We start from the raw sequence: 72,089 nt of genomic DNA, 5'->3' as shown, positions 1-72,089 counted from the left end.
TCTTGCGAGCTTGAGAAGAGAAGTCCAAAGTTAAAGATCACCTTGAATGGCAAATACTAGGTGAGAGGCACGAGTCATTGCAAGTTGCATCAGTGAGAGGGAATTAGAGCTGAAATCCACTTAAGGGATGCATCTGTACAACACCGGTTAGAGAATTGACTATATGTTAATTCTCTAATGCGAGGAAATGAACCAAATGATCGGAGCTCTGTTTTTGCACGAGGAACCTCCCCTGTGAACCTAAACCTCCAAGGAATGTTTTCCTTCATAAGTAATTTCCATTACTTTCGTTTTAGTTAGCTTGAAACAAAATCGTTTTCAACCAAAGTTTGTGTTTTATTTCTTAAGCCAACCTTGAAATGAAGAACCATTAATTTAACTTTGAATTGGTATCAGTTGTGAGTTGAAAACCCTTCCCAGTGAACAATCCTAGAGCCACTATGTTATACTAGCTAAAGCTATCCTAATGCATGGTGATATAGGTTATAAATTTTGTTGATTACTCCCTCAATCAAGGAGCACCAGCTCGACATGAATCAACTGAGACACCAATTGGGAACGAATCAGTTAGTCCTTCATGTATAATGATCCTTCATGAAGGTATTTGAAACTCAAGGGGTAGTATAACTTCTACACCATAAACAAAGTAGTAAGGGGTTGATTGTGTGGGTGTTTGATATGTTGTTTGGTATGTCCAAAGTGTTTCTCCGACTTATTCATGTCAATCATTTTTTAACTTGTCAATAATTTTCTTCAATAATTTGAAAATGGTCTTGTTAAATGCTTTTGCAAGACCATTGACTAGTGCATTGTATATGGATGAATTGTGTTGTTTGAAAACAAATCTCTCATAGTGTCTGCTCATCAATTTGTTATAAAAGGGTTTCCCATTATCAATGATTATATACCATGATACCTCATACTGATAAATAATGTTGCTACGATTAAAGTTCACCATAGTTTTTTTTTTTCAGTTCTTTAAGTGGCATAACTTCCACCCACTTAGAAAAATTATCCATTGCCACCAATATGTAAGCATGACTAGCAAAGGATTTAGGGGTAACGGGTCCTACCACACCAAGACCACGACACAACTGTAAGATGGAGTGGCTCAAGGGTTGGTGTATAAAGATTGCATGGAATTAACATGCTTGACACTTCTTAACACATTCCATGCAAAGTCCTTAACTATAGTAGGCCAATAGTAACTGATCATTTTGATTCGAAAATAATGATTTGGCCTTGATGGGTAAGCCCCATAGATCGCAAAATGAGCTTCTTCAATTGCTTAATTCACATTTTCTTCTCCTTAGCATTAAAGAACTACCCCATCAAATGAGTGACAATAGAGTGTTTCTTTATAGTAAATAAAGCATGAAACTTGATGTTATATTTTTGTTTGATGTCTTAGTTCATCCAGTAATTTCTCATGCTCTAAGTAGTCAATCAACAGTTGCAACCAATCTTCAATGTCAATTGTGAGTACATACTGATGTAATATTCACCTCTTCTTATTGTATAATGGATAATGACAGGACACCCACCTATCACAAACTAGGACAATTACTCTTTTATCCTTAAGCAGTGTTATACTTGTAGCTAAATTAACAAAAGCATTTTCCATTTGATTCTCTTTTCATGGAATATGAAGTAATAAGATTTGATCAAACTTTTTGATCAATTAGTGATTGATTGATTTTTTCTGGTTTATTGCATCAAAACACAATTTATAACCTAATTCACTATTTTAGAGTAGCTTATACTCGATTAAAAATGGTTTTAGTATAAACTACCATAGTATAGTGGTTTTTAGGTTGTCATCCACTAGGATGGATTATTCTCGGTGATTAAGGCTTGAATGAGGAAAGAAGAAATGATTATGATAAAGTGAAATTGATTTGAAAATTTGATGGTGAAAAATCAATTTAACAATAGTTTCTAATTGAGAAGAACAATGAAATGTGAAATAGAAGAAAATTAATAGGAAATGGAATTCTCGGAGTTAGGATTTTCTATAAAACAATTTTCATGGTGAATAGATGTTGAGATCTATTTTTCATCAAGTTAGATTGAAAACCTAAATTCTTATCTAAACCGATTTTAGATGTAGCTTTAAGTCTAGATCTAATTTCTCTTCAAATTAGGTTATTTAATCCAAGATATATCAATTTAAACTATAAATTCAATTCATCTTAAATCATCTTCCAATGATTCATACAATGCAACTATTCGATTTCATTAAATCTAGCTTTAAGAATTTAATGAATCCACCTGGTTTGCAATGTAATAGTTGTCCAAGACAAATTGAAGAGAAAAAACTCCCAAATTTCAATCAATCAATCAATCGAATCAAATTACCTTTATAATTCAAACTCATTTCTCTAATTCACCATAGATTTTGCTTCAAGATCCTCATTCCTTCGAGAAAAATGAGATTTAACCACTCATGCTTGGAGATTTGGTCTCACAAGGCATGCTTGGCTAGTGAGAAAAATGAAAGAAAATGAAGGAAAATAGAGAATTCTATTGAGAGAGAAAATCTGGAAAATTCTACAATTAGAAAATGTTCAAAAATTCTCTCATCCTTTTTTTTTTTTCAAAGATTCAAGTTTTTATTTATAGGCCAAGGTCAAGTGGACACTTGGCATCATCTTAGAGGTCTTTCAAAAACTTCTTCATCTATCAATCTGGAGTTTAAAAGCAAAATCACCATTTCGCACGAGCTCAACCAATTTCACATGGTTGTGAAAAATCAAGAATTCAGTAGTAGCAGTTACAGCCTCCTGGTCCATTTCACATGACTGTGCGAAATTTTCGCATGATCATGTGAAATCAACTTGGAAATTCTCCTTTGTTTGCAGCACAATTCCATCTTCTAGTCCATTTCACATAGTCATGCAAAATGGAAATATTTGATTTTTAAGCTTTCTTTTGTCATTTCTTCCATTTCTTTCTTCTGATTCCACTTCAACTGCCTCCAAATCAGCTCCAAATCTTGATCTAAGTGCATTGATTCTTTCTCATTATCCACATTATTTGCCCTTCTCGATTTATTTTCTCTTTTGTCACTCGATGTTTCAAAAATCACCTTGAAATATCTCTGAAACTTCACAAAAATCATTAGTATCTCTTACAAGGGCAACAATGTATTACTTGGGCATATTAGGCATAATTACTACTCAAAAGGTATGGAATTCATGAGAATTATTATTTAAAATGTATTGTTTTTTAGTAGTAATCATTCTTCCCAACCAACACATTGCTAGTCTCTTAGCAATGGTATAACAAAAAGAAAGAGAAAAAAATTATAAAAAAAAAAATCTTAAACTCATTTGGAAAATGTTTTTGAGAATCCCATAGCACAAATGCTCAATAATGAAACACACCTCACCATCCATAGGTATCATCAAAATCTCAAACTCATTTACTATCTCTAATAGAAAAGATATCGTGAAAATCAAAGTATCAAAGACATCATTTTTCATCCCCTAAAATGATCTTTCCAAGAAAGTTTTGAGTGAAATTAAACTAGCTCCCTAATATACTATTCAAAACTAATTCTCCCCCCAACCATGCCCATTTTATCTCAAGCAACAAAAACCACTCTCTCATAGGTCAAGAACACACCCGTCTTTATTTATTTATTTTTTCATTGTATGAGTGCAATGCTAAAGGTATCTCCAAGTATATGGTCCATGTAGCGGGGATTCATTGATGACTCCCAACTATAAGACATAAGGAACTAAGTTTATAGGACTAATTCAGTCACTAACTCCTCGAATTTCAACCCAAACTCCACAATTTAGGATCCAATACCTTAACACCTACAATTGAGCTCATACTCCACCCATTCACCCATGTAGTGAGCATTGAGGTTGATGACTCCTAACCATAATGGCTTAGGGCACTGGGCTTTAAAGACCTTTGAGCCATATACCCCTTGGGCCTTGCTCCGGTTTCAAGGCAAGCATAACTCAACCTTTTTATTCATCTACCATTTTTTTTAAGGAAAATATTGATCTATTTTTAAGGTGTCTCAACTTAATTTAAAAGTGATTCAAGCTACTAAGACAATTGAGTCAAAGTCTCAAGGTTAAACTAGTTATTCATCTTATATTTAGGGGTTTAAAGCGCACAATGTGTGTCAAGACTCAATTAGAAATAACCCTTGGGAAAATGAAAACTTCAAAGTCAAATCAAATTCAATCAACAAGTTTTCTAAGATCAAAGAAATGAGCTCGTATTCCAAATCAACTTTTTTCAAGCTAGGTATGCTTATTTATCAAACATAAGTGTTATGTTCTTCTCAAAAAAAAAACCAATGAAGTCCAAAAAAAAAAAAAAGCTAATAAAAATTATCACAAACAAAACAAACAAAAGATAAAAAGAAAAAAAAAATCTAACAATTCTAAATCAATAAGAAACCTATTTCTCTTCCTTTCTTATCCTCCCTCTAACCAAACTAAACATTGACCTCAATGTTAATCGAGAAAATACAAAAAAATGAAGGGAAAGGTACTTGCATAGCATTGTTTTACAGCTCCTATAGTATCCTCAATCAGGATATGGAAGGGAGAGGATGATCTTTGAAGGTGTCACAATAGTGGTAGGCATTGTGGACTCCTTCTCTGAAGAATTAGTCTCTTATGTAGTTGGGATGGATGGAGGAATAACATCATGAACACTAGTTGGCTTCTCGGAAGAAGATTTCCATTGTTGAACAACTATGGTAAGTTCATCAACTCTTTAAGTTGCTGCTGAGTGAGTTGGATGTTTGCTTGATTTTTTTGAATCATATCCAAACGAGCTAAGAGTTGCTTGAAAGCCTCATCTAAGATATGTACATTGCCACAAGAAGATGAAGGCAACCTTTGGTGTAGGGGCAACTGGTGGTCTTGGGGGTGTGTCATCTCCATCACCAAAATCTTAAAGAATCATATTTGGAGGAGACATATAATGATGTTCATTAGTAGTAGTCAATGAAGCACTAGTGAATGTAGACTTAGTCTTGGTCACACTTCCTTGGCATCTGGAAAGATTGTAGGCTTCCCTATAATGATGTTTTTTTTTTTTTCTAGGTTCAATAGGAAAGCCATAGTACTCCAAGATGGTGCCCAACATCCGAGGGAAGAATAATGGATATATCTTGGCTCTTTGTAACTTTTTCAAATGCATTTTGTCTTTAAAATAGAATAGGAGAGCCATGAATAATTCAACAGGTGTCCACCATTGCCCACTAACAATTCTGAATAATGTCATTAGTATATCTTCTTGCCTTTGCAAAGCGTGTTGGCAAGGATAAACATTGGAGTGTAGGACATGATCCAAAAACTAGAATTTGGAATCTATTTCTCTTCTTAACACTGCATGTGTATTGGTGGATTGGTTTTAAAAGACAATTCAAACCATTTCAACAGCTTTAGTTTAAGTAATGGGTTGCAACTCAACTAGATTTGGAGGTGTAATAGGAATATTCAAGGCTCTTACTACCATTTCAATATCTAGCATACCTTGTCTCCCATCAATTTTGAAATAGATCACTGAAGAAGAGTATACTTCTCTGCTGGTCATGGTTTGGTGAAATTCTTGAATTATGCGAGGATAGAAGAATGGCCTAGGCACCATGAATGGCTCCAAAAAACATCAACGACATAGCTTCGTGGAGAATTTAGTAATAGGAGATGCAACAAATGCCTTGAAATCATAGTAGTATTCTTCATGGAATTTTCTACTTGAATAGTTTTCTCTTGCACCAACTACTAGTTTCATATTCGGGGCTTTCGTGAATTAAAATTGAATTAGTTGACTCGATGGAGGTGCAAATTTTGTAACCGGAGTAGGAGTAGGAGCATCAACAACAGGTGACTGAACTACAACATGTTGAATTGAAGGAGTAGCAAGGGATGTCAGAAAAGATGAAAGATTTTGAATTAAAATTGAATTAGTTGACTCGATGGAGGTGCAAATTTTATAACCGGAGTAGGAGTAGGAGCATCAGCAACAGGTGACTGAACTACAACATGTTGAATTGAAGGAGTAGCAAGGGATGTCAGAAAAGATGAAAGATTTTGAACACTGATGCTTCATTGTTCTCTTTATTGGTAATTTTTCAGAAACAATCATCTTTGATTTGCCTTTATCTAGTGAAGATCTTGTGACATGCTTTTGGTTTGGATGTCCAGAAATGGGAGGTTCAGAAAAAGACAATCCCAGAAGGGATTCAAGACCTATGTCTTCTCCAATTTTGTCATTAATCACCATGAACTCTTCCTCAATTTCCATTGATTTTCATTTTTGATTCCCCATCTATAACAAGAAACAATCAAAATTACAATGGACAATTTAATGAATTGGATGATAAATGGAATAAAGGATATCAATTGTCCAGAATTTGCAAAAATTTGCAGCAACCTCCCAAAGAAAATCAACAATATAATTTTGCAATCCTCTTCTAAATTTTCTTTTCAATCCAGATTTGTCTTGCAATTTCAAAGAGAGAGAAGTGAAAAGTTAAATACTTGGAATGCCTGAAATGCTGAGAGTGCCCAAGTAAATCTTTGGAAATCAAAAATGAAAATAACTAGAGTTTCCGATGTTTGATTGTGGTTTGGGGCAAAGAAGAGATATGAGAGAGTGTGGATGGAAAATGAAAAAGCCTTGATGGTCTTCTACCTATTCAGTTTCTCGTGTCCAATGAAGATGAAGAGTTTTGGCATGAGGGCTTGCTTTCACTTAATGGTGCAAAATAAAACAAAGACTTATATTGGCTGCAGAAATTTATTTATTTATTTATTTATTTATTTATTTTAATATTTGACACAGTCATGCGAAATTTTTGCATGAGTGTGCGAAGTGGTCCAAAGGGTTATTTTATAATAGTATTTAAGATGACTTTCACATAGTCATGTGAAATAGTTCAGAGGCATCTAATCCCTGTAGCTTTCCATATTAGTTTTGCATAGCCATGCGAAAATTTCGCATGACAATGCGAACTTGGAGAGAGACACAACTTTTGCATTTTCAAAGCTATGAAAATTTCCCTATCTTTTTATTTATTTATTTATTTATTTTGCATGAATTCCCCTATTTTTGCATGAATGTGAAAAATGGTTATGGGTCATTAAAACTCATTTTTCCTTGCTTCACGCATTCCATTCATTTGGAAATTCCTTTAAAACACAATTGATATGGTTAAAAAGGGTTAATTCATAGAGACTAAAAAAACACAAGAACAAAAAAAAAAAATTTAAAGAAAAATAATTGAAAAATCATTAGGCTAGTTAGTCTTTTAGAAGACTAAGCCCACCAAACCTTGAATGCTTAACTTATGGAAGGTTCAAGGAGGTATAATTCCTCTTTCTCTTGCACCATAGGTTCCCTATATGGTTTAAGTCGGTGTCCATTAACTTTGAAGATACATCCACTATTTGGATTAGCAATTTCAACAACTCCATTTGAATGCACCTTATGAACCAAATATGGACCATTCCATTGAGATTTAAGCTTTCCCGGAAAGATGTGCAATTTTGAATCATATAGGAACACATTTTGTCCATCTTGAAACTCTTTCTTAAGGAAAATTTGATCATGCCATCTCTTGAATTTTTCCTTAGAAAATTTTGAATTCATGTAGGCTTCGTTTCTCATTTCCTCTAACTCATTCAAGTCTAAAAACCTCTTCAACCGAACTCTTTGCATATCAAAATTCACTTTCTTTATAGCCCACCATGCTTTATACTCTATTTCCACTGCTAGATGACATGCCTTACCAAAAACCAACCTATATGGTGACATTCCAAGAATTGTTTTGAAGGCGGTTAGGTAAGCCCAAAGTGTATTATGAAGTCTTAATGTCTAATCATTGCAGTTTGCATTCACCACTTTCATCAGGATATTCTTGATTTCACGGTTAGCTAACTCCACTTGTCCACTTGTTTGTGGACGGTAAGGTGTGGCTACCTTGTGTCTCACTCTATATCTCACAAGAAGGTTGTTGAATGTCTTGTTGCAAAAGTGAGTACCTCCATCACTAATAATGGCCTTCGGCACCCTAAACCTTGTGAAGATATTTTCCTAGAGAAATTTACAACCACTTTGTTATCATTATGCTTACAAGCTATTGCTTCCACCCACTTTGACATATAGTCAACTCCTACCAAGATATATGAGTGTCCAAAACAGCATGGAAACGGCCCCATGAAATCAATCCCCCGTACATCAAATAATTCCAATACCAATGTGGGGTTAAGTGGCATCATGTGTCGCTTTGTCAATTTCCTTAGCCTTTGACACTTATCACGAGACTTGCAAACTTTAGGTGCATATTTGAGTACAGTTGGCCAATAAAAACCTGATTGGAGAACCTTGAAAGCTATATTTTGAGTAGAGAGATGATCTCTATAAGCATAAGCATGGCATTGCATAAGAATTCCTTATTGTTCTTCTTCTAATGCATAATTCCTAATAATTTGATCAGCACAATACTTATACAAAAATGGTTTCTCCTAATAGTATGCATGCATCTTGGACAAGAAAAATCTTATTTCTTGAGTAGTCCATTCCTTAGGTAATTCTTCGATGACTAGATAATTTGCAATATGAGCATACCATGGATTGCTATCCACTTGCAAAAGAGCATCATTTGGAATTCTTCATTAATGGAGGGACTCTTTGGAATGTGCTCCACAAAAATTCAGGATAGATGGTCAGCTACCACATTCTCCACATATGTCTTATCTCTTATTTCAAGATTGAATTCTTAAAGAAGTAAAATCCAGCGAATTAGCCTTGCTTTAGAGTCCTTATTGACTAAGTATTTCAAAGCTGAATGATTGCTGAAGATCACTATAGGAGCTCCAATAAGATAGGCTTTAAACTTGTCTAATACAAAGACAATTGTAAGTAACTCTTTTTCAATGGTGGTGTAGTTCTTTTGTGCCTCATTAAGAGTTTTGCTTGCATAGTAGATAACATAAGGTTTCCATTCATCTCTTTGCCTTAGAATTGTTCCCATTCCTTGATCACTTGCATCACACATAACTTCGAAAAGAAGTTCTCGATTTGGTCTCCTCATAATACGTGTACTAGTCAATAGTCTCTTCAACTCTTCAAAGCAATTTTGACAATTTTCATCCCATTTGAATTTGGCATCCTTAGCAAGTAAGGAACACATTGGTCTTTCTAGTTTAGAAAAATCTTTTATGAAACGTCTATAAAAGGCTACATGACCAAGAAATTGTTTAACTTCTTTAACATTTGTTGGTGGTGGTAGATTCACAATTAGCTCAATATTTGCTTTATCCACTTCTATGCCTTTCCTTGAGACAACATGACCTAAGACAATGCCTTTTTCTACCATAAAGTGGCATTTCTCCCAATTTAGCACTAAATTTTTCTCAATGCACCTTTGAAATATTTTTTTTCCAAATTTGAGAGACAATCTTCAAAATCCTCACCATAGATGGTAAGGTAATCCATAAAAACTTCCATGATTCTCTCTACCATATCACTAAAGATACTTAGCATGCATCTTTGAAAAGTGGCAAGAACATTGCATAAACCAAATGGCTTCCTCTTATATGCATAGGTACCAAAATGGCAAGTAAATGTTGTCTTCTCTTGATCTTCCAAGGCAATCTCAATCTAAAAATAGCCAAAGTAGCCATCAAGAAAACAATAATAAGGATGTCTTGATACCCTCTCCAATACTTGGTCCATGAATGGAAGAGGAAAATGATCATTCCTTGTGACGACATTCAACTTTCGATGGTGAATACACACCCTCCATCACGTGGTCAATCTTGTGGGAATAGATTCTCCTTTTTCATTTTGTATCATGGCCACTCCCGAATTTTTAGGCACAACTTGAGTAGGACTTACCCTAGTGCTATCCAAAATAGACTAGATAATACTAGCTTGTAACAACTTAAGTACCTCATTTCGAATAACTTCTTGCATGTGAGGACTCAATCACCTTTGAGGTTAACGAATTGGGTTAGCGTTTTCCTCCAAATAAATGCAATGGGTGCATACCAAGGACTTATCCCCTTAAGATCAGAAATGAACCATCCAATAGCTTCTTTATATTTCCTTAGAACTTCCAACAAGCTAGTTTCTTGTTGGTATGATAATTTTGAAGAGCTTACAATCAGATACTTATCTTCATCAAGATATGCATATTTCAAATCATTTGGCAATGGCTTGAGATTGAGCTTAGGTGATTCTTCCTTCTTTGCTTCTTCATCATTGGTTATAGGTAAAGGCTTCTCTTTTGCCTTCCATTGCATAGAATGATTAATGGAGGCAAATTCATTAGCTTCCTCAATTTTTTCTTCTACTTTATTTTCTTCAAATTCTTCATAAGTCTTCTCCAACTCTTTCTTCATTAGTCCTTTCACATGTTCTTCTATAAGAGTATCAATTAAGCAAACTTCTTTTTGTTCATCCTCAACTTGATTTGGATGTCTCTTGCATAGATGGAAAATATTTAGCTCAAAAGTCATATTTTCGAAGGTGAGCTACATCACTCCATTCCAATAATTTATTAAAGCATTTGCTATGGCTAAGAAAGGTCTACCAAAAATAATTGGAACCTGATTTGGTCCACTTGCTATTGGCTTCGTATCAAGGATAATAAAATCGATCGGATAGTAAAACTTATCCAGTTGAACCAATACATGTTCAATCATTCCTCTTGAAATTTTAATTGACTTATCCGCCAAAGATAATGTGATAGAATTAGGCTTGAGTTCCCTTAACCCCAATTGCTTGTACACTGAGTAAGGAAGAAGATTTACACTTGCACCCAAGTCAAGAAGAGTTTTCTCTACATATGTATCTCCAATATTCACCGAAATGGTAGGACACCCCAGATCTTTATATTTGATTGGAGTCTTACATTTTATGATTGCACTAACTTGTTCCATTAAGATAGCTTACTTGTTGAAGTTCAACCCCCTTTTCATTGTACATAAATCTTTAAGGAACTTGGCATAGGGAGGGACTTGCTTGATCATTTCTAGGAATGGTATGTTATATTTTACTTGCTTGAGAACTTCAAAAATTTCAGTTGCATTATTTACCATCTTCCTTGATTGAAGAGCTTTCGGAAAAGGTGGAGATAAGAGCTTGTCTTTTTTCTTAACCTATTCATTAACAATCTCATCTTCCTTTGATCTATCATCTTCTTTCACCTCTTTCTCTTTTTCTTATTATTTCACATTTTCTTCTTGTTCTCCTCCTTTATTCTCTTTTGGTTTTGGCAAAGGTTGATCAGCTTGCTTACCACCTCTTAAGGTAATGATTGCCTTCACTTCATCCATCTTAGCAGAATTTTCATTTTTTTTTCTCCAATTTCATGAACTTCCCTTGGATTTTGTTGGGGTTGTGAAGGGAATTTTCCTTTTTCTTGTACCATATGCATGTTTGTGAGTTTGGAGATAGCAAACTACATATTATCAATCTTTTTGTGTGAGATTAGTTTGCAAGCTATCAAATTTCTGATTGAAATATGTCTCCACATGATCTATCCTTTGATTTACTTGAGTATTGATATTGTTTTGATCTCCGATGAAGTCACCTATCACTTTACTCAAATTTACTACAGCTTGTTTCATCGGTGAAACTTGATGTTGAGAAGTTTGCATGTTAGAAGAAAATTGTCCTTGTCCACTCTTCCAAGATAAATTTGGAAGATTCCTCCACCCCGGATTAAAGGTATTTCAAAATGGAGAACTGTTGGAGTGTTTAACAAATCCAATAACATTAGCCTGTTCCATAATCATTTCTCTAACAACTAGTATGATGGGCCATTCGCTCACTAGATGTTCACCAGATTGGCATATAGAGCATTGAATAATTTGAATTGGAACATCATTAACCACTTTGATTTCATGAGCTCATCTTGCTTCAAGTTCTTCCAATCTCCTTGATTGAACTACCATTTTTGTTTGTATGTCTACATCCTCATTCAAAGTGTACATTCCTCTTTTAGAATTGTTTTGGGGCTTCGCTTTGCTTGAGTCTTTTCCATGAGGTTCATCTCATGGTTTATAGTAATTATTTCATAGTCGGTGACATACCTTCATAAAAGTAGCTTACCAACATCCAAGTGTCAAAAATATGATGAGGACAAGCATTGACAACCTCTATATATCTCTCCCAACAAGCATAAAATTTTTCATTCTCTATAGCCACAAAATTGGATATTTGTTTATTCAATCCACTAGTACAATGAGCTGGAAAAAATTTCTTCAAAAATTCAGCTTGTAGTTCCGTCCGTGAGCGGATACTTCGAGGTCTCAAAGAATTCAACCACCCTTTTGCCTTGTCCTTAAGAGTGAAAGGAAATAATTTAAGTCTCATAGGATCAATTGATGTGGTCCATTCTTGAAAAGTATGACATACTTCTTCAAAATATTTTATATGAGTATAAGTATTCTCATTCTCCATTCTATGAAATTGAGGAAGAAGTGGCATCAAATAAGAATGGATGATCGGTTGCTCACTAGGAGGAACAATGCATGATGGTGCACTCATTCTTGGTGGATGCATATAGTCCCACATAGATCGATACAAATGGAAATTTTTTGCATTAAGACCATGTTGACTTTGTTGATCTTCACCTTGAGGTTCTATTATATTTGTAGCAAGATTTAACATTTGAGTAGATGAATTAGTTCTTTCCAACCTTCCCTTGGAATTTTGTTCCCAATGGAGCATACAAGGTTCACCTACATAACAAACAAAAAAAAAAAACCAAAACCAAAACAAAAAGAACAAAAAGAAAAATAAAAAGAAAAATGAAATTTGAAAGAACTAAGATAAAAATGGAGAATCAGTAAAAAAAACTTCACCAATCTTGTGATGTGGATACAAGGGTTAATCCTGACAAAAAAAATGCCTCAATCACCTTGGCACCATCCCCGATAACAACTCCATTTTTTATCAATTGATTTTTCTAGTTTATCACATCAAAACACAATTTATAACCTAATTCACTATTCTAGAGTAGCTTGTACCCGATCAAAAATGGTTTTAGTACAAACTACCATAGTATAGTGGTTTTTTAAGTGTTGTCCACTAGGATGGATTATTCTCGGTGATTAAGGCTTGAATGAGAGGAAAAGAAATGATATTTAGTGACATTGTTAGAGCGTCACTTACTAAGAACAAATGAATATGGTAATATTTAATTTTGTTGTGAGACAAACATAAACCTTACACTTATTCCATCATAGTGTGTTGACCTATAAAAAAACATCATTCATGAAGGAAAAACGTCAACGTAAAAGATCTCTTTGAAGATGATCTAAGATTTCCCAATTTGTAGGAATAAGATGATCTACTAATAGGTCTGCATGTGCTTGTCCTTTGACTGCCTTTAAGGGATGTAAATTATTTCATAGCCAATGAGTAGTAGCCCCTATCTCGCCAGTCGTTGTGAAAGAACTGGCTCTGACAACAAATACTTAATAGGATTAACATGTATTATTAAATGTACAATGTATGCTTGCAGATAATGTCTTAGCTTTTTTTATTGAGAAGATTAAGGTGAGACAAGTTTTCTTTATTGAGGAATATTTTAGTTTTAGCCTAATTAGAGTTCAACTTAAGTAATACAATGTCATTTCTTTGTTCTCTTCATTTTTTTGTGTAAGTAATGATCTAGGAGAGCATTCCTATATGACAGTGTAGAATATCAATGACTTCCCACCCATAGAGCACCTAAAGTTGGTGGATTAGCCAAATACTTAATGCTTTCAAAGGCATTATCACAAGCTTGGTCCTAAACAAATGAGACATCTTTCTTCTTAAGTTAGTTGAAGAGTTGACATCATCTTACAAGGTTTGAAATAAATTGTTGAATAAAAGCAAGACATCCTTAGAGACTTCTGAGTTCTTATAGATTCTTTGGCTCTAACACATCCCGAATGGTTGCAATTTTAGGTTAGTCCACTTCAATGCTAGAATGTCATACAATAAACCATAGAAAATGATCAAAAGTAACACTAAAAATACATTTGAGTGAGTTCATTTTAAGCTGGTGCCTTCTTAATTTGTCAAACACCATACAAAAATCTTGTAGATGGTTCATTTTTTTTTCTCTAAACTTTACAACTAAATCATTAACATGGCACTCAACATCCTTATGGAGCATGTCATCGAAGATTCTTTACATGACACGTTGGTATATTGGACCCATATTTTTTATTCTAAAAGACATCACTTTGTAACAATAAATGTCTTGTGGAGTACAAAATACAGTAAACTCTTTTCCATTTGGCGCTATTCGTATTTGATTACAACCCAATGATCAATCCATGAAGGATAAAACTTCATTACTAGTGGTTTTATAGAACATAAGCTCAATGATTGGTAAGGGAAAGTCATTTTTTGGGCAAGGATTGTTTAGATCCTTGAAATATACACAAACATAGATTTGTTTATTTTTTTCTTGATTTAGACGATGTTTGTAATCTATGTTGGATGTTTTACTTTCCTAATGAAACCAACCTCTATAAATTTTTTGATTTCTATTTTTATCTCTGAGACAAGTTATGGTTGAAATCGCCTCTAGTTTTCTTAATAAGTTGAACTCCATGTTTCACCATGAGCTGATGCACTATGACTTTTGGATAAAGACTTGACATTTCTTTGTAAGTCCAAGAAAAGACATCCTTAAATTCAAGCCACAACTTAAGATAACTTTTCTTTTCAAAAGGACTTAAAAGCTTACTAACAGGATTGGCTTTGGTTCATCATTTATGGCCAAATTGATTTTTTTTTTTTTTTAACTCATCTATTGTGGCTTATCCTTCGTCTTCAAATGCTTGAGGAGCTTCCTTTGGTTCATCTTCTGAAGATTTCTAGTTAAACCTGACTTCTATAGTAACATGGTAGCTAGCATGTGTCATTTCTTCTTCAACATTTTTATAGCATCCCTCCTCTGATTGTTAGGTGACTACAATGGTACATTATTTTACTTTTAACAAAAAATTAGTACAAATTTCCCAAGTTGAGTGACGCTTCATCTGTGATGGGATTAAACTCTTTGTCTCTGCATCCTCCTTTAGTTTGATTCATCATTTTTTTCTTGGGGTTTTGTCGCAATGATTTTTGGCTAAAATTATCCAACCTAGTGAAAGTCGAAGTTCATGTAGTTCAAGCCCTAATTTGATCAAATGTTGAAGTTCGAGTAGTAAAGTTTGATCCACTGCTCTCTTCGATGTCTTCTACAGTGATATTTTGTGTACTTACCTTGGTCCTTTTGGTTTTAGCTGAAATCTTGATGGGATCGATAGGTACAAGCCCTAGTCTTGCCTTAGAAAGTGTGATTGTATACCCCTATTGTTTTAACTTTTTTTCAATTTTGTTAAGACCATTTATCTTTCACTTGTGGTCTCGAGAGTAAGTTCTCCAATCATGATGATGAAGTGAAGTCATACCCCACCTTGGCTAATAACTTGTAAGCCTTAGGGTTAAACCCCTCATCAATTCTTTTATCAGGAAATAACTTATGCTCTGTTTGATCTTAAGAGGAATTGATGAATTTTTACATCCTTTTCCTAAAAATAAATTGTAAGTTTGGAAGATGAATGATCGTATCTTCTTTAAAGACCCAAAAATCCTCATTTTCAAACCTTCATGGTTTTATTTTGCTTCTATCTTCTATGAAAGTTGGTTGACCTTTCTCTCGTTGAGATCTCAAGTCATACCTAAAAACTAGGGGAGTGGTAGCATTTCTTGAGTTTGATGTTGATCCTTATGGGGATTTCCTTTTTTCTTCAATTAGAGTCATCCCTAGTTATGAAACTTACTCTACTATTGTTGGCTCAAAGTGTTCAACTGTTTTTTTGAGTTTATCTTTTCCAATGGAGGGAATAGTTAAAAGGAGGACTTCTTGTATGACATTATTTTCTGTGTAGAATTTGGTATTAGCAAAGTAAGACTCGACTTTTATAAATGACTTAGCATTGACCTTTACTTTCTTTATCCCCCTTCTATACAACTTGAAGCATTGGTGAAATGTTGAAGGTATTATCACATTTTCATAAAGTCATGGCTGCCCAAGTAACACATTATAAGATGTTTTTGCATCGATTACATGGAACAATGTATTTGAACTTAACTCACCAATAATAAGCTCTAGATGAATCATGTCAATTGCTCATTGTTCTCCTTGATTAAAGCCTTAAATCATTAAATGACTCTATGCTAACTCTTTTGTGGCAATCCCAAGTTTTATCATCGTTTCCTTAGACATGACATTTATTGTAGATCCTCTATCAATTAAGATAAGAGTGACCTTTTGTTCTTGCATGTGTCTAATAATGAATATGAGTCAATTATGTGGCTTTAACTATAACTAAAGGTCTTCATCTATGAAGGTGATGGCTGCACAATATGTTGCATAATTGTAGACTTCGTTCTAAGGTCTTTTTGCCTAATTTATTTTGGTGGCATAGAGTATTAGATTCTTGACTGCTTGAATCAATGCATTTCATATCTCATTGGGAAGTTATAGCGTTTCATGGCAACTAAAAAGCGAGGGTAAGCACTGTAGGCTTGCTAATACCTTTTTTTCTTCTCGAGTTTTGTTTAAGTCTATAACAAAAGTCTATTTTCAGATATGATTACTCTAGGTATGGTTATGTGTACCTTATGCATAGGAAATCCAATGCCTTGGATAAATTTAAGGAATTAAGGCAGAATTAGAAAACTAGTTAGGTAAACACCTCATGACAATTCAATTTGATCAAGATGGATAGTACATGTGTAATGAGTTTGGTTCTTTCCTTAAGGAGGATGAGATTATATCCTAGTTGATTGCTCCTCGCAATTCACCTAAAAATGGAATGGTGAAAAGAAGAAATCGAACTATATTAGAGATGATATGACCCATGATGAATTTTTCAACACTTCCTACTTTCTTTTGGGGATATGCCTTAAAAACTAGAGGATAGCTTCTTAATCTAATTCCATCTAAATTAGTACCTATAACTCCTATGGATGCGGACAAGACATAAACCTGGTTTACATTATGTTCGTATATAGGGGTGCCTAACACACATGCTGAAACCAAAGGTAGATAAGCTAGAACCATGATTAAAACTTTGTCAATTTGTTGGGTATCCAAAAGGTACTAGGGGTTATTACTTTTATAGTCAGGTTGACCAAAAGGTATTTGTGCGAACAAATGCCAGATTTATGGAATATGACTATATGATGAGTAATAATGTTAAAAGTGAGGTCGATTTGAGAAATCTAGATAAGTCTTCTACAACAACACATAATACTATGGATCCAATAACAACCATTCCCATTTCTAGTACACTAGTGCTTCATCATAGTGGGAAGGTTGTTATACAATTAGACTAATTCATGAATATGACTATATGATGAGTAATAATGTTAAAAGTGAGGTCGATTTGAGAAATCAAGATAAGTTTCCTACAACAACACATAATACTATGGATCCAGGAACAACCATTCCCATTTCTAATACACTAGTACTTCATCATAGTGGGAGGTTGTTATACAATCAGACTAATTCATGAATATGACTATATGATGAGTAATAATGTTAAAAGTGAGGTCGATTTGAGAAATCTAGATAAGTATCCTACAACAACACATAATACTATGGATCCAGTAACAACCATTCCCATTTTTGGTACACTAGTGCTTCATCATAGTGGGAGGGTTGTTATACAATCAAACTAATTCATGTATTTTAGAGAGTCTTTTGAGGCTATTCTAAGGGAACATTAGATCAATCTCATATATTACAATGAAGCAATGAGCAATGCAGATGTACATCTTTGGAAGACTATGGAGGCATATTTAGAATCTATGTATTTTAACCAAGTCTGAGAGCTTATAGAAGTGCCTGAGGGATAAAATGCATATGGTGCAAGTGGGTCTACAAGAGGGAGAGGGGAGTAGATGAAAATTTTGAGACTTTTAAGGCTAGGCTTGTAGCTAAAGGTTATAGCCAGAAACCTAGTTTCGACTATGAGGAGACTTTCTCGTCGGTAGCTATGTTTAAGTCCATCAGAATGCTCCTATCCATTATGACATATCTCAATTATGAGATATGTTAAATGAATGTCATGATTGCATTCTTGAATGCCAATCTTGATGAGAACATCTACATGATAAAACCAGACGATTTAGTAACAAAGGGCAAAGAACATATGGTATCCAAGATGCATAAATCCATTTATTGATTAAAATAAGCATTTCGCTCATGGAACAAATGTTTTAATCCAATAGTCTAACTCACTCTTAGAGATTGATGAGAATTTATCCAATAAACAAAATGACATTTTGCCTCTATACTCTTAAAGCTTAAACAACAATTTGAGATGCAATAGTATCTAAATGTTCACTTTGTACTTCTAAAGATATCTTCATCGAGTAAGCCCATTGTACTGTGTCAAAGTGATCTACATGTATCATGTACTTCTCAATCTAAGATTTTAGTGATGAAGGATCCACTTCAGTATTCACAATAGTATTGAAAAGCACATCAATTTTTCCTTTCAATAGTGGGAGACACTCATTAAAAGCTTTGAGAATCATTTTTTAATGCTCTGTCTTATCATAAGTGCTACTTGACACTATGCCTTAAGTAATGCTTGACACTGTGCCATAAGTGTTTCTTGACGTTACATATTAAGGATGATTTGTTCCATATCAGATGTGTGAGTGAAATCAAGAAGAGCCACAAAAAGGGTAGTAAGGTATGGAATCTATTGTCTAGCTATTAAACCTACAACAATTAAAAGTATCAATTCATCATATGTTGTGCCTTCAATTATGTTCCAACCAAAACATCACTAGAGATATTAGTAATACCTTCTTCACCCAAATGAAAATAGGGCAAGGATTATAGAATGGTAGATTAATCTTCTCATCGGATAGTCAAGTCAAAGGATGGTGACTCCCTAATACCAGCAACATTTTTCAAATTAGTCCTTAAGACAAGTCTCATCACCCTCATTGACAAGCTGATTGTCACCCTCTACCTAAGACAAGCTATTTATTCTATTAGTATCAATGTATAAAAAAAAAATTAATTACCTCTTCACCATCAAATTCTATTAGTTTAGTAGAGATTGGAATGTCAACAAAGAAGACATCTGCATCAAGCAAATGAGAGTTAGCTTTATCATAATACACAAGGTTGGGTCTAGTCTTTTGGCATTTGAAGTAACATTCACTTATATCTTCAAAATTGTCATTTGATACACTGAGGACCTTTGCATTGTCATCTTACTTAAGAGCTTGTAGTAGTGACCATTACTATCATCAAATACAGTTCCTCTATGCTCCAAGCATGTGGGGGAATTAACTCAATGGCCACCCATTGTGCAATTAGAAGAAGCTCTTGAGTCATCAGGTATATCATCAAAGTTCCTCATGACATTATCCCTAACACTCCTCTTAGTAAGGGCATTTAATTCGATCTTGCGTGTTCTATTCTTTAAATATTGGAAGGGTATTTTTCGAGAAGAACCAAAAGGATGCTTTGTACAAACAATGAAAGTTTCCTTCTTAGAATTGCACACTTTAAATTACCTATGTGAATAAGCCTTGGTGATTAAGAACTCTCTAAAGTTGTGGCAATTTAGTATAGTGACTATGGAATGGGTACTACACCTAGTGCATGACTCCCAATGTCAATACACTTTCTCCAAATTTCCAGAGCAAAAAAACTTAGTCAAACCCCCCAAACATCTTGAGGATACCCAAACTACCTACAAAATTGATGAAAATAATATGATTGGATTGCCTTATAGTTGCCTTATCACAAAGATAAATAGCTAGAATGAAGACTTATCAGATAAGAAGCCTTCATAGCAGTAATAAATTCATCATCAACTAGTTCATGCACTCATTCTATCATAATGTTAGATAGTCCAATGCTATACCCTTGTAAGAAATTATCAAATATCATGCTTGTGAGCCTTTGAAATCGAAAACTCACCAACGTAATGAGTAATCCATGGGGAGTAATCTTAAGGTGGGCAGATGAAAATGAATATTAAAATATTTGTCTAACCATCCATATAAGTAGTGAATGGGGAAGATAGATGCATTAATACCAAGCCTTGAAGAACCAATGTTTTCATTTGGGCCATTATAAATGCTAGCTAATGTTGGAACAGTAAGGTTAAACATCTAGCCTTTATCCATTTTACTAGCTACCTTTAAGACTATAAGTTAAATCAAAGTGACACCTTTCCTGAGAAAAACAAACTTGCATAACCAACATGTAAGGAAAGTAGCCAAATAAGTCTCTTCAACATCTCCCTCAACCACACTAAGGTCGTCAAATATCTTCATCTCTAACTTAATACGAGGTTCAACGGGTCCATATCTCCAAAATGATAATGAGTTTCCTTGGGCCTTTGTGTCTTGTTCTTTGTACTCTTCTTTGGGAGCTTTGCATACTTTATGGAGCCTTTGTACCAAAATGACACCCACAAGGCAATTTTGACTAAAGACCTATGCAAGGAACAAGTATCGACAACTTGGTGGGAGTGAGGACTTTTCTTTATCATAAGATAGCTCTTGTGCACTCGATACCATCTCGCCATAAAAATAAATAAATAAATAAAATAAAATAAAAACCTAGTAATGGGTAGCCTAGCAATGTGACATAAATCCCAAAGGGAGATGGAAACCTAATGGAAGTATGCAAGGTGTTCGTAATAGGACATCAATGTTAGCAAAAGGCTCTAATAATACAAGCATAGCGATAGTAGCTAAACAAGGATACAAATAACTTCATATGCATCTCTTAAGAAACTTTCCATGTTGACCCAACACATCCTTCACCAATTCCCAATAACCTTCGATATAGAAATATTCCTCAAGCACCTTAAGGGAACCTCCCCATTCAATCTCTCTGTCACATATGCGAGAGCTCAACAATTCAAATTTATCATTTGCTTTAATGGTAGTTGGGTGGGAAGAATTCAACAACAAGACATCATAAAACAAGTTTGATTTTTTGAATTTCAAGTTACTAATACTCATAAGCTCACAAGGTGCTATTTGGGACCAAGAAAAGATGTCTAACGGATCCTCTATCACTAGCACCAATGGGCTTCAATGATTGATAAGTGATTTTTGCAAGGGCAAAGTAGCCCTTCTCAAAGTCTTTACTATCCTCCTCAAGAATAATCATGGTTTTTTCTTCGAAACACTTGAAGAACGTCATCCTAAAATAAATAAATAAGAGAAGAAATATGTAGGTGTTACATGTGGTTCCGATTTTAATTAAGAAGTTGGACACAACTATACATCCAAGTCATGCCCATTTGCATGAGTGAGGACTTAGCACTTCAATTACATTAAGTGTCAAAAGCACAGCACCACGAAGCATTAAAGGTATGACTTGTCTACATGAGTGTTCAATGTAGTTCTAATTTTTAATAAACTTTTTAGAAGTTGGACATCACCACGCATCCAAATCAAACCAATTCGCATAAGTGAAGACTTTAGCACTTAAGTTGTGAAATACATCATCGCATAGTGTCAGATATATGACTAGTTTGTGTATTTGTGAATTTAAAGGCTAATTAATTAAGAAAATCACCCAAGAAGTGGGGTGAATTGGGTTTTTGAAAACTTTGGAAAACTCAATAAATTTGGGCAAATAGAGAGTAATGAATACAAGGAGATAAGACATAGAGAAAAAAAACTCAAGATTTATAGTGGTTTGATACTCTTTGCCTACATCCACTCTCCTTAAGCTCCAACCGAGTGAGAGTTCCACTAACTTAAAGTTTCAACCAAGCTTCCAATCCTTTACACTTGGATTTTCGGCTCCTTTTTAACCTTAACTTGAAACTTTAAACACTCAAAACCTTACTTCAATGACAATGAATGAAAGCACTCTCAATCTAGCTTAATGGATGAACAAGTTCAATGGAAGTTGGGATGAATTAAATGGGTGTACTAGGAAAGATTTGCACAGAATCATTTGATGCACTAAAAAAAAAAAGAAAAAAAGCTTTAATAGTAAGAAACAGGTGGTTGGAGAGTTAAATGAAAGTGTTTTTTATAAAATAAATGAAGAGGAGCTCTCTATTTATAGGCTTCTAGCCTTAAGTACTAAAAAGAATACCAATTGGCCTCGTTTGGTAGAGCTCCAATTCGATGGTTGGCTAGTCGTTAAGCACTTAATGCACAGTAGGTAACCTTTGAGGCTCGTCCGAACCTTGATCGAACAAGAGTTACCCTTAATCGGGAAAGGCTTATCCTCGATTGAAAAAACAAGCCTTTTGGAAAAGAAAGAAAGTTTGTATGCAACCTTAACCAGTCCTTGATTGGGAAAGGGGAATCAGTTCACTAGCTGAATTAGATAAACACAACCTTGACCGTTTGGACATAAAAGGCTCAAAAACCCTTCCTTTTTTAAACCAATCATTTCTAACACTTAGGCAACATCTTTAGAAAGGTCTTATGACTAATTTTGAGAGAATTTGCCTAAGGTTTTTAAAGATATACTCAAGTTTTGATAAAACAGTCTTTTAAGGAAAGAACTAAGTATGGGAAATGATGCATGAATAGGATAAGATTCCTAAGTGCACCCAAGTAACTATCTTAAATTGAGTTCCAAGACAAAAACAATCTTCATGCACTCTTGATTTCACGCTCTTTTGATCCTTTGATGAGTAATTTGATTTCCCAATTGAATTTCACATTTAACACTTGAAACTTATCTTGATTTTGAATCATTAGCGAACTTAACCATGATTTGTTATCATCAAAACTCATGTAGGGAAACCCTTAGGCTAATAGTGTTAAATATAATTTCAGTTTTAATTAAATGTTAAAACTTGAAAACCATTATGCATTCAAATTAAGTCAACTCACATGAGTACAAACATTAGCACTTAAATCACATTAAGTGTCGAAAATACATCACTATATAGCGTCAAAGCTATAACTTGATTGCATATGTGTTAAATATAATTCCAGTTTTAATTAAATATTAAAACTTGAACACCACTATGCATTCAAGTCAAACTAATTCACATAAGTGAAGACTTTAACACATAAGTGCTAAAAATACAATACCTCTTTACGTCAAGACTATAACTTGATTACATGAGGTTCAAACTTTAAATATTCATATTTTAAAAAATAAATAAATAAATAAATCCTCCTCAAGTGTTAAGGTGATTCTTGAAAAAAAAAATAGTTACCTAAAAGCAAATTCTTCTGTCAAGTAATGGAGATCGACATGTGTACGGGATGGTGAAACTTTTTCAAGTCAAACAAAATTGAAAAAAAAAAATCAAAAACAAGTTTTATATGTTTATATATATATATATATAGACACGCCACATACATATGTATTATATGAATTCCTACTCCATGAAAACTCATAGGCATGGCATCCATTATGTGGTTGCAATATTGTTCCACAGCATGACCACGGCCAACCTCAACATGGAACTTCCATACTCCGGTTTTGCCATATGACGTAGCCACCCCATATAGAACTTTCAAATTATTGTCTTTTTTATATAAAGAATACATATATATAGAAAGGACAAATTGGAAGAGGAAGATGCCTATGAAGAAAGGAAAGTGGATGTTCCAATAGAAACCTTCCTATTAACACAAAAACTTCCTTTGATACCAAGTGGAAAGAAATAAGAAAAATAAAAAAGTGTTTCGAAAAAGTGGGAAAGAGATATCTTAAAAACAAAAAAAAACATCTTATTGAAATATTTCTTTGAAAAAAAATATAAAATAAAATAAAATAAAAAAGAATATATGCTAATTTCAAGGCCCATCCTATACATATGACAATGCATTTACATATTGCACCTTGAAGTAGGGACATTTGTAGACATCAAAAAACTTTAATGGACTAAATTACCACTAAATTGGTCTTTAAAATTGTAATTTCATAGTTCAACAAAATTTAGACTTCACAAGTCATTGGACATGTGGCATGCAACACAGAATGGAAATCAAAAGAGAATTAGGAATAAATATTCTCTTATTGATAAGTTCCCTAAAAAAAGGGAAATAAATCTCCCAAAAAAAATAATAGTAAAAGAAATAATAAATATTATCTTTTTAGTAAAACCTCTTAAAGGAAAAAAAATAGTTAAAATCTTGGGAACTCAAAATTCAATTCCATATCTTTACCTATAAATAAAGATGTCTTCCTTCAAGAAAAAGGGATGGGTAAAATGAGATCGGCAAAACGACTTCACACGAGAAAAGAGGTTTCACAAAGAAAGAAAAGTCTAAGAAATGATAGAGTGAGAAATGATAGAGTAATACACGTGTTTTTCACCATTCAATAAGTTCATTAAGGAAAAAGCCACTCAAGCTCTCTAACTGATCTTCAAATCCAAGAAAATACTTTCATTATTGTCCTTTGAATCATGATCAAAGCCAAAGAATCAAAGGAAAATAATTATTTTGTAAAGAATATTAACACTAAGATTATACCCACAACAATTAATTTTAATACAAAAAGTTTTGTTCACATATTTTTCATATTGTTTTACTAATTTTATGGGACTTCACAAAATTTGTGTGCATAACAATATTTGTTATCTATGCCTTTGCCCATTCCCTCGTGGTTGGGAGTTGATCAGCGGTTTGTTGTCTTACTAGAGAGAGAAAAAACTCTAAACCTTTTAATTATCAAATTGCAACTCACTATTTTTGGGATTTTTTTTCTCTTTTTGTCATAGCTTACACTCCTCCACGCTGACCAGAAGAAAACAAAGATAAATAAATAAGCATTGTTGAGGACCACATTTTTCTTTTTCTTTTTCCTTTTTTTTGGTTCTATCAGCTCCTGTAACAAAATCACAGTGAGCGAGGATCCACCCTTGCCCTTCTCCGCTAAACTTGGGTTTTATCTTTTGGGCGCCGTATCTGATTTGTTATTCATTTGGATGTGCCCTGACGTCCCAGAAGATCCGATACTTCTATTTCATATTTATCTTTAAAAAATTAAGTTGTCAACAGTTAAAATTCTCAAACTTCTCCCTAAAACTCAACTATAAAGCTATACTTCCCCAATTTTATTGAGAAAGACTATAGATTCCAACATGCTTTGCCATTTTGGATTGCCTTTAACTTCTGCCAGGTGTTTCTCTGATTTTTCTCTCGTTTACAAGCCTGTTAATGTGACAAAAACACCCTATACCAATTTTCTCTCTAATTATCCTTTGGATGAGTTTGAATGTAAGAGGTTTGGGTGGTTTATCCAAGCTGTGAAGTCAAAAGGTTCAATAGAAGCAGCTTGTGGGCGGTTCCAATGGTTCACTACGCAACATGACCACTTCTGGATTGATTGCCTGGGAAAAACATGCTCTGGGATATGCCTAATGTATTTCCCTAACATCATCATCATCTCAAGTCTCAATCATCAAGAAGAGCCACAATAAAATCTCTAAGTCTCAATCATCATCACCAACGATTGCATACAACACAGCAACCGCCTTAGCTAAAGTAAGGCTTCGGAAAAGTTGGCAAATTAATTTAGCACAAAAACATGAGAGTTTAATTAGGCCTGGAGTGTACCAGTCAACAAGGCTTCGAGAGACAGCTCCCAAACAATTTGCCAAAATACTGGAAGTTTCGTATCAGAATGGGAATAAAATCGTGTTTCACAATCACACTATAACTCAACTTTAACCAACAGGTGTCAGACATACAGAAAGAGATATCAAATGCCAAACAGAAATCAGGAAAAGATGAGAGAAAAAAATTGAGGCACATTACAACATATCTGGTAGGAAAAAATTTACAAAGCACGTGAAGGGATTAGAAGATCTTGTTATACTGGCTCGTGAGGGAATCAGCAAGATTTGAATAAAGGCCATAGAGGGAGTACTGACGAAGGTTTTTTATTTCATACCAAGAGTTGAGAACTGAATAGTGCTTATCTGTCCCTGAGAATGCCAACTGTATCCCAAGACTACAATCTACAGAGCCCCCTTGCCCTTGCCGTTTACAGTCACCTGTTTTGATTGCACAGTCCTGATTGTTGAGGCAAACAAATTTATTGTCTCCGGAACATGCTGAGCAGCCATCCCTTTTCCAATACAAGTTCTGCAGCCTACCCTTTTTGAATTCTAGTACCTGCAAAGAAAAAAAAATCACAGTTTCTCAAAGATATGGAGATGACATTGGGATTAAAAGAACAGGCAGCTAGATTTGTGGTTTATCTCCTTACAAGAGTGAAGCTGGTTACAGTGTATGTAGAGTTGGAAACAAAAGCGAGCGAGGACCTTGCAGCATATTTTCGACCCGCAAACGCAACCATATATCCACCATAATCACTCTGGGAAGACAAGAAGAGTACAGAAGATTAGAAGTTATATCATAAGTGGTATAATGTTATCTTGACTACTTTCCAGGTGAGAAGACAAGTTAAACGTAAACCAAATTAACAATCAGGCACCTACCATTGCACTCCATTTCAATCCCCACATGCCAGGCAGCCACATTTTGTCTGGCCCTTTTTTTGTTTTCTTGAAGTCTTATATGAGGGAGAGAAGGATGAGATATAAAGGGAAACAAATAACCCTGCCAATTCTCTTCCCCTAAGGTAGGAAACTCTATAGGACTCCATGTTTGCAACAAACACAGAAATATGTAAGTGCTTACCAATACAAATAGTTAATTATGTGAAAATAATTGATGTTTCCAAGTGACTGTTTTAGGCTATTGACAACATATTCCAGGCCTGTAAGAACCCGTTTGTACCAAATGCTACAATCTAAAAAGGCTATTATTCCTGTTTACCCTAGTGTACAAACACTCTTAGACATTTCTAAGCAATTACTACAGTTAGTTACTGTGGAATTCCGGATTTATGGGTGATTGTAGGATGAAATTAGAAGATATTACAGGCTGTAATTAGAGATTTGCTAGCTGTAAATAGTTGTAGATTATTTTCTATAGATAGAAGATAGTTTCCTCTCTTGTGGGATCTAACAGAGTTTTTTTAAGGAATTACCAAGCTGTTGGTAATCTCCTATTTCCCTATAAATGTATATTTCTGCAGAGTAAATAATATGGAAAAAAAATTCTCACAATTATCTTCATGGTATCAGAGCAATTCCGCCTGGACCTATCACTTCTTTCTCGGTTTTAATCCAGAACCAATTTTTCTGGGTGCAAAATAATCTTCTTCTTCATCCCAACTCGTTACTTCTTTAAGTTTTTGTTTTTGAGTCTAGTCTCTCATAGGTATTACTTTTCTCTATGGCCTCGGAAACCAGCAGTAGCGTTACGGGAACCATGTTTGGCCAGGAACTCGTGAGCAATGGTGGTGCAAAAGGTTCATCATTCCTCATCACTCGGCACAAGTTAACTGGCCACAATTACCATCAATGGGCGAAGGCAGTTCTGATGTTTATCACAGGCAGAGGTAAGGATGAATACCTTTTCAGCACTACTGAACCGCCTAAGAAGGATGATAAAAGATTCAAGGTTTGGAACACCGAAAACAATCTGGTTATGTCTTGGCTAATTAATGCAATGGACACAGAAATAGGTCAAAATTTTTTGTTTTATGATACTGCACATGAAATCTGGATGGCAGCAAAGGAAACATACTCTAATAGTGACAATACTGCTGATCTATTTGACATCAAGGGAGCCCTACATGATCTAAGGCAAGGTGAGATGACTGTGACTCACTACTATAACACTCTTAGTCGTTTTTGGCAACAATTGGATGTGTTTGAGACCATGGATTGGGAGTGCCCAGGAGATGCTAGTTGATACAAAAGGATTATTGAAAAAGAAAGGGTCTTTAAGTTCCTCTTGGGATTAGACAAATCCCTAGATGAAGTAAGAGGGAGAATCCTTGGAACCAAGCCTCTCCCTACTATTCGAGAAGCTTTCTCAGAGGTTAGAAGAGAAGAAAGCAGGAAGAAGTTGATGATGGGAACAAGGCCATTCTCCAATGTTTAGGAAGGATCAACACTCATCTCCCAAGGCTCCACAAACATTCAAGAAGGAACTGCCCTTGTTTCCCGAGGATCTACCTATGATGCAAGGCAGAAGAAAGGAAGACCATGGTGTGATCATTGCCGCAGACCAGGTCACACCAAAGAAACATGTTGGAAAATACACGGGAAGCCCACTGACTGGAAGTCAAACAAGGAGAAGGAGGCACGAGCATTTGTGGCAGATCCTGAAGGGAAAGAAAAAAGTACCAATGATTCTGCTCTCTTTAGCAAAGAACAAGTGGAGTGGCTGCAAAAGATGTTTAGCCAAGGATCATCCACTAACCCCGTTATCTCAACCGGATCCACTGCTCAGAGAGGTAACTTCCTAACTGCTTTACACACAAAAACTGAAGATTCATCAGGTTGGATCATTGATTCGGGTGCCTCTGACCACATGACAGGTGATATATCAGTACTCCATGATTGTAGTCCCTGCCATGAGAATTACAAAGTAAGAATTGCTAATGGCTCTCTTTCCACCGTGACTGGTATTGGAAGAGTGATTATTTCCGAGACCTTAACTCTTAATCAAGTTCTTTTGGTTCTCAAGCTCTCATGCAATTTACTATCAATCAGCAAGCTTACCCAAGACCTAAATTGTGTGGCTAAATTCTCTTCCTCTCATTGTTTGTTTCAGGATTTGGCTTCGGGGATGATGATTGGCAATGCTAAGGAAAGCAAAGGACTCTACTGGTTTAGGGCAGCTGGAAAACAAGACTCTCAAGCACATCATGCATCTTTCTCTACTCCTGATCCTAGGTTAAACCTGTCTTTAGATTCAAATAAAGAAAGTACCATCATGTTACTGCATTATCGCCTAGGACACCCAAATTTTATGTACTTATCAAAGATGTTTCCAACACTATTTAAAAACAAAAATCCCAAACTTTTCCAATGTGAGATTTGCCAATTTTCTAAGCATTGTCGTAACTCTTATCCATCCCAAAATTACAAACCATCAAAACCTTTTTCCATTATTCATAGCGACATTTGGGGACCCTCTTGTGTTCACAATATCTCTGGGGCTAGATGGTTTGTTAGCTTTGTTGATGACCATACTCGAGTTACGTGGGTATTTCTCATGAAGGAAAAATCAGAGGTAGGTTCTATCTTCAAATTCTTTCATTCCATGATTCAAACACAATTTCAAGCTAAGATCCAAGTGTTTAGAACAGACAATGCCAGGGAGTACTTTAATGTTATACTCGGAAATTATCTTCTAGAAAATGGGATTGTTCACCAAAGTTCCTGCATTGATACCCCACAACAGAATGGGATAGCCGAGAGAAAAAATCGACACCTTCTAGAGGTAGCCCGATCTATTAGGTTTACCACTCATGTCCCAAAACAATTCTGGGGAGAGGCTGTTTTAAATGCTACATACCTAATAAATAGGGTGTCTTCTAGAGTCTTGAAATTTAATATTCCATGCCAAACCCTTTCCAAAAACTTTCCTCTAAATCGATTATAACTGATATACCTCTCAAGGTCTTTGGATGTTCTGCATATGTTCATCTCCCTCCGCATCAGCGAAGTAAACATGATCCCAAGTCTATCAAGTTTATCTTTATCGGTTATTCCTCTTATCAAAAGGGGTATAAGTGCTATTGTCCTTCCACTTGGAAAACCTATAACACTATGGATGTAACCTTTCTTGAGAATGTACCTTTTTACACCAAAACTCATATTCAGGGGGAGAATCCAGTCAATCAGCAAGCAGAATATCAGTTTTGGGATGTGCTCGTGCCTGACTTTGGGGCGCCAGAACCTAATTTTTCCATTGAACCATCTATGGCACCGGATGGACCACCATCAGAGTCACATCAGATTCAAGGAGACAAGGAGTCCATTGGCAAAGAACTTCAAATTTACTCAAGGCGTCAGAAGAACCCTAAACTGGTGTACCTACATCCTGAGCTTCCTCCTGTGCCTTGTCAAACTGATGACCCGAAATCAAATCCCACCGAAGTCATTCAAGGTAATATTGATTCTCCTGTTATTACTGATGACATTGACTCTATGGATGATCTCAATAGGCCCGTGTGGCCCATAGAAAGGGAGTAAGATCTTGTACTCAACATCCCATCTCAAAATTTGTGTCCTATGAGAAGCTATCTCCTAATCTTCGAGCTCTCATCACAAATCTGGAGAGTATTGCTCTCCCAAACTGCATACAAGAGGCCTTACAGCATCCTAAGTGGAGAAAGGCAGTGAATGAAGAAATACAAGCACTGCAGAAGAATGACACTTGGAAGATTACGAAATTACCACAAGGAAAACGCCCCGTGGGTTGTAAGTGGGTCTTCAATGTCAAATACAGGGCAGATGGGAGGATAGACCGGTACAAGGCAAGGTTGGTGGCCAAAGGATTTACACAAACCTATGGGATTGATTTTCAAGAAACTTTTGCACCAATTGCAAAGTTAAATACAATCCGAGTCTTGCTATCCTTGGCAGCCAACCTTGATTGGAATTTGCATCAACTAGAAGTCAAAAACGCATTTCTCAATGGCGATCTTGAAGAAGAAGTCTACATGGAGATTCCTCCAGGCCTAAAACTCTCCAGTAGCAACGACCTAGTTTGCAAACTTCAGAAATCACTCTATGGGCTTAAGCAATCCCCAAGAGCTTGGTTCGAGAGGTTTACTAAGGTGATTAAAGGAGAGGAATTTTCACAAGGGCAATTTGATCACACTCTTTTCATTAAGAGATCGCCTGGTGGTAAGATTACAGTTCTTATAGTCTATGTTGATGATATAATTGTTACCGGGAATGATGAAGAGGAAATTTCCCGACTTAAAACAGTTCTAAGTAAAGAATTTGAGATTATAGATCTAGGAACTTTGAGGTATTTTCTTGGCATGGAGGTAGCAAGGTCAAGCAAGGGTATCTTTGTATCACAACGAAAGTATACTCTTGACTTGTTAAAGGAAACAGGAATGCTTGGATGCAAACCCTCTAATACTCCTATGGATCCATTCAACAAGATAGGCTCAAAAGAAGATATGGTTGTTGTTGACAAGGGAAGATATCAAAGACTAGTTGGAAGGTTAATCTACTTATCACACACAAGACCTGACATCAGCTTTGCAGTGAGTATGGTTAGTCAATTTATGAACAATCCCACCGAAGAACATCAAGAAGCCGTATATAGGATACTACGCTACTTAAAGATGACTCCAGGTAAAGGATTATTCTTCAAAAGAGTGGCAAGCCGTGACGTGGAGATCTTCTCATATGCAGACTGGGCTGGTTCCTTAACAGATAGAAGGTCTACTTCAGGTTATTGTACCTATGTCTGGGGCAATCTAGTTACTTGGAGGAGTAAGAAGCAATCGGTTGTGGCATGCAGCAGTGCAGAAGCGGAAGTTCGTGCCATGGCCCATGGAATTTGTGAAGGGATATGGTTAAAAAGGCTGCTTGAAGAACTCCAGCTCACTCCTCACGGACCTATGAAGTTGATGTGTGACAATCAAGCAGCAATCAGCATCGCAAAAAATCCAGTCCATCACGATCGAACCAAACATGTTGAGATTGATCGTCACTTCATCAAAGAGAAGATAGAGCAAAAGATCATAGAAGTGGACTACATCCCTACACGGCAACAGATTGCAGATATAATGACAAAGGTTGTTACTAGAACCCAATTTGACATAGTTCTCTCCAAGCTGGGAATGATTAACATTCATTGCCCAGCTTGAGGGGGAGTGTGGAATTCCAGATTTATGGGTGATTGTAGGATGAAATTAGAAGATATTACAGGCTGTAATTAGATATTTGCTAGCTGTAAATAGTTGTAGATTATTTTCTATAGATAGAAGATAGTTTCCTCTCTTGTGGGATCTAACAGAGTTTTTTTAAGGAATTACCAGGCTGTTGGTAATCTCCTATTTCCTTATAAATGTATATTTCTGCAGAGTAAATAATATGGAAAAAAATTCTCACAATTATCTTCAATTACAACAACCAGTGAAGCTGTGAATTAGTGTTGGATTAATTTTTTTCTTTTCTATCTGTAATAGTTAAAAAGCCTTCATCCATAAATATTTTTCCTCTGTAGAACTATAGTAAGAGGATGAAAATATAAATGTACCAGGAGACGGGTAAAACAGTGCAACAAGATTAACGGACAATGACGCTTAATTATGGCAAGAAGTCATCAATCCATGCTTCTGAAGTGAAGCAATTTCCTCACCTCATAAAGGGAGTCACCAGCAAGAAGCAACCACCTTCCAAGCAATGAGAAAACCCCTCTCAACTATTGAAAAACCCCACCTTCACATCTATACCATGCATCATCTAGTAGTCTAATTATATCGATGGATTTTACATAATGCATATATATTTTTTGCATGTATGCTTATTTGTCCTGAAACTCTTTTTTTTCCCATAACTTATATCAGACACCATCGAAGGTATAAATTATGAGAGCTAAGAAGACTAGACTGATGAACAACCAATATTTTTTACACTATTAAGCTCTTCCTTTGAACTCAAATTACCCAGTGGCCTCATCAAAATACAGTTGAAGCATTGGGAATGCAAGCATGAATTTTTGAGGCACTCAAACTTTCCATGGTAACAAGATTGGTTAAATTAGACTTCTATTTAGGACTTTAATGTAGTATTGTCATTCTAAGTTCAAAACAAGATAGGAACACTATTTACCCAATCTCAAAAGTAATTCACTGATATAGAAATTCCATGCTTGTTATGGACAATCACATTTTTCTAATATCTATATTCCAATTGAGTTAATATTTTTAATATCTCCTTCATCGGAATTAAATAATTTTTTTAATGCTTTTCTGATCTTTCTTGCCATCAATATATACACCAGCATTTTTTTCATTAGAAGTCATATATGTATTTAACATTCTTATCAAAGAAATAACAAATAAATAAATATAAATAAATAAAAAAGAAAAAGAAAAGTTCCAGAAATCACCCCTCAAGTGGTAAAGGGATGGGGAGGGTTTGTGGGAGGTTCCAGGTTCTAGTCTCAATGGGGACAAAAATTTATCTATCAAAAAAAAAAAAAAAAAAATCCAGAAATCACCCACTGAGATCCAACATAAGAAAAAAGTTTCTAAAAAAAAATGCAACCCCCACAGTCAAAATGCAATATGGACATTTTTATTTTTTTTTTTCCAGGAGTTACCTAAGAATTCTTCTTATTATAAGCTTTTATAATTCTACAAAAATGTTAAGGGAACCCCACAACCCCAAAGGGGTAGCTTTCAAATTCAAAAAATCCTCAAAAAACCACTCCTTACTCAAAAGCTCCCAGTCAAGACCAAGGAACCTTTCATTGATTCATTCTTCCTTCTAGTAATGAAATGTCATCTAAATTTGGCTTTCATGCCCTAGAACTTATTGTGTTGCCTTGGCTTAGATCCTTGGTAGAAAATTTTCCATTCTCCATCTCAAGAAAATTAAGCAACATACTTAAATGGAGAACAAAGTATGCTTTCACCTGTGTCGCACTCACGACTACATTTTCTTTTTCTTCTATTATTGGCATATGGCCATTGGTGCACTCTATGTACACAACTATAACAAAGGCACCAGAAAAGGACAAGCTCTACAAAAATCCTACTATGCCTAACTTAGACCATCAATGAGATCCAACAAGAAACCACTCACCATCCTCATTGAAAGCTCTCTCGAATGCTCCAAAATAAACAAAAGGGAGCCTTCACCACACCTTTTTCCTGTGAGTATCCATACTCTGCCCATTCCAACCCAATAGAAAATCCTTAATTGTTTCTCAAAGAACCATTGAAGATATAAAATTGCAAAACAGATATTCCACAATAATTGAGCTCTGCCAACATGAATTAAAATATGATGTGGTATCCCTTCACTATATTTACAAAGACCACATCTATTTACCAAAATCCATCCCCCACTATAAACTGACCTATCGACGTCAAGGATGCGTATGGGCTGTTGACCGGCCATAGTACCCCTCTGTTTCCCAAAAAGGGCGTTTGGGTGGAGAACGTTCCTTCCAAGTTAGCGTTTTTTGCGTGGGAAGCTACTTGGGGGAGGGTTCTTACTATTGATAGGCTTCAAAAGAGAGGATGGGAGATTCCTAACCGGTGTTATTTATGTGGTAGTGATGAGGAAAATGTAAATCATCTTCTTATTCATTGTACAGTGGCTAGTGTGTTGTGGGGGATGAGTCTTAGTCTGTTTGGAGCCCAGTGGGTCTTTCTAGAAACTGTAAAGGAGGTGATTATCAGCTGGAAGAGTTATTTTGTGGGCAAAAAGAGAAAGAGAATTTGGAGATCCATACCGTTATTTATTTTTTGGACGGTGTGGAAAGAAAGGAATAGATTAGCATTTAGGGGGGGGGGGGGGGGGGGAGTTAGCTATACAGAAAATTAAGTATTCTTTTGTCTGTAATATGTGGGGGTGGGCAAATTTGTATAATGGTGCGGAGTCTCGCTCCCTTATAGGTTTCCTGGAGTGGATAGCCTCCAGTTGAGGGCTGGTGGGTTTTTGTTGTTTTTTGGTCCTTTGTTGTGAGGCCTTCGTTGCCTCGTATACTTCCTGTATGCTTTGCGTCGTTTGCCTTTGCTAATATATGTGTGTTTACTTATCGAAAAAAAAAAAAAAAAAAAACCTCCCAAGCAAAAAAATTCAGGACCACAACAGGGCACAGGTTCCCCAAACCTCCACTTCAGAGGAGACAAGGAATTGTAAAATGACTTCACCTGAAAAACACCTCTTCCTATAACTCCACCTCCACATCCCATAAAAGACTATCCCCCTAACAGCTAACAATTTCACAGAATGAATGCACTCCATAAATTGCCCCATCACCCCAAGCTCTCATTATCGAAGAGGGCTCCTAAAGCTAGGGTCCAGTGAACCTTACCCCTTCAACCACCCACAAATCAACCACTTGCATTTTTGGTAGTTGCCAGACTGTGGAAAGAAGGAAAACCCTCTTTCAAAGAACTCTCCCAACTCATCTATCAAACCAAAACTTTAGTTACCCCATGGTCAACCAGAATAAAACAAAACTCTTCCCAACCAATCCCCCACCCCCATCCTAAATGGCTTTCCAGAACTCCAATCCAAACTCCCTTTTACATCTTACGAGCACCATCCACCACCCATATTTCTCCAAATCTCCTTGGATAACTTCCTCCACTCGCTATCTCATTCATTGGCATATCTCCACAACATGCATAGTATATTTTGGATAGAAAGGCTTTTGATACTCAACTACTCATCTTTTGTCTGAGCCATCCATGTTTCTCTGATCTTTCCTTCAATAACTTCTTCCACACACTATCTCACTTATTAGCAAATCTCCACACCTAATTACCAGGCAAAGTGTATTTAGAATAGAAAGCTTTTTGATATTCAACCCACACCACCTTTTTGTCTAAGCACATAGTTGAGAACAATTCAAAAGATAAAGTTTTCAAACCAAACCAATAATGCCCCCTCTCCTAAGGTCGATTCTCGATCGAAGTCTTTCTGGAAAATTTTCCAATCTAACTCTTACTTTCTTCAGCATGACAAATAAACACATGAGACAAGTCTTCTAAGTCAAAAAAGTGCTTTTAATGAGAGTCAATCTTCTCATGCTAGATTTACTATTTCTTCCAAGTTTTAAAATCCTTCCAAAGCACACCCCTCTATCAAATCCCACATAGCACAAGACTTATAAGATGAACCTAATGGAAGATCTAGATAGATGGAAGGAAAGCAACCAACCATAGTTTTAAAAGGTGCGCTTTAAGTGCGCCTAGGCTCAAAGCCCAACTACTCCTTAGTTATAGCCTCTCACTTGCCAAGACATGCGCCTTATTGAAGAGGCACACCTTATCGACTTTACTCTTTCTTTTTAAATGTTTTTATTCTTGAAATTTCTATTTGTATATTGAACATTATATAATTTCATTATTTTTTTGTTAAATACTTCTTTGTTTGGAATCTTAAATTTTTTATTGATTGGATTATATTTTGAATCATATTTTATAAGATTGATATACATCCCAGGTTGCATTTCACTTCACTCAAGCGCACGCCTTGTGTTGCACCTTGCACCTAAGCTATATGAGACTATTGCGCTTTAGGCGTGTCTTGTGCCTTTTAAAACTATGCGGTTGCTATCAAACAAGCAAGCCAATCTATCCAGCCTCTGCACCTAATCCGCTAGAATCATCTCACTTTCCTATAAATTAATTTTCAATCCCAACACAACCTCAAGACAAATCAACACCTACCTCAAATGCTTTAGGTGCTGATTAATGGACTCATAGAACAAGAAGGTATCATCTATGGGAAGACTGCCTTCCGCTCTATCTCCTCCCTTATTACCTACCTTGAAACCACTAATGACACCCACCTAGGCCTCCCACTCAAAGTGATGGTTAAGAGTTTCCACTACCAATACAAAAAGGCATGGAGAAAGTGACTCACCTTGATGCAAACCCCTAGAGCTTCAAAGAAACCAGTGGAGTGCCATATATTAAAACCAAAACTCCCAATATAGATATACAATAATTAATCCATCCTACCCATTTTTACCCAAACCTCATATTTTCATTATCGAGAGGAGAAACTTCCAATTTACGTGGTCGTAGGTCTTCTCTATAACCAATTTGCACGCTAATATCACTTTGGGAATCTTTATTCTTGAGTTTATACCCTCATTCACAATAAAGGTTACATCCAAACTATTTGCCTGCACAAAAGCATTCTGAGATTGTAGTAATATCATCCTAATGACTTTCTTTAATCTATTCATCAAAACTTTGCCAAGAAATTGTAAAGACCTATAACCAAGCTTATAAGCCTAAAACCCTAATATCTTATACCCTCCCTTTTGAGGAATAAGCACTCAAGATCAAATAGAATCAGAAGGATCTAGGATCTAGGATCTAAGACTATATTATAGAATTAGGGCTATCATTTTCTACAAAAAGGATCAAACTAAGATCCCAACCATCTAATATCACCCATATCTGTTTGTTGTGTCTTTTGTTTCAGTTCATGATAACTTCTCATCAGCTTTATCACTACATTATTTGAGGAGGCAATTTGCAAAGATGTGATGAAAAATGGAAATCAGCTAATCTACCCAAAGGGAAGCATGTGAGAGCAAATGGAGCTTTAAAATTAAACATAGGTCACTTGTAAGGTGACTTAAAGTGATCCAAAACTTATTGTAAGGTTGTCACTTATCGATGCATTATGCACTTAAAGTTTTAAAATAATTCATCTTTGAACATAAAAGATCAAATTTCATTTAAAATTGGATGATCTCATGTTTTAACTAAAACCCTAAATCTAATTCTTCCTAAGATTGTTTTAAAAGGTTTTGTGAAGTTTTTTTTTTTTTTTTTTTGATAGGCAAAAGCAATTATATTAAATGCACCTAAAGTATACATGATATATACAAGGCCAAAAAAAGAGAAAGGATTCACAAAAACCAACACCCTCGCCTCATTTATAGCCCAACCAATCAAAGTCAAATAACGACAATGTACTAGACCCTAAATGTACCTTAACCCACTCCAAAAACATGTACATGAAGCAGTGTAAAATAGCATGGTTTGTCAAATCTGAATCTTCAAAGATTCTTTGATTTCTCTCCTTCCATAGGGTCAAAAATAAGCATAAAGAAGTTGCTCTCCACTCCCTTCTTTTCTTCCCAACAAAGGATCCCTGCCAGCTAAGGAGAGCATCCTTGATTGAGAAAGGCATTACCCATTGAACATTAAAAAGTGTAAGGATAAGGTGTCACAAAAAGGTCGCCTTTGGACAATGGAGTAGGATATGGTTTGTTGACTCCTCTTCACCTTTACAAAAATAACATCTGCTTGGAAGACAAGAAAACACCAACCCATCCTTTTTAGCTGATCTAGAGTTAGAATTTTTTCTCAAACTACTTCCCAAGCAAAAAAAATTGACTCTCATCGAGACCAAAGGATTCCACACAATACCTATAGCAAAACTTTTCAAAAAGCGCCCTACTAGGGAGGAGTAAAAGGAATTCACTATAAAGGCGGCTCCCTTTGTTAACCGCCAAGCCATGACATCCTCAACACCTCTTTTGATCACTGCCCTTGCAACCTATTAAACAACTCTTCCATCTCTCCCAATTCTCAATCATTTATCTGTCTTGTGAACACCGGGTTCCAACAACCCCCTTCCCCAACCTACTCCCACATCTGGTCTACCCAAACATCTTTATCAGTAGCAATTAGAAACAACGCCAAGAAATCCATTGCCAAAGGATCCTCCCCACACCACCTATCCTTCCAAAACCTCATCCTCCTACCCTAAAACCAACTCTATTCTTGAATTCCTTCCACCCATTTCGAATTTCCTTTCGAAGGCCCGCCCCATAATCTTCCCTAGAAACTCTAGAACACCACCCCCCTTCTTCCTCTTCGTACTTCCCTGCAATCACTAACTTCCAAGGAGCCTCATTCTTAGAAGCAAATCTCCAACTCCATTTCCCAAGGAAGCCTCAAATCAAGATTCTTATGCACTTTATAGTACAACCGGTTAAGGCAAGTAGAAACTAGTTGAATCAGCCAGGCTCAACTGGTCGAGGTGCACTTTGAACACTTTCTCTCATTCAATAGTCTATGTTCAACTGATTGAGGCAAAGCTATAACTGATCCAATTGATCAATCAATTAACAATTTGAACCCCAATAATCATCTATCAATGCATCAAATACACAACGGCTGGCAAACCAATTTCTTTTTTGGATAAGTAAGAAAAGTATTGGAATGGGAAGGCAACGATTGGCAAACCAATCAAACACTTTTTGAGGGTTTTAAGGTTCCCAAACTGGAAACTATAAATTGAAGTGTTTAAGAGCATTTATTAATGTAAGATTTACTACATTCAATTGAAAAACCATCTTTCTTCTCATTAAAAGCTCCACCAAGTGCATTCAATTCTAAACTTAATAATTTTCTCTTGTGACACTTCAAGTCCTTCTAAGTTTTCTTTTGTATTAAGAGCCTAGCTTGTCACTAGGATTGGAGTCATAAATTCGCATTCATTTATTCTTGTGAGAAAAATGTTTTTCAAGTGAGGTAGATCACTTGAAGGCTTAGTTTCAAGTCTTGGAGCTAGTGGAACCCTCACTCAATTTGGAGCTTGAGGGAAGTGGATGTAGGCTGCTTGATGAACCACCATAAAAGAGTTTACATTTTCTTCTCTCAATCTTTTACTATTGCTTTTTAATTACTCATTGTATTTTTCATAACTTGCCTAAGTTTGATTATTTCTTAAATAGGTTTAACACCGAATTCAACCCCCGCCCCACATTTTCTCTTGGGGTGTACATGTAAATTGAATTAACTTATTTTTCACATAAATACCACACAAGGTTAGAAGATTATACTTTGTTTATCAAACATAAAGGTGGCAAAATTGTCATGTATGTTAGCTTCAAGAAATGATTTTTAGTTTGAGAAACCTAGGGTATGTTCAAGAACATTTTCTAAAACAATTCTCCAAAAATAGTTTATGAGAACAATTCCTAAAAACAGTTATCAATTGTTTTCAACAATAAAATTTTGTCTAGGAACTCAAATATAGAAGAAAACAATTTTATCGGATTAATCTCCATGAAATTATTACACCTCTATACAATGTAAAAATTTCTAAAGTATTCTCCATATTTTCTAAGGAGTTTTCAATTGCTTGCAAGAACAAAATTTTGTCAAGAAACTCAAATGTAGAAAACAGTTTTCTTGGTTTATTCTCCATGAAATTACTATACTTGTATACAATGTAAAAGTTTTCAAAGTATTCTCCATATTTTTAATTGTTCCTTAGACTATACCAAAAACAACTAAAAACATGAAAAAATTGGTATCAAAAACAGTTTGTTCTCAAAAAAAAAAAAAAAAAATCCTCAAAAAATTGTTTTCTGGCAAAAGTTTGTCAAACATGTTTTCTAAGTTAGAAAACTATTTCCAAGAGGGACATATGATTGCATAGTAGAGGAAACATGTTTTGGATTTGTAGGGGGAAAGAAAGGAACAATAACAACCATGATGTCAAGATGTAAACTAGTAAAGACTCAAATGTAGAGAAATCATAAGTTGAAAGATGGAGGTTGAACTTGTCTGACAAATTAGGATAAGTATTAAACACTTAAAGGAAGATTGTTGTATGTCTCTTACTAAATCAAGCATAGTTTATGCATCCAGTGTAATCGCCAATATATGCTTTCACCTTATTTCACCTTATTCTGGATGGGTATTTTTAATAGGTGATAAGATTATTTAAGAGAGCACCAAATAAACATAAAGGTTAAGCCCCAAACTAAAGTTAAACCTCCTACCAAGACCCACAATAGAGTATTAAACTTTTGTTTTTCATTTTATACACTATCTATAAGCACCAAATAAACATAAAAGAGCCAACCTCCACAACCCCATCCACTACTTCTTGAAGACTCTCACAAGCCAACTCAACAAAAATCCTTCAATACCCCTAGAAGAATCCAAATCCCTAGAAAATAGCAAATCCCACAACTACCAGGCTTTAAAAAGATGAATGAGAATATGGTTATTTGACTCCTCATGCATTGTATAAAAAAATACATTGATTTGCCAAGGATCATCCCTTTTTCATTAATTGGTCTATAGTTAAAACCTTCTTCTATGTAGCTTCCCCAACCCAAAAATAAATAAATGACAAACAAAACCAAAAAAAAAAAAAAACAAAAACAAAAACCTCCTTTAAAAGGAAAAAAATTAACTTTGCAATGAACAAAAGAATTTTTTTTATATATTGGCAAAATAAGGGAATGTATTAATAAAGCCTTGGAAAAGGCACAAAACAAATACACATGACATACACAAGCACCAAAAGGCAAAAAAAAAAAAAAAACAAAAACAAACAAACAAACTACCTCGCTCTCCTTACATCCAACGCAACCAATAAACAAAGTCTATCATGGACAAAGATTGATTATCCATAAATAGATTAATCCATTCCAAAAGCTATATTAAGACTTTTTACAGCCAAACATAGGCTTTGGTCAAAAGTCAATAAGGTGGATCAAATGATGTATATCTACAACAAAATTCATCATTCTAGTAAATGGGGCCCCAATCCAGTTTTTTGAAAGCTCAAGTGTTTGAGGCAAGGAGACCCACTCTCCCCTTACTTTTTCATTTTAGCAATGGAGACTCTTAGTCGGATTGTGTTGAGAGCTAGAGAACAAGACTTCCTCACGGGCCACAAAGTAGGGGAGGAGGGGGTATGGAGATATCCCATTTTCTGTTCACCGACGATACCTTTGTTTTCTGTGGTGTTGATCAAAAGCAGTTAGAGCATCTAGGTTGGACCTTCATGTGGTTTGAGGTAATATCCAACTTAAAAATAAACATAGAGAACAATGAGTTGATTCCATTAAGGGAAGAGGCTAATGTGGAGGCTTGCTTTGGTGTTGGATTGAAAGGTTAGGAAGCTAACCACCACACATTTGGGCCTCCCTTTAAGACATCCCCACAAATTAGAGAGGGTGTGGGAAGAGATAAGAGAAGAAATTTCAAAGGAAACTCACATTATAGAAGCGGCAATACCTTTCAAAAGAAGGAAGACTTACCTTGTTCAAGAGCACGTCGTCAAATCTACCTATTTATTTACCTTGATCAAGAACACATTATGAAATCCAACTATTTATTTCATGTCTCCTTTTGCTACTCCCTAAAAGGCAAGCAAGAGACTAGAATGAATTCAAAAGGATTTCATGTGAAGCAATGGAATGCTTAGGAAAAAAGCTTCATCTGGTTGACTGATCCACTATTTATTTAGACAAGCAGAGGGGAGATCTTGGCATTAGGAATCTGCAAACCCTTAAGCTTTGATTGGAAAATGATACTGAAGATAGGCTATTGAAAGGGAGATCCTTTAGTAGCAAGTCATAACATGAAAGTCTGGAACAGGGATGTCAAGAATAGCTATGGAGTGGTGTTTCGAAGAGTATCGAGTTCAAATGGAAGACCTTTAAAACCAGAACTTGCTTCTATGTGGGTAATGGCAAAAGAGTAAAAACCAGAACTCACTTCTATATGGGTAATGGAAAAAGAATAAAATTCTAGAAAAATAAATGAAGTAAAAATTATTAGGAAGAGTCCAATCTACAATTATTTTCTATTATTGTCACAAAAGATGCTTAAGTAGTACAAGCAGGTTAGGGAGGGCACTCAATGGAATCCTTGTTTTCATAGATAGTTCCATGATAAGAAAAAATAGAAGTACTAGAGGCCTTCTTTGGAGACTGCAATCATGCTTAATCAGGAGGGATGAGGAAGACAAATAAGGGTGGAACAAATCTAAGAATGGCAAGTTTACTATTAAATCCTTTTATGCTTCCTTAGCCTAGAGAAGTAGTGAGTCTTCTCCCACGAGCATTGTTTTGAAATTCATGAGTACCAACGAAAGTGGGTTTCTTCAATTGGAATCAATTTAGGGAAGAGTGTTAACGCTTGAACGGCTAAGGAGGGGTTGGAGTATAGTGACTAAATGCTACATGTGTAAAAAGGAAAAACAGTTAATTGATCATATACTCCTTCATTGTTCGATAGTGAGAATCTTGTGGTAGTCGAATTTTTTTGTATTTGATGTGACCTAGGTGTTGGACTACTTTGTAAGAGAAACTTTTCTAAGATGGCATGGCTCTTTTGTGGGGGAAAAGTGGAAAGAAGCATGGAGTGCCGCCAATTTTTGCCTTTCTTAGACACTATGGATGAAAAGAAATTGGGGAGTTTCTAAGATGCGGAACAATTGGAACAAGCAATCAAATCCTCCTTCATTCAAATCTTTGTGGATTGGTTTGGAGTGTACATAGATGAGACCTCAAGGGAGATGATAGGTTCTGTAAATTGGTTGAGCTCCAAGCAAGGAGAGTAGTAGCTTTTTGTTAGCTCTTTTTCTTTTTGTTTGCCTAATTTGCACTTTGTATACACCTTGTGTACATTGGTCTGTCATTTTCAAGTACTTTTGTTATATTTTCTCCTTTTTCCTATCAGGAAAAAAAAAACTATAATAAGACTCCACTTGGAATGCCCCTTCAAACTAACCTATCTATCCCCTCTTCTTGAAGCTTCACAAATTGAATAACAACCCATCACGTCTAATAACTAATCCTAAAAAACCTTTAAAAACAAGGACTCAAATGTCCTTAGCCACTGACCCCACCCCCACAATTCATAAAACCATCATTCTTTCATTTTTGGGATTAATGAAGCCACATAGAGAAGGAAACAATATTTTCAATGATCTTCCACCATCCATGCAAAACTTAGTCCTAAGCCCATTCCCAATTGTAATCAAGGGCCTTAACCTAAACTCCTCCCATATAATAAAATGGCATATAAAAGATTAAAAAATTTTGCTTACCATTAGAATCCTCACATGACATACCAAGTTTGCAAAACTACAAAGCATTAATGGCTTTCCCTTTATGCAAAACAAAGCATCAAACTATAATATAATGTATCCACAAAGAATTAATTGTAATAATAAGCATAAGATGGTGAAAGAAATTAAGGACACTTCTCAATAGAGCATAGAAGAGAAATGAAAGGGAACCATCAAACCCCAACCAAACGGAACACTCCAAATAAAATTTGATAAGGCCATTCGACTTTTGCAGAATGTCCAAATATATGGCCTAGGAGTAAATTTCAATCCTTAATAATCCCATCAACGATGTATTTGGTGGAGGAGAGACTATGAGATGAAAAGGAACTAGAAAATTTCCTTTCTTAATTGCCTTGCTAGGGATATTTTAAGGGGGGGTCTAAAAATCATGTGGAACACTTAAATTTAGATTTAAGAATTTCAAAACATTCAGAAGGTGTTATTCCCAAATCATCAAAGCTCCATGCTTGAGAGAGAGAAAGCTCTCTGCTATCACTACAAATGCACCATCACAGTTGCCACTGCCACCATTGAATAGGTAGTGATCTACCGCCGGTCCACCCCAGCCAAAATCACACCATCACACTGTCATTGTTGACATCACAGCCAACATCTCGGCCACCATAAACCACCCTAACTCTGTCACCATCAGCATTGCTGTTGTACTCACCAGCCACTCTCATAAACACTATCTGCAGACTGTACCACCTTATTACCCTACATCTACATTGAAACTGAAGCTACTAATCCAAACAATGTAATTCTCAAACTAAGACTTTTTCACTTCCGTCATCTCAAATTCCTTTCAATTCTTATTTCTTTGATCAATTCTACATCTCTCATCCATCCATCCATCCATACATACATACATACATCCATATAAGCAACACAGATATAAACCTTAATCAAGAGGTTTGGAGTTTTGTGGATCCTATCCCAATCAACAGCTCAGTAAGCCATTAGAGAGGTAGTTTTGTAGGATAAAACAAACAAATAAATATATAAAATCTTCAGAAATCAAATCTGCTTCTTGTTCTTTTGTTGGATTTGGGAGGAAAAAAATGAAGAGAATTTTTATGGCACAGAGCTTTCAAAGTTTAACCTATAATGTGTGTTCCTTAAATCTCGGTAATTGTGGCATTTGGGCTCACTCCAGACATAAAGGCATTTCTTTCTGAATTTGTAGAAAGAGTGGGGGTGGGCAGAAGGTGTTGCAGGTTATTTCCACTTTGGTTTTCTTTTCAACATTTTTCCCTTCTTTTATCTGCATTAGTTTGATGGCTCTATGCGTACTACAAATGTACTAAAGATCGCCCTCTTTTGGGCGTCTAATAAACACTCTCGTTAGTAATCTAAAAAACCGTCAAAAATCTCTCACCTATGATATTGATTCAAAAACACCATCCAGAGCAAGAATCAAACGGCTCCAACCAAGCCTAAGATCACACTTCAAAAACCTAACTTACAGCTGCGAACCATAAAATCTGCAAATGGAACAAAAACCCTAATACTTTCGTTGCTGAGAAAAATGCCTTAAAGAAACGGAATTAAATTCGAAAATTTGCACTACCTGTATGCAAAAATAAAATCAAATAAAATAAAAAACCAGAACTCCTTATTAAACTCAGTTTAGGCGAACGCTTCACAACAGCGTAACACCTAGAACCATCAAACCTCATCTCTTTTCGGTTCCTCCGCCTTTCTCATAAACAAACCAGCAAAAAATAAAAAATAAATAAAAATAAAAATAATAAACTAGAACCAGACGAACAAACCAAAACCACGGAGAACTCACCGGGAAGAAACTGGAGGTGGTGTTGATGGAAAGGAGGGAGATCTCATCGACCTTCGGCCTGAAGGCCGCGATCTGAGAGCTTTGCGAGGAGAGAGCGAGTCTGCGGTCGCAGGGAGAGAGCAAAGTGTTGTTGTAGGAGAACTTATCCCGTGACGCGAACGCGATTCCAAAGGTGAAGCCGTCGGATTTCTGGACAGTGGTGTCGGCGCAGGGCGAGAACACACGGTTATTGTCGCCCGACTCTGCGAAGACCAGCAGCATCACCATCATCGACAACATAAGAGGGATTCTCGGAATCGCCATTGATGAGAGCTTTGGTGGCAAAGGGAGAAACAGCTTGTGACATTAACAGTAGGCAGTATTCATATAATTTACTTGGATGTTCTAAGTTGTGCGTTTTGTCTATTAGTTTGACCCAAATCCACGGTGGTTGATGACACGAACCAGTTAGGGCTGGAACCCAAGGTGTCCAATGGGCCATTCCGGCGGGCCATTATGGGCCAATGTGCCCAGCCTGCAAGGCCCACTTTGAAGTCGTGTCCGGCCACACGCTCATGCAAACCAAACAACCATCGTATGGTTGTTGAGAGTGGTATTATAGAAAATTATCGGTGAATCATTACTTATCTACCCTTAAAATTAATCATTATATAGTTGTTGAGAGTATTATTTACCGTTAATACTAATAATAAATAATGTACTTATTTATCCTTTGAACTAAACATTTGACATGAAATATAAAAAATAGTTATTGATTCACCTTTTCACTCTTCAAACTAATCGTTATATAATTGTTAACAGGGGTATTAAAGGCATTTGACATATAATAAAAGGAAAAAATAAAAAGTAAAAAGTAATATTTGAACGAGTCAAGTGGGCTGACATAATGGGCTGATACGACGGGGTGATAAATTAGGATGGCACAATAGGCCAACATGATAGCATTACGAGTTGTCTCCTTAGGCCCAGCACAACCTGCTCCTTGCACAACATACTCTTTTAGGTTGTGTCTGCCCAACCCGCTATAGTAATTAGGTCATGTCAACCTAACCCGACCTTTTGGCATGTCGTGCCACAAGCCAAAATGGGAGGCCTTACCCATTGGACAACTCTAAATGGAACCAATTGGGTTTACGACCAGGACAAGACACCAACTCAACCCGCCATTGTTAGATTATTATTATTTCTTCTTGTTCGTTTCCAAAATTTTTAATTACATTAAAAATAAACGTAAGCTATAAATAAATATTATATGACTTTATAATTCACTTTTTAAGAATTAGATTTTTTTTTATTCTATATAAATTTAAAAAGAAAAAAAATCCTAAAACATACTGATCATCTCACTTATATGCACTTCCATCTTATTATTATTTTATTTAATTAATAATTTAAATAATGTTTTTGGATAATTTGAAAAAAAAAATTATAGTAATTTACTGAATAAAAAATTAGTTTGGACAATATTTCTCCTTCCCAATTTTCTTAATAAAAAAAATAGAAGATTAGTTTTTTTCTATTTAAACCTATGTAAACAATCTAAAAATAAAAATTGATCTAGATGATGTTTCTCTCTTTTTTTAAAAAAAAAACTATCGTAATCTAATAAAAAATAATAACATTTTAGAATGATATAGGGTTTGTTTGATTAGTGTTTTTAGAAATTGTTTTTTGTTCTTGAGAACAAAAAAACACACACATTTGGGAAGTAGGACAGTGACTGTTATCACTATTTTCCATGCTTTCAAAGTGACTCTTTTTAGAGAATAACAAAAAGTTATTCCCCTTATTTTTTTATACTGTTTATAGAACAAAAAAAACATCATACTTTGTGTTTTCAGTCATTTGTTCTCACTTGTGATCTTTTCTCTAACATGTCTACCCCACCAGCACCAAGCCAAGGTGAGTTCTATCTCCACCAACACATCTCTAGTTTTCATTATTTCGAAATATTTGAAGTTGTTTTTGCTAGATCCGGTTCTTTATTCCTTCATTTTTGTTCCTAACATGTGGATTCTTTCTCTCTTCCAAGATTTCCATCTCTTTCTCTTTTTAGGTTTTCTTGTCAAACAAATAGTTTTCTATCTCTAATTTATTCATTATTACATAGGTAATTACCATCCCCTAAACTGTTTTAGCTTTAATTGATTCAATTATTTGTAGGGTTTTTCTTCTTTAGATTATTCAAAGACTCGTGTTTGACTCAATAAACCTTATTACTATATATTAATTTGTATTGAAAATTTTGATGTGTTTTATGTTCTTAAAATTTTGTCTATAGCATTGTTTTGCGTTGGTGTGTTTGTCACTTCCAATGACTAGTAAATTTTGTTTTTGGAGTATTTTAAGTGTAGGTTTGAGTTTGGTTTTTCCCAAATGTGGATATGCTTAGGGTTTTTAGTGTAGATATTTCTTACTTATTAAGTTGGTTGTGTTTATCATCGGTTATTTCTCTCTTCCAATTGATGGTTGCATTTCAAGTAGGTGTGTAAATATACGAAATTAAAGGGTCTTAGTTGAAAGTACCTTAATTAGAAGTTTCCAAGACAATCTGCTTATTTTGCAAGAAAGTTTAACCCATGGAATAGACAATTTTTTTAAAAAAAAAGTTTTATTTTATTTTGTTTTTAGTTTTTAGTTTTTATTTTTTAAAACTACTTCTGAAGAAGTAATTAGAGATTGATGCTAGGTTTTATCAAGCTCTATGGTAACATGTCCATGGATACACATAGAGGTTTTATTTTTGCTACCTTGAAGTAGTTTCCATTGGCAAAATTGAATCAAAGGTTTATTTGTTTTAATAGGGAAAAGTTTGGAAAAATTGTCATGTTTGTTTCAATTGGCCTTGTAATAAAAATCTCATTTTGCTAAAATTTATCAATTTTATGTTGCAATTTTTTTCTCCCAAAAATCTTTCTCCTTAAAGGAAGGAAGTTTCAAAGGAAACTTTTCCTTCTTGTGATAGTTTCAAAACACAATGATTTTTAATTGTTCTTCTATACAAGACTCGTTAGTGCACAAAATGCATGATATTTGCATATTTGTGAGATGTGTAAGAGAACTTGAGGTGTTCCTTGGGCGGATTGAATCCAAACAAACCCAATTCTATTTTGGATGGGCTTAGGCTAAATTAAAAGATATGTTGATCTTGCCTAAGAAACTTTCCAAGTTTGAGGCATGGAGATCAATGAGAAGGTTTATACCCAATAATAAGTTCATGACTTGCCCAACTTAGGCATGATACTTATGATGCTATGATACCTAAGCAAAGCATATGTAGTCCTAAGAGCTTTATATTTGCTAAACTAGGGTTTGCATTGAATGCTCAATGTTTAGTGCATAGTTATTAGAATTTTTAAATTACTCCATTCTAAGACCTGTCGTTAAGGTACATGCAAAACTGGGTACATGCAAAACTATCCTAGGGATCTTTAAATCCACACAATAGAAGCAAAAATCATATTAAAACTATAGATTTAGGTGTATAAAAAACATACCTAAGATTTGCATATTCCCAAATCAATTCCAATAAGTGAAGAAGTCGATGTGGATCCTAAATACCAAGAATTCTTCCTCTCAATGACTCTTTTTCCTAGATCTAGGCATTTAAGGACAGTGAAATCTATTGGGAACCTTAGATTACTCCATTCTTAGGCCTATATTATGTAAAGTACATGCAATCTAATCTTAGGCTTTCTAGATCTAACATAGAAGAAAACAATGGCAATGAAAACAAATAACAAACATAGATTTAGAGATAGTGAATCCAAATCTGCGATCTAGATGTTCCTAGATCGAATCTAATCAGAAAAAAATGTCGAATCTGCATTAGTCATTATAGATGTCCTCTACACAACAATCTTCCATATGATCTCTCCCTTAATGGGACTTGACACAAAATAAAGGCACACTTCTCTTTCTCTCTTGAGGGTGGTTAAGGTTTGCATTTGTAGGCTAAGGGGGTATTTATAGGCTTCCCTATGGGCTTAAGTAACTGGAGCCCAAATTGGACTTAGGTCACCTAATCCAACACTCTTAGGTCATAATTAATTAATTAGCATTATTAGACTCCAATTAATTAATTAAACTAATTTAAAAAGTCAATTAATAAGATCTAGTGCACCCTACATTTTTACCAAAACACTCTTATGCATACTTATGAATTATAAACCTAAAATCTCTCAAACAAACATACCACCATGAATTAGGGTGGAAACCATTGAAACCTATAGAAAAATATTGGCTCCTTCAAAATCTACTTCTAAATTCGACTCTACATTTCATTAAAGAGAGCCAACTGCACTCTAGTATACTATAAAATTATAATGAAATAAAGCTCAAGTTCATAACCTACTATTCATTGCATGCAGACTCCCCATGAATTAGTGTATGTGATCTAAAGAGGTAAATATTATCATCCTCTCAAGATCACCTCTTCAATCCCTGATATACAAACCCTTTTATTTTGTGATCATCTAACATACTTGAGCTACCAAAATGCATACATTAAATTCCACTTAAAGAATTATTACGACCATAGATTTCATGATCACATGTCCTTAGGATTGGTGGGAACTCAGATTTCTCCATTCTTTATCCTTGGATCTCGTAGAATGCATGCATTTATCCCTAGTCATCTCTAAATCTATCGTAGTATAATAAAATGACAATAAAAATCATTCTCAACTATAGATCTAGAGATATAGTACTCATACATGGATCTGGATGTTCCCAGATCAATTTTTTTACAATGAATGACATGTCAGAAGGTCTTGTATACCTAAGATCTTCCACTCGATGACTTGGAACACGATCTTGACACTCCAAACTATGGGTTTTGGAAGAGAGGAAGCTTTGACTCTCTCTTTTTAAAGGTGGAAGATGGCTAACTAATGCCATTAGGAAACCTCAACCCCCTAAAGGGGTATTTAAGGGGTTCCCTTACTAGGCTTCAATAACTTAAGCCTATATGGGTTTGAGTCAGTTCATCTAGCTCAAAATGTATTCTAATTAATTAATTAATCACACAAGGTCATATAATTAAGCAATTAGCCTAATCCAAAGACATTATTTGTTATTTCTTATGCAACCTTGCATAATTACCAAAATACCCTTATACACGAGTGAACCAAGAGTCAATCCAACCTTCATAAACTGTACCAACATGATATATGAGCTTAGAGTAAGGACCATTATAACCCATAAGAGTATTGTCTCCCTCATAATCTAATTTTGAAGTTTATTCAACATCCTACTACAAAGAATCAATTGTATTCCTATACCCTATATAAATAACAATGAGACAAAGTTCGGGTCCGTAACTTACTATCAACTACATGTAGACCCCCATGAATTGGTGTTCGTAATCTAACAAGGTAGTACTATCACTTATCAAGATTACCTGTCAAATCTTTGAGTTACTAATTTTACTTATTATGTGATCAACTAGCATACTTTAGTTATAAGGAGCATATATAAAATTCCGTCATAGGAATTAATGCAACCATTGATTTTATGATCACATTGTTAGGATACAGTCCTTAAAAGTATGACATGATGTAATAAATTTGGAATTCATTATTTATTTAATGATGTTCCAGTTTCACTTTTATTTATCCTCACTCCATGTATTATACTTATAAGCATTCCTATCTGCATCTTTTGCATTGTACATAACTTATGTGCATTAAGAATTGCACAAAAGATCTAAGTCATGGGTTTCTTGCAAATAAATGACTTGTTCACAACGAGTTCATGGGTCTTGACAACCCATTAAAGGTTATAGTGCACCACCTCCTAATTGGAAGGATGACTGGTCTTGGCTATCGGAATGGGTTTCCTATGGTAAGTGCACTAGTGTGTATGGTTACACATTGGATTGGACCTACGGTGAGTTATGACTTAAGGCTATCAAGTACTCATGATCTCACCAAGCTGCTTCATTGTATTGTCTCTCAACCTTGAGAGAATATTGAACTTGTGCTAAAGTTAGCAATGACTTTGACTAATGGGTGAGATCATAAGCTAATCATATATTTCTTATGAATTTGGTCATTGTTGATGGAAGCCGGTAGTAATAGGTATTCTTAATAGAAACACTATGATATCTCTTGGGATTGAGACAATGTGTCCCATTGGATGATCCTAAGAAGGTGTATTCATGGAAACTATGGCCATAGTAGTTTCTTAAGTGGAACTTGACATAGGTTTTTTGAGAGCTAAGATATGTCAATTGAACACACAATAGGAGGATTTGTAACTCAAGGATGGTAGAGGTAGTCTTGAAAGGCTGATAACTTTCACCTTGTTAGACTACAGACATCAGCTCATGGAGAGATTGAACACAATGGATAGCAAGTCATGGATCCGAACACTTGGTGTCTCATTGTTATTTGCATAGGACACTGGAGTTCAGTTGATTCTTTATAATGGGATGTTAAATCAACTTTAGAATTAGATTATGAGGGAGTCAGTATTCCTATGGTCCCAATGGTCCCCGCTCTAAGCTCATATACCTTGTTGACACGGATTATAAGGGTTGGATTGGCTCTAGGTTCACTTTTGTGCACAAGGGCATTTTGGTAATTACACAAGGTCGCATAAGGGTAAGTGAACAAGGTCTCTGGATTGGGCTAATTGATTAATTAGTAGGCTCTATTAGGTTAATTAATCAATTAAAACCCATTTTGGGTTAGATTAAGTGACCCAAGCCCATGTGGGCTCAAGTCACTTAAGCTCACTTAGGAACCCTAAAAATACCTCATAGGGGTTAGGGTTTCAATAACTTTTGTCTTCCATCATCCAGAGAGAAAGAGAGTTATAGTCTCCACCCTCCTTTCTTTTCTACCGGAAGTGTACCAAGAACAAGGTTGAGTCATCGGGCGGAAGATTGTGGGTTTACGAGACTTCCAACAACTTCAAGGTCATCTTCAACACTTGGATTTTGAGGTTTGGGAATGTCCATACCTAGAGGTAAGTACTTTAACCCTAAAATATCAATTTAAAAAAAAAATAAAAAAATTGGTATTGCTTCCGTTGCTTAGATTTAAGGTGCCAACAATTGGTATCGGAGCAAAATGTTATAAGCATGCTTAGATTTTTATTTAGGGTGTGCTACATCTTTTTTGCAGCTTTCATATTATCCCATGGCCAAAGAACACATGTATGTTCCTTTTTATTATTGCTTGTGATGATTGAATGGGATAATTTGTTTTTGTTCTTTGTTTCTTCATAGATTTGGTTGTAACCTCCATTAAAGGAGCATAGGTTTTTCATTTCTCTTGTAAAGTTTTAATATTTTTCATAGATTGGGTTGTAAGCTCCATTATAAGAGCACAGGATTTTATTTTAGGATGTAAAGTCTTGTGTTTTATCATCTATGGAGGACTACAAGAGATGAATTCGTGAATGATGTCAATAAAGATTGAATCTTTATTAGAGCATAATCTATGAAGATTCAAGGATTTTAATGGTTGTGGAAGAAAGGTTGAATCCTTCCTTTGATTCATTAAAAATAGAGGAAGAAAGGAGAAAACTTTTTTTTTTTAGATCCATGGCTGCACAGCAACATTCACTTTGACTCAAAATCGGGTGGCCTCCTATGATTTTCTTGCGGCAAGCTACATATGATTTTGAATCTTAGGAAGTCAAAAATCGAACGCCGCAAACAGTTTGTGATTCGGAGTTGAAACGAGAGAGTTATAGTCGATTGAATCAAGACTGCGCAAAGAGCATTGCAACATAGTGATGTTGACTTCAACTCAAAATTGGGGCTACCTATTATTAAGCCTTTTAGGGCAAACCACATATGGTTTTGAAGCTTAGGAAGTTAGGAATCCAGTGCTTCAAACAGATTACAATGCTGAGTTGAAACGAGGGACATATGGTTGATCGAAGCAAGGCTGTGTAAAGGGCATGCAATTACTAGATGGAGTACTGGCCAATTTGTTTTTGGTCTTTTGGGCTCATTTTTTAGGGCCCATTGGGTTTTCCTTTTTTCACTAACCCTATCTTAAGTTGTAGGTACATTTGGTATTTTTGGATCCTTAGACTCCAAATATTTGGGTTACCAAATAAGCAACAGGATTCCTAAAGCTATGAGATTCGAATTTATATTTTCCTTTTATACTTATATGTTATATATTGCATGTGTTAAGGAAATAAAATATTTTTCAAAATAGTAATTTTGGATTTTCTTAAAATAATAAATTTTCATGAGACTTTTTTCCATTATTATTTATTTAATGAATTGGTTGTTGTCATTTAGGATTTCAAATTCCTTTTAGGACTCTCATTTATTTAGGTTAAGTGGTTCTTTATGCTCTCTCTCTCTCTCTCTCTCTCTCTCTCTCTCTCTCTCTCTCCGCCCCCCCCCCCCCCCCCACCCATAGAGAAGGAGAATGACACCTAAATTGGTCCTTCAGGCTCTCCCTATCTGAGAAAAAGAGGAAACTGTTTAGTTTGAAAAGAAAAGTTCAAGGATAAGGAATATGAAAGATATCCTTATTTGGCACAGGAGCCTCAATTCAAGTAATAAATAAAAGTTTTGGAAATTTTCATGATGGATAATTTATTTTAAGATGGTTACCAAAATTATCTTAGAGACTCTATTCCAAAATATTAAGTGAGAATGGGACATAAGCAAATCCATAGCCTCTAAGATCAAGCCCATCTTGATTTTGGGTTCATCACTTTCCTAAAGATGGGGTGACCCAAAGAATCAAGGGATATGGACTATCCTTTATGGACAAAACTATATATGTTTGTAGTAAGAGTGGTCAATCCTAAAGATGGAACTCTTTACTTGGTAACATTGATGTCAAGGATCTTAGTTACATACTTAACTTAGACATGAAGTGGTAGAATCACCTAAGGTGGTCCCACTTGCATGGGCTAAGGGCTAAACATAAAGGTATGTTTATGAATGCCTTAGGATAACCTTTGGAGGTTTAAGGCAGGTTGATTAATTAGAGAGGGTCTCTACCTAGTAATAAGAGTCATGACCTATCTAAAGTAGGCTTGATTCTTATGATACTAAGATATCTTACATGAATATATGTGTAGTTTGAGAACACCACATTTTTGCTAAATTAATTACCAACTTGCCTTGAATGCTCAGTTTCTTTTCATTAATAACCATAAATATTTTTTTTATTACAAAAATCATGTCTTATAATCCGATCACCCTTATTCTCATTGATAATAAGTTAATTGGACCTAATTATATACTAAAAATAATCTAGATATAGTATTAATTGAATAGAAGTTTATTTTGGTAAAGTTTGTTATTTCCTTTTAACAAACCTATCATAAAGTAAGAGAAACATATCAAAGATGGCAAAAGATGGATCAAAAGACTAAGTCTCTCATACTTGGGTCTTTAGATAATGTGTTGCAAAAGCAACACATGCTTATTGCCATAGTCTATGATATTCTCTTTAAAGGTGCAAGGATTATTTGGTGATAAGGGCAAGTCAATTAGACAAGTTTCCCTTAAGACTATTATAAACATCAGGATTCAAGTTATCTTAGAGATCTTACCAGATCCCTTTGGGATGGGTAAGAAGATTCTCAAAGAGTGGAAGGGTGTTCATATAGAAGTCAAGGTTCTTTAGGCTCTTCTACCAAGAAGAAGAACAACACCAAATAAGGAAAGTTCAAGAAAAGGAATTAGAGAACAAACTCATAGGCAGTAATTCCTTATTTAGGACACTAGAAAAGGAATTCTTGAAGTTCCTAAGGATAGATAAGTACACAACATGTTCTTATTGTTGAATACATAGTGGTGGATTTCACCAAGTGTGGTGGATAGATTCCAAGCCCACTATTCGTAGTTCTTTATAGGGTTTTCAACAAGTGAGAAGGTCACATAATAGGATTGTACTTACCTTAGCTTCAATTGCAAGATTAATTATGTAAGTTAGTGAGAGGTATTACCTTTTTTATGTGAGACTCCATTATCATTTTGCCAAGTAATGGGAGTAGTCAGATCTCACTAAAAAAAAGAACCTAACATTAATCAAACATTTAGTTTCTAATGCCTAGGTCATATTAATCTAAACAGGATCCAAAGACTGATCAAGTCTGAACACTTTTATTTTAGATGATCTTTCAGTCTACGAATCTTGTATAGATGGTTAGATGACCAGAAGGTTCCTTTATTTTTTAAGGACACAAAACTAAGGAATGTTTGGAGTTAGTGCATACTAATGTGTATGAACCTTTTTTTATTTATGCATGGAAACTATGGGTATTCGATCATTTTACTGATAAATACTCTAGGTTTGGATATGTAAATAGGAAATCTGATGACTTTGATAAATTCATTGAATTTAAGGCAAAATCGAAGAACCAGTTTGGTAAACACCTTAAGGCACTTTGATCTGATTGAAGTGGAGAGTATATGTCTAATGAATTTGATTCTTTCCTTAAGGAGCATGGGATTATATCCTAATTGGCTACTCCTGGTACTCCACAACAAAATGGAGTGGCAGAAAAAAGAAATCGAACTCTATTAAACATGGTGAGATCTATGATGAGTTTTTCAACACTTCCCAAATCCTTTTAAGGATATGTATTAGAAACTACAGGATATCTTCTTAATCTAGTTCCATCTAAATCAATACATTTGACTCCTATGGAGATGTGGATGGGTCGTGAACTTGGTTTACACCATGTTTGCATATGAGGGTGTCCAACACACGTGCTAAAACCAAAGGTAGATAAGTTGGAACCAAGGTCAAAAGTTTGTTAGTTTGTTGGGTATCTAAAAGGAACTAGGGGTTATTACTTTTGTAGTCAGGTCGACCAGAAGGTATTAGTGAGTACAAATGCTAGATTTTTGGAATATGACTGTCTGATGAGTAATAATGTTAGGAGTAAGGTCGATTTGAAAGATCTAGATAAAGCTCCTACAACAACACAGAATACTATGGATCCAGTACCAACCATTCCTATTTCTAGTACACTAGTACCTCATCGTAGTGGAAGAGTCTTTTGAGGCCATCCTAAGCATCATGCTTATAAAGCATGCCAGATACTCATCTGACACCTATGTTATCCTTATGACCAACAAAGACTCTCTCTATCAATGTCTTGGTAAAAGGATCCACCAGGTTCTCCACAGAAGGTATCTAGTCAACCATCATGTCACCCTCTAAATTATCTCAACACATTGGAGCACAAGCACATAATCTTTCATTCTCCTAAGATACTTGAGTATATGCTTGACAACCATCTAATGTTTTGGACTTGGATTAAACTGATATCTACTCGCCATACCCACTTCAAAGCAAATATATGGCCTAGTATATATGACAAGCACATAAGACTACCCAATGCAGAGGCATAGGGTACTGACTGCATGTGCTCTTTCTCCTTAAGTGTTTTAAGCAATTGATCCTGAGAAAGGGGAATTCCATGCCTAAAAGAAAAGGCTATGGAAGCAGAGTTAGAATCTATGCATTTTAACCAAGTTTGGGAGCTTATAGAAGCACCTGAAGAGATAAAACCCAGAGGGTGTAAGTGGGTCTACAAAAGGAAGATGAGAGTAGATGGAAAAGTTAAGACTTTTAAGGCTAGGCTTGTAATGAAGGGTTATAATCTGAAACTTGGTTTCGACTATGAGGAGACCTTCTCACCAGTAGCCATGCTCAAGTTCATCAAAATACTCCTATCCATTGCGACACATCTTGATTATGAGATATGGCTAATGGATGTCAAGACTGCATTCTCAAATGGAAATCTTGATGAGAGCATCTTTATGATGCAACTAGATGATTTTGTAGCAAAGGGGTTAAGATCATATGGTATGCAAATTGAATAAATCCATTTATAGATTAAAGCAAGCATCCCACTTATGGAATAAACATTTCGATCAGGTAGTCAAGATCTTTGACTTTGATCAAAATGAGGATGAGCCTTGTGAGTACAAGAAATTGTATGGAAACATGGTGGTATCTTGTAAGTAGATGACAATTTACTCATTGGTAATGATGTAGGGTTATTGTCATCAGTCAAGATATGGTTTTCTACTCAATTCTAGATGAAAGATCTAGGAGAAGCGCAATATAACAAGTACTCTAGATCTTCCAAAAAAGTGAAAGTTTGTCATCCATCATCCTCAAGAATGAATTATTGGTAATCCATTTAGAATGACAAAAACTAAATCATCTCTTAAAAATACTTACAACATTATGTTTCTTTGTCTCAAATTGAACAAAAGAAAAAAAAAAATTCATGAGATTGAAAATGCTAAAAATTGGATAAATGTTACGCTAGAAGAACTAAATAAATTTAAAAGGAATGAACTACAAGAACTAGATTATGGACCTTCTAATCAATCTATAATAGACACAAATGAGCATTTATAAATAAAATAGATGAAGATGTTGTAAGGATAAGAAACAAGGGTAGGTTAGTAGTTGGAGGTTTTAATCAAGAAAAAGGTATAAATTATGAGAAACCGTCTACTTTCTTTCTAGATTAAAGACTATTATAAACATGTTGCTTGCATTTACATGTTATAAAAAATTTATTTGATATTAAATGGATGTCAAATGTGCATTTTTAACTGGTTACATAATAGGAGTGTATATATGCCAATCTCTTGGTTTTACAAATTAGCAACAATGTATTCATCTTTTGTTATATATGTGGATAATGCAACTAAATTTTACCTTTTGTTATACCAAGAAACTAGTGAGGTCCTAAGGAGTGACATATTTCACTAGTGTGTTTCTTATATATATAAACCTTATAGCTAACAAAATTGACTTCTGAATAGCTAATTAAGTCAAAATTAGTACTCTTAAAATGCCTTAAACCAAGATCAATTATTCTTTTTGAATATCTAAAAATTTTCTATATGATATTATAATGAGATTTCTTAGGACATGATTAAAATCTTGCATATAAGGATACACTAAGCATGATATCCAATCTATTAATGGTAAGGTAGTACATTGAACCAATCATGTCACTACAAAAGAGTATGATTATCTAAAAATTCCATATATGATATTAGAATGAGATGTCTTAGAACATGATTAAAATCTTGCATATAAGAATACACTAAGCATGATATGTGACTTATTAATGGTAATATAGTACAATGAAACAATCATGTTACTAAAAAAAAGTATGGTTAATAGATTGTTCTTGTTCATCTTTGTTAAGTTTGATAAATAAACTCATTAAAGTTTCCATAGTCTTTATGCCCTCCATCTTGAACTTTTTATGAAGATCTTTAATATATTTTGTTTGATTAATAATGTATTTTTTTGATAGCTCAACTTGCAGATCAAGAAAGTAATTGATCTCTCTTATCATATACTCATTTCAAATTCATTTTGTATACACTTAGAGAATTCTTGACGAAGAGAGATGTTTTTAGATGCAATAAATGTTATGTTATTAACATTTAGTCAAAATTTTAATGTTTATTTTGCCCATTTTAAAATTATCATCAAGTAGAAATTTGTCCTATATTTTATACCATGCCTTAGGTTCAAGCCATGCAATGTCTATTTCAATTTATAAACATGGTTTAGAAATTTTGTTTACTCAATTGAGTTAGAAGTGAACATCAAAACATTTTCTCTAAACTTTATAAATGTCATAATATATAGCATTTAGCATATATGAGATTTACATGTAATCATCAATATTTTAACACATAATATAGTTTGAAATTGAAGTGGGTAGAATTTGTTTTGTGAAAATTTTAGGTTATGAAACAACTTCCCATATATATATATATATCCATACTTTCATATTGAACTTTCTTTTAATGAAATTACCTAAATAAGTTCAAGAGGATTCACCTTCTTAAAAATATGTTTTAAAAAAAAGAAAAACAAAAAGAAAAACAAAACAACACAAAACTTAAATATAGAGGAATAATAGATGGGAAAGTATGACATATAATTCTCATTGATGATGATGGATATTTATATACAAATACATTTGAGTTCTATAATAATTCAAACTCTATCTCCTACTCTAATTCAAACTAATGGTAAACTTCTACTCTAATTCAAATCCTTGTTCTACTCTAATTCGAACTAATATATAATTAATAAATCAATACTAATATTTAAATTAAGAATAAAATGCATTAACTTTCTTTGACATGCTCCCATAAGATGGAGCTCTTATGGGAGATTCCAACCTTGGTCTTGAGAGAAAAAAAATAGATTATGATGGATTAGGTTTTTGTGGAGGGCGGCTTTCTCGGGTCTAGGCGGTGAGTGGATTCAACTAGGTGGTTGAAAGATCAAGCAAAAGTAATGGGATCTTCCTAGGTTGGATTTCCAAAATCTTTGACGAACTTGTAGCAAGAAAGTTTGACGAAGGAAGAGTAGGATTAGGAGCCTTATTTAGCATCAAACTAGATTATGTTTTAGAAACTAATGCAATAGATGACATAAGAGGTAAAAGAGAAGGCATAATGTAAGGTAGATCTCAAGTAAAGGTGGAGGAACAAGAAAGCAATCAAATCTTTGAGGAAGCTTTTAGAGAAAGAGAGAGAGGTAGAGTTGAAGTTAATAAAGAAGTATATGTTAAATTAAGGGAACCTATACTAGTAGGAGTCAAAGAAGAAGAAAATTATGGAAGGTTTGAACCAAGAAAATTTTGAGCTCTTAGATGTAAAGAGTAATTGAAATCAAAATATTGCATTAGAGATTGTAAAGAAAGAAACATTGAAACCAGGATATTGCATTTAAGGTTATAAGGAATAAGGCATTGACAATACATAGACATAGTAAGGCTACTACCATTTGTGGTAGGGATAGGGAGAGGTGAGCCTAAGCCCTATACCCTAAATTTGGTCTAAGTTGAGACCAGGGTTTTGGAATCAGAGGCTTTGATACCATATAGAGGAATAATAGATGAGAAAATATGACATACAATTCTCATTGATGATGATGAATAATTTCATACAAATACATTTGAGTTCTAGTATAATTCAAACTCTATTTGTTACTCTAATTCAACTTAATATTAAACTTCTACTCTAATTCAAACTAATATATAATAAATAGATAAATACTAATATTTAAATTAAGGATAACATTAACTCTCTTTGATATTCTTAAAAAGAAAAAAGAAAAAAAAATTAAATACATTATCCATACTTTCATATTAATTTAATTTTTTTTAATGAAATTAACAAAGTAAGTTTAATAGTATTCACCTTCTAAAGGAACCAAAAAATAAAAAATTTGTTCGTGCTTTTATAGCGGAAAATACTCTTATCAATATTTCGACTCTTAAGATTCTTTTGATTCAACTTGAAGAATAAGGTAAGCTTACTACAAAGCTAACATATGAATTATATTTTGACCCACAATTTTAAATCCCCAACTATGTATTTTTCTCAAATTTCAACAAACCAAAAAATGTTTCATGGAAAGCGTAATGTCTAATTTATTTTATTTTTTTATGGTTAATTTGAATTATAGAAAATCAAAATTTAAAACTGAATTATTTATATCACCACAAATAAATAAATTTCAATTATTTCATCAAATTTAATCGATTTGCATGTTATATACATAAAAATAATCATGATATTTCTATCAATAATTTTTTAAAATCTTTTTTTATGCAGTAATTGAGTTTAAGTTAAGTATAACTTGAAAACAAAAACACCAAAATTTTGAAAATGTATTAAAAAAACACAAAAATTGATAGCCATAGATTATTATTTTTTTATTAAATATATTTTAATGTGTTTTCATGTATTGGAATTCAATGAAATACTAATTTTATTTCCACATTAATATTTAATATTAATTTTTGAAGTCTTGTTTGTCTTAGATAGACATTTTATTCTGAACTAATGATACAAAATTTACTATAGATATATTATTTTTGTGAAAAACTAATTTAATATGTGCATTATTAATTGTTTTATTATTTTCATAATTTCATTTAAAGTTTATATAGTCAAATTTCAAGACTTTTTTAATCAAAATTTTCGTTGATGTTAATATTTTCATTCATGTAAGTTTAAACTACCAATATTTTCATGGATATTAATTTTTTATTATTATTATTATGTAGGCTCTATCATATGAAGTTATATGGTGTATCACTAGTTTATGTCTTAAATATAATATTTGAAATTTATTCATTTATCCTAATTTGAAACTTTCTTATTATTAATATTGTTATTATTATAAAATTTTACTCTTATTTATCCATAACAAATTAATAAAAAAATATAAATTAATACAAATTCAATTTTTTTTTTCAAAATTTTCTCACATTCTTTTAAAAAAAATTAAGAAGAAAATCTTTAATCATTTTTTTTCCTTTCTTTTTCTTTTTTTTTTTTCCACTTTTTAAATCTTTTCTCATGATACCTAAACATCAAGAAATATCTTTCTTCATAATTTTTCCTTTTTCTTAATCCTTTCCAAAAGTTTTTTGAGTAGTTAAGACTATGTTTGATTCCCAAAAAATTTGAGGGAAAATGCAATAGAGAAAGAGAAAAATAGAAGGAAAAAAAAGAAAGGAAAATAAAAAATAGATTTGAAGTTAATAAATTATTTTTGTATGCTACTTCAAACTCATTTTATTGATTTTAACTATTTCTTATGAAGATTAAATAATTTGAAATTATATCAGTTTCTAACTAGTTTTAATATATATTTGATTTTCTTTGGTGTTTTTCACATGACAACCAAATATGATAAAATCAAAATTTTTAATATTTTTTTTCTTTCTTATTGCTTTTCGGGAATCAAATATAACCTAAATTTCTTGTTCTTTTTTCTACAACACATCAACCAAGAGAAGGGATGAGGACCATTGAACATGACTTGATGTAGAGAACCTCGAATTTCGCTCGTCTTCATCTAGTTACCTTGCCAATTTAAAACGCCTTTAGTTGGAAGACTTTGAGGTCTACAAACATAACCTAAATTTCTTGTTCTTTTTTCCATAATAGATCAACCAAGAGAAGAGATAAAGGCCATTGGACATGACTTGATATAGAGAACCTTAAATTTCTCTCGTCTTCCTCTAGTTACCTTGTCAATTCAAAACGCCTTTAGTTGGAAGACTTTGAGGTCTACAAACATAACCCAATTTTCTTATTCTTTTTTCCACAATAGATCAACCAAGAGAAGTGATAAGGACCATTAAACATGACTTGATGTAGAGAACCTTTAATTTCTCTCTCTCTTCCTCTAGTTACCTTGCATGACGCCTTTAGTTGGAAGGCTTTGAGGTCTACAACCATGTAAAAGTCAAGCCCTCAATTATGTCCAAACATCACACTCACAAGTCTTTTTCTTTCATTCTCCCAACTAACTTTAATGCTTCTTATTAGAGAAACTACTATATAAATAATTATGAGATGTATACTTATTTATATTTATTTATCATAATAGAACAATTATAATTAAAACATGGCATTTTGAGAAGATAGCTAAAATAAATTGAAACCTCATCCAATTGTTTTAGGAGAGGTAAGATAATGTTTGATTAACATATAAACTAAATTAAATGTGTAAATGACAAGAAAAAGGTTATGCTTGTTAAAGAATTCGAGTATTGACTAGCGTGTTTTTTGGGCTAGAAAAAAGGTGGCAAAGAAAAAAGAATTTTGGAAGGAAGACTTCCATTTTCATGTTGGTGGGAAGATAGACTTGAATCAAATTTTCCAAGTGACAATGACTTATCCCATTGAATTCAAATTAATAAATTTTATCATTATAGATATTTTGATATTTTTAGTAATGGAATGAAATAATGTGGATATTGGATTATTTTGATATTTTTACTAATAAAATGAAAGAATATAGATATTGGATTCATTTAGACTATGTTTGGTTCCCAGAAAATACTAGGAAAAGAAAAAAAAATGTTAAGGAAAATGGTTTTCTCATGTTTGGTTTCACTATAGAAAATATAAAAGAAAATCAAATATAATTAAAATTAATTTACAATTTAGATATTTTTAAATTATTTAATTTTTCAATAATAGAGAGAAATAAGTAAAATGAGTTTGAAAAAACATATAGACATAATTTATTAAATTTAAACCTTTTTTTTCTTCACTTTTTTTTTTTCTAGTTTTCCTTTGTATTTTATTTTCTTCACATTTTCCTTCAAATTTTTCAGGAACCAAACATAGTCTTAGTATCACTTTCTAAAGTTAATTCGGTATGTATGCATGCAAAACTCTATAAAATTGAATTTATTGTTTATGTTGTATGCCACAAAATTTGTATAGACTCCATTTTGTTTTTTTTTATTATTTATTAAAATGATATAAAAGTTATAGTTAACATGTTTTTTTTTAAAAGAAGAAAAGTATGTACAAAAAAAAATTGTCATAAAATCTTGACAAACTAAAAATTGTTATGTGACTTGAAATGACATGAATAGGGGTGTGAGTTTATGTCTTGATATATGAAACTATCTTAAAAGGGGCATATAGGTAATCTAAGCTTGTAGTACCTAATTTTTAAATTAATTTAATTTGTGGAAATCAATAGTTTTCAATCACAAGGCATATTACAAGTGTAGCAATTCTAAAGTTCTATTCCAAAATCAAAGATATTACCTCATACTTGAAATTTTCAATTTATCAACCTTCATTACTTCAATAAGTTAATCCAAGGTCACTCAAACTAAATATTTATAATTAATGTATTAAAGCCTAAATACGTAGTAACCCATATTAAGAAAAACTAAAGATGAGATCACCATGACTTGTAGTATCTGGGTTGTCATCCCTTAAGATCACTACAAGAAAAAAAGTAATCAATGACGCTTGTTAAGTGTCAAGAAAAGTATAAGATGACGCTTCTTTAAAGCATCCTCTTCTCCCCTATCATTATATGTTTTAGTCAATAATGATGCTTCTAGGAAGCGCCCTCTTTGATCTATACTTTCAATGACACTTAAAGAGTGTCATCTTTGAATAACGTTAATGATGACACTTATAAATGCATTATCTTTGAGTATTTTTACTAAAATAATTTTTATAAAATTGTCATTATTGACACTCATAGGGGCGCCATCTTTGGATTATTTTTTCAATGACATTTTTAAAAGCGCCATCTTTGGTTTATGTTAATAATGACACTTAATAGAAGCGTCATCTTTAAGCATTTTATTTTAATAATAATATTGCTATTTTGTTTTTAAAATAATGAATTTCCTATATAATTAAATAAAAGCAAAAACAATTATAAATCATAAAATTAAATTGAATTGTACAAATTAAAATATCTCTAAATATTAATATACAATGGCTTAGTTTGAATAATTAGTATAATTACTTGTATACAAATTATAAATTTATTCATTAGATCAAAATATTTCAATGAGAATTTGTAAATCCAATATAAGAACAAATACTGGTGCAATGACTACAAAAAGAAACCATCATCAACAAAAGCCTAGTTCAATCTCCTAATGATTTAAACGATATCATCTTCATGATTTTCAACATCGCTTCATAGCAATGATTTCTCTTCTTCTTGTAAGCCAATTTCCTTCGCAAGTTGTAAATAAAATATATATATATATATATATATATATATATATATAAAACTTTTAAATTATTCATATAACAACCAATATAATTGAAACAAAGAGGATATAAGAATATAATATAATCCAGCACGTTGATTAGCTTTTGTTCAAGTAAAGCAATAAAACAAACATACTAATATTCTCCTTATTGGGTCAAAGGTAAGAATTTTTACTAGAGTAATTAAATTATTAGTGCTAAAAAATATTGCTACTAAGTAAGATAATTATCTCAATTATTAAGTGTACAACCACATGAATATGTCTTAGTTCCCTTAATTATTGAAAAGATCTATTTTATAACAATTTATAATATGTTGATAGTGAAGAAAAATAAATCTTCATTTACCTTGTTCTTAGCATCATTGCCATCAAAGTCTTCTTCATTAGGTTCTTGCTTCAAAGAGGCTATCAATAACATTAGAGTAATATAAAGCAAAAGTGGTTAATTAAAAAAAAATAAAAATAAACATTGATAGATTTACCTTTTCACAAAATAGTTCTATTCTAATACGCCTTAAAAATTAAAAGAGATTGTTTATGTAGCTCACCCATGTAAAGTTATTCAATTCATGTTTAAAGAGGTGAATTTAAAAAATAAAAAATAAAGATTGACAAATTTACCTTTATTCACAAGGTAGCTATATTCTAAAATTCCTTAAAGATTCCTAAAAATTAAAAATTAATAGAGATTGTTTATGTAGCTCACTCATGCAAAGTTATTCAATTCATGTTCACACATGCAAATAGGTTTCAACATGCATTTATGTTCCAAGACCTATGTAATACATTAATTTGCCATCAATTTTGAATTTAGGATGTAGGCAATGGGGGGCCAATATCCCATGATTTCAAGACTTGCTAGTGTTATCGGCAGCCTTAAGGACTGAAACTTAGGGCAAGAAACAATATATAGGTGTTGAAGAGAGATAACATTCTGGGGATCTAGAGAGGCTAGGGATTCTAGCTCATTTATCTGAAAATTAATCATAGGTGTATTTAGATTTCAAATTATATTAAAAGGGAAAAAACAATTAATTATTACCCTAATAAAAAAAAATTACACACGCAAATTCCAATATTGGAATAAAAAAAAAACACTTAATTTTCCAACTAAACTTGAATCTGAGAGTGCCTATTATCTTATTTGTTGTCTATAAATTCCGAGCCCCATTCCCATGGTAGCTATGTGTGGTTTATCTATAATTGTTTAGAGAATATTCCTATATACCTTTTACATATATCAAGAGTGTCATACTAACTTTCAACATAGATGAAACATCTACTTTAAAATGGAAGCTAAAAGAACTTACCTTTCATTTTGAAACTCCAAGCTCATGGCTGCCCACTTGTCCTCACCAATGGTTAGCACTATAATCTCCTTGGGGAAGCTAAAATTTGGAAATGATAGATACATTTTGATCTTGCCATGGAGCAAGTAACTCATTTTTTTTTTGTGGTCAACTTTGTTGTGCTAAAAAATTGAAAACCATAATTTTTACTTAAACCAAAGGAAAGTAATTAATAATGATTATATACTTTACAACCATGATGAAATTGCAATTAAACTAAAGGAAAGTAATGGTGAGCTAGCAAGCACTAACCAAGTGAGGTTAGGTGAAATCTCATCTACAAGTTTAGGAAATTCAATTCTAGAGAGTTTGAGAGATGAAGAGCATAACGAAAATGGTTTATTTAATGGAGTCTCAACAACTTAGGTTCTACTAGAAATTCCTAAGCATGTCAACTCTACTGGACTCAAGAAAATTACCTTTAAGTTTAGTAAAAGCAAAGAGGCTTATAATAGTAAGTTATCTCTAGAACCTCTGCCTATGCCTTGTAAGGTTTGTAATTCCCATTCATATCTAGGATTTTCTGATGAACCTGGACAAAAGATTGCATCACCTAATATAGGAACAAATATACATGTAAATACAAGTTGGAATCTAGAAACCAAAAATCTTCATTTTTGTGCTTCTAATATGGAGTTAAAAACGTCTAAAAAGGTTGCTCCAAATAGCTACCCTACAAATGTTAAAAAGTTATTATTATCAATTGGTATTCTTGATGGGGCTTTGGTAAAATATATTTCTACTTCCTAATAATTATAAAATTTAATTGAAATGCGACAATCATGGATTTTATCCCATTTCTTGTCATTTATTGAATAATTTTGGTCACTTGCAATTTGGAAATGATTAGAGACATGAATAAACCAAATCTATGTACTGGATTTGTACACCTCTCAACATTCTACTCTCAAATTGAAAATTTATATTAATAAAAAAACAAAACAATAAAGATAAAACAAAACAAAACAAACTACTAGATTAACTATACTATATGAAATCAAACAAGCTCCATTAAGAAAATAAAAATTTAAGGTATAGCATGTGGACTACAATAGTCAATAGGCAAAAAGGTAAAGACTATATCCAAGCAAAGGAGGAAACTAGAACTAGGTTAGAGAGAAACTCTAAGATACTTCAACAGTTGAAAATAAGAGTCTATCCTAAAATATGGATGTGAGGAGGAGGAGGAGGAAGAGATGGTAGTGGTGATTTATATCTAAAACAAATATGAACCAATTACATCTAAAATAATATACATTTTTTCAAATTAAAAATAATTTTAATTATATATTTAAGCAACCAAATTAAATCAAGCATGAACTTGGTTGTATTTAATAATTTTTTTTATTAATTAGGCATTTATATAATTTCCAAAGAACTTGGTCTTTTAGTAGATGATTGGCAACTTAAGGTAGCTTTCGCTATATAATTAAAGTATTGAAATTCTTGCCTTTTGGAAGACTTCAACTAGTCATAGCTCAACTAAACGTTGGCATACAACCCTCTATTTTTGGTTTCCATTTCTTCTAACAACTATTTTATATATTTGTAGTCTACTTAACTCATTTTGTAAATGAGCATTTGATCTTCTCAAAATTACAAATCATAAACAATGACAAGTTGATCTTATTCTTCATTTTTTTTTCACTTTTGAGAAAAAGCTATGAAAAAAAAACTTTGAAGATAAGTAGATTGTGTTTCTTGTCCTCTTAATAGATAGCTAGTTGAAAGACACAATCATTATCTCCTACTCCTAGTTGTCATATAGAATGATAGTCTTTATTCCTATATCAATAATAGAGGGTCATTTTGTCCACTTACTGCATCTCAATGCATTGAACAATCATGAAGATTTATTATTAAAAAATATTAAAAGTTGGATCTCTTGTTTTTATAAGAAATGAATGTTTTAAAAAATATAGAAAAAAAACTAGAAACATGATGAGAACACAAATTCATGAACACAAATATAAAATAGCCAAGCTTATGTAAATTCCAGTTAGTATTAGTTGTAGTCCAACAAGCCATGTAGACTAACTTTTGGCAATAAATTGGATAATATATTTAATATTTATAGACTTCAAGAACACAAGAACACAAGTTTTCAGCTATCTACCCCTTATAGAAAGTCAGAAACCATTATTTTCATACTAGATAGTAAAACTAATATACCTTTGTTAGGCTAGAAATGCTTAGTGATATATATGTCTACAAGAAATATTGCTGACCTATTATGTTTTCCATCAAGAATTTAGAAATTTTAGTTGGTACAATTGAACTATAATCACAAATGTATTATTATTATTATTATTATTATATGTAATGAGTATACCGAATAGAAATTTTATAGCAGAGGTTTTACTAATTGATACCTAGTCCAACCTAAATGAATAAAAAACTGAATGTTGGGTGTTACCTTTGACTAGTTTATTCTGTAAGACATTTACATGCAATATATATTCAATCCAAGTATACGAACATTTGCAACATGAATCAAATCTAGAAAAGACTTGGGATCGTTTAATTACCTCCAACCGTTGTTTTTGAATTGTAGTTGGTGAAGTCTCAGATTTTCCAAACTCTAATCTCACATTTTTTTAGATGGTGTATTTATGAAGATAAAAACTACAGAGAGATACGAGTTCGAGGCCATCCTCTATATAATTATGGCTACCCATCATACCATGTTTCTTTTGATTTGCCACCATGTTGAGCAGTTTGTAGAACATTCTCCTTAACCGTAGCGGACACGAGATCTGGTGGAGGACATGGTCAGGTGTTGGACCACTTCAGAATGGTGAAGTGTAACTCATAACATCCTCCCACTTGGTCCACACCTTTAACCTAATGTCCTATTTTAGTCCATCAATTATCCGCATTAAGTAACAAATACATGAATCATGGCGATAAGTCCTCTATATAATGAGTGTTACCTTCCATGTATTACAGTGTATTCATTTCTTAACATTATTCTTTATGTGGAAATATTACTCAATGAATAAACCCTACGTTCATTCTTGGTCCAATGAAGTTGAATTTTCTCAAAATTAAATAAAGGTGCACATCAATATGAGAAAACATCATAATAAGAGTTTGTACAATAGAAACTACATAAGGGAACTAAGTCCCATGTTCACTACATGATCCTTGAATTCCAACGGTGGCATGCCCTTAGTTAAAGGATCAGGGATCATCAATTTAGTGCTAATGTGCTCAATAACCACTTTCCTTTCTTTAACACATTTTTTTATGGCTAGATACTTAATGTCGATGTGTTTGCTTCGACTTCCACTTTTATTTTTCTTTGCCATAAAGATTGCAGTTGAATTGTCACAATATATACTCAATGGCCTAGATATTGAACCCATAACTCTAAGCCCGTAAATGAAACTCTTAAGCCATACACTATGTGAAGTAGCCTCAAAACAAGATATGAACTCAGCTTCCATAGTAGAAGTAGTAGTCAAGGTCTGTTTAATGCTCCTCCAAGATATAACTTAACCGGCCAATATAAAAATGTATCCAGATGTTGATTTACGCGAATCAAAACAGCTAACAAAGTCCAAATATGAGTAGCCAACAACCTCTAAATTGCTTGTTCGTCTATATATAAGCTTGTAATCTTTGGTTCCTTGAAGATATCTCATCACTGTCTTTGCAGCTTTTCAATGGTCCATACCTAGGTTACTCTAATATCATCCTAACATTCCAATAGCAAATGCAATGTCAGGCCTTGTGCAAACCTGAGCATACATCAAACTTCCAATTGCAGAAGCATATGGAATGTTCTTCATTTGTTCCATCTCAAGATCATTTTTCGGGCATTGGTTCAGATTGAACCTATCACCCTTCACTATAGGGGAAATACTAGGTGAACAATTCTTCATCTAAAATCTCTCTAAAACTTTATTGATATAGGTTTCCTGAGACAAACCTAAGATACCTTGAAATTTGTCTCTATGGATCTTAATGCCAATGACATAAGATGTCTCACCCATATCCTTCATGTCAAAATTTTTAGAGAGGAATTGTTTCACCTCATGAAGTAAACCCTTATCATTGGTTGCAAGTAAGATGCCATCCACGTATAAAATAAGAAAACAAACTTTACTCCCACTTACCTTAAGGTATATGCATTGATCCATAACATTTTCTACAAAACCAAATGAAGAAATTATGTTATGGAATTTTAAATACCATTGGCGGGATGCTTGTTGTAAACCGTATATGGATTTCTTAAGCTTACAAACCAATTGCTCATAATCACTATAGAGGAATTCTTCAGGTTGTTTCATGTAAACCTCCTCCTCCAACTCTCCATTAAGAAATGTTGTTTTCACATCCATTTGTTGAAATTCTAAATCAAAGTGGGCTACTAATGCCAATATAATGCGCAAGGAATCTTTCTTAGATATAGGAGAAAAGGTTTCCATGTAATCGATTCCTTATTTCTGAGTGAACCCCTTTGCAACAAGTTTGGCCTTGTATCTCTCAATGTTGCCTAATGAGTCTTTCTTTGTCTTAAAAACCCATTTACAACCAATGACTTTTGCACCATTAGGAAACTCAACAAGGTCCCAAACATCGTTGCACCTCATGGAACTCATCTCATCCTTCATGGAATTGTACCACAATACTAATTCTTTGCAACTCATGGCTTGTGAAAAAGATTCGAGATCATTTTTAGTTCCTATATTGTAGTCAGATTCTTGTAGATACACTACATAATCATTAGGAATTGTTGACCTCTTAGTTCGAGTAGACCTTCTTAAGGTTGCACCAATATCTTCTGAGGAAGTATGAGGTTCAACTTGTTGCTCAAAAGTGTCAGGTAACTCCTAATCAACTTGATCTATTGAAATGTTGTCAACAACTTGTGGAACTTCAATAACTGGTTGAACTTCAGCATTGTTCGTTCTACACCCGTTTGAACTTAAGGGGTGTTATGAACAACAAACAATCTATCACTTGAAGTGGAAGGTTGAGACTCTGTATGATCAATATCAGAAACTATGTTTCTGAATTGATCGCTCCTACTGACTAAGTCATATTCAAGAAATTTAGCATTTCTTGATTCCACAATTCTAGTGATGTGAGATGGATAGTAAAATTTGTATCCCTTAGTCTTTTCAGCATATCCAATGAAATACCCACTGATAGGCCTTGGGTCCAATTTCTTCTCTTGTGGATTATAAATTCTCACTTTAGACAAGCATCCCCAAACGCACATATGTCGCAAAATCGGTTTTCAAATATTTCATAACTCAAATGGCGTCTTTGGGACAGCCTTGGTTGGAACTCGGTTTAATATATACACTATTGTCTTAAGTGCTTAATTCCATAAGAATTTAGGAAGTTTTGAGTTGCTAAACATACTCCTCATCATGTCCAATAAAGTTAGGTTTCTTCTTTCAGCTATGCCATTTTGGTCTAGAGAACCACGCATGGTGTACTGGGCAACAATCCCATGCTCTTGAAGAAACTTCGCAAATGGCCCAGGTGTTTGTCCATCTTCCAAGTATCTACCATAATATTCTCCACCTCTATCTAATCTCATGATCTTAATTTGTTTACCACATTGTTTCTCTACTTCTACCTTGAAAACCTTAAAGGCATCTAATGCTTCATTTTTGTTATGAAGTATGTAGAGATACATGTATTGTGAGAAATCATCTATGAAAGAGATGAAGTATTTCTGACCATGAGAGTCCATGTCAAGGCTACATATATCAATATGTATGATCTCTAATATGGCAGAACTCCTAGTAGCACCTCTTTTTTACCTGTTGGTCTGCTTTCCCTTAATACAGTCCATACAACTCTCAAAGTCAACAAAATCTAGAGTACTAAGTATCTCATCATTCACCAACCTTCTGATTCTATCTATGGAGATATGACCTAATTTCTGATGCCACAATACAGAGGAATCCTCATTAA

General features: G+C 34.0%; 1 protein-coding gene across 1 annotated transcript; it reads right to left on the bottom strand.

Moving 5' to 3' along the window:
- Nucleotides 1-25,535: 25,535 nt before the first annotated feature.
- Nucleotides 25,536-45,609, bottom strand: LOC117910099. The gene is made up of 3 exons (XM_034824152.1): nucleotides 45,247-45,609; nucleotides 26,234-26,341; nucleotides 25,536-26,139 (listed from the first exon to the last, which is right to left on the bottom strand). Exons 1-3 carry the CDS (start codon nucleotides 45,547-45,549, stop codon nucleotides 25,822-25,824), a joined length of 729 nt encoding a protein of 242 aa, XP_034680043.1. The 5' UTR covers nucleotides 45,550-45,609; the 3' UTR covers nucleotides 25,536-25,821.
- Between the last annotated feature and the right edge of the window lie 26,480 nt (nucleotides 45,610-72,089).

This window comes from Vitis riparia, unplaced genomic scaffold, assembly GCF_004353265.1.
Source record: "Vitis riparia cultivar Riparia Gloire de Montpellier isolate 1030 unplaced genomic scaffold, EGFV_Vit.rip_1.0 scaffold593_pilon_pilon, whole genome shotgun sequence".
In the NCBI taxonomy this organism is placed as follows: Eukaryota; Viridiplantae; Streptophyta; class Magnoliopsida; order Vitales; family Vitaceae; genus Vitis; species Vitis riparia.
Note: the sequence above shows the minus strand (reverse complement) of the source record. Positions and strands in the feature narration are given on the sequence as shown.

What these genes read in the sequence shown, in the direction of transcription:
- LOC117910099 (XM_034824152.1), bottom strand. Translation starts at nt 45,549, where the DNA reads ATGGCGATTCCGAGAATCCCTCTTATGTTGTCGATGATGGTGATGCTG. An exon ending in CCACCTCCAGTTTCTTCCCG is followed by an intron (nt 26,342 to 45,246) that starts GTGAGTTCTCCG and finishes TTGTCTTCCCAG; the next exon opens with AGTGATTATGGTGGATATAT. An exon ending in CTGTAACCAGCTTCACTCTT is followed by an intron (nt 26,140 to 26,233) that starts GTAAGGAGATAA and finishes TTTTCTTTGCAG; the next exon opens with GTACTAGAATTCAAAAAGGG.